Source organism: Thermobia domestica, chromosome 2 (genome assembly GCF_964235325.1).
Source record: "Thermobia domestica chromosome 2, izTheDome1.hap1.1, whole genome shotgun sequence".
In the NCBI taxonomy this organism is placed as follows: domain Eukaryota; kingdom Metazoa; phylum Arthropoda; class Insecta; order Zygentoma; family Lepismatidae; genus Thermobia; species Thermobia domestica.
The window spans coordinates 303925229-303997317 of record NC_137455.1 but is presented as its reverse complement, the minus strand read 5'-3'; the positions used below and the strand labels follow the sequence as shown (position 1 = coordinate 303997317).

The following is a 72089-nucleotide window of genomic DNA, read 5'->3' as shown; positions in this document are numbered from 1 at the left end:
CACCTATCATAGCTCAATAATCTTTGTGAATCGATTCTGACGTATTTTCGTCTCACAGTTCGTGCCACAGTTTCCTGTTTTCTTGTCAGGCGCTACGACTTCGTTTCTATGGTTTGAAAGCCATGCAGGATTTTATACAGTGTTGCAACCCGAAGAAGGTTCGTTTTATAGCTCTTGGGAACGGTTGGAGATATCGATTCCACACAAACGGCATTGGAGTTGCTGCGCTACAATAAGCCTTATTGTTCACTCTTTTACATAACGTCTCATTGAACTCCTTCTTTCTACGGCAAATCATATGCCCTTTCTGGGTGAATCATATATCCAACCCGTTAGTTATTGGATGCTGTGAATGCTATAGTTTACACTCTACTGTGCATTTGGTAATTCTACAGTCTTGTTGTTGTGCATTGTGTATTTCTCTGTACAGACCCCATAATTTGTCACCTTCAGAGCCTCATATCTCCCTTACTTGGCAACACTGATAACCCACCTTTTGCTTATTTTCCTTCACGTTTTATGTCAATTGATCTAATGCAATACAATGGTATATGGTCTGTCTGAAAAGCTATAAATTTGTATTGGAATGGCAACACTGTCTGTGTGAGACTATTGCCTTGTTCTTGGTCACGCGTTCCGCTCCTGTAAGTATCAGTTTACCTGCACAAATTTTTCATTTTCTGCCTTTTGGGCTTTTTTTGGGGTATAACTCGGCACAGCCTCACCCGGTCACTGCTTGGTAGATGTATTATACGTAGCGGGTAAACAAGGCATTTTCATATCGAGTGATTATCACCATGATGACTAGCGATCCACAATTAGTCATTTTATCAAATTTCTTAAATATCTCGCTGTCACGATTAGCATATGTCCCTTGTTAGTTGTTCTCTACCCTTCCACATTGTGAAATTATTCATTTCATGGCGTACATGTTGAGCAGTTTTGCACTGTTTCGGCCTTCCTTCCAATGATATAAACCTTTTAAATAGCTAGTAAACTTATTTATGTTTACTACAAAAATGTCTCATATAAAATTCCAATAATTGGATTTCTCATTTCTGAGAAAACTTCATTAATTCTAAACAGTCCCAACTGTGCACTCTCTATCTTATCTTATCAATTTAATTTCGAAATATATTTATCACTAATGACTGCAACATAGAAATAATATTCACCGAAAAAAGAGAAAAAAAAAACTATTACCTTTCCCTGTATGTGTTTCCTACCATGGTATGTTCGTGTCTTATCCTTTTTATATAAAAACGAGTTAACTTATTCACGGATCGTGTCTCATTAACATTCCTAACTACCTATAACAAGGTTTCACTTGTTTTATTGCCACACTGAGAAAAAAGTATGTAACGTAAGTAAAAACGTAAGTTACATGCCTAAATCCTGTAGTTTTCCGAATTAACGTACACTAAAAATATAACTTAAAAGGTATATTTTATACATAATTTCGCATAAGTGTTCCGAATAATCGTACCTTCCATACGAACGAAAGAACCGTATATAGGCATTCAGGATTTCACATACAGATGTATGTATGTAACTTATAGCTGACGTACGCAAGATACTTATACGATGTAATCTACTTAAGACAGATTACAGACATCCTACTACGACATGCAGTAACATTTATGTGGAAAAGAGAGCCGTACCTATGCAGCATATGGATAACGTATGCTAAGCACTGATTTCTGTAGTAAACACAAGTATCCAGTATATTTGCACAACATACTGCTGTCCAGCTAACGGGTTTTTATCACTGAGATTAGCTCGTTTTTCTATTAACGTATAACAACAAAGGAACGAACCCAAAAACATCGACGACAGTTAAAATTCCAATGGCTCTTCGACCGGGAATCAAACCTGGGACACCGTACACCAAGGGCCAGCCAGTAGACCAGCAGGGAGGGCACCCACTCAACCACTCGGACGATTGACATTTTAATTATGCACATGTTGTCTTGAATAACGAAATCGTTCTCGATTTCTCATCTAATTTCATTTTTACCTACGAAAAATTTTCCATAGCAAATTCCTAAAATTTTGTAATCAAACCGTTTTAAGGCACCTTTATGGAGATACTACTGGTTACAGACTTCGCATAAAAATTCCCATAGTGCATTCCTTAAATTCCAAACGTTTTCCATACTCAAGTCATTACGTAAGATAGGTACCATTATGCAGTGTTTCATGTCTCTATATCATTGAAGTGAACCTAATGAATGTGATGTGTGAGTGAGTGAAACGATTTCTGGTTGACTAAGTTCCCACCCTTAAAAGTTTCCCATGGCTTGTTCCTTAAATTTCATACCTTTTACATACTCGAGTCACTAGAAGATACCCATATACAGTATTTCACTTCTCTATCCCACCAACAAGTACTTAATTAATATGATGAGCGAGTGAATGAAACGCGTTCTGCTTGACTAAGTACTGTTTTTCACCCTCGACACATTTCCCACAGTGCATGCCTCACATTTTGGACTTTTTCACACTCAAGTAATTACAACATACACTTATGAAGAGTTTAACGTTTCTACCTCATTGGGAATGTACTAATTTATATGATGAGTGAGTTTGAGAAAAGGTTTCTGCTTGCAAAAGACAGTTTTCGTACACACAAAAAAATCATAGCACATTTATCACATTTAGGACTTGTTCAACATTCAAGTCGATATTAGGTACATTTATGCAAAGTTACATGTCTCCATTTCATTGAAAAATACCTAGCCAATGTGATGAGTGAGTAAATGAACTGATTTATGCTTGGCTAAGGACATTTTTGCCGATAAATATTTTCACAGCATATCCCTCATATTACGTACTGTTTCTATAATCAAGTCATTACAGCGTAACTTTGTGCATAGTTTCATGTCTCTATCTCATTGCCAATTACCTAATCAATATTATGAGTTAGAGAGTGAACTGATTTTTGCTTAGGTAAAGATAGTTGTTCACCCATTAAAGTTTCCCATACCCCATTCCTCACATTTCGGACAATTCCCATACTCAAGTCATTATAAATAGCTTTTATGCAAAGTTTCACGTCTCTGCCTGATTGGGAAGTACGTAATCAATTGGATGAGTGAGCAAATGAACCGATTTCTGCTTGGATAAGGAAAGTTATTCTCCTATAAAAATCCCATAGCATATTTCACGCATTTCGGATTTTTTGCATACTCAAGTCGTCATAGGGTATTATTATGCAAAATTTTACGTCTGTATCGCATTAAAAATACCTAATAAATGTGCCAAGTGAAAGAGTGAACCGATTTCTGCTTGGCTAAAACATATTTTTTACACATAAATAATGCGCATAACACATTCCCCACATTTCGGAGATAGAATTTTGTGTTTTTGCTCGTCACCTATGAAGCAAGAAGTCTGAACTCTTAGATCCAGAGAAATTTAACATTTTTCATATCAGTATACATGAGAAGCATTGATATTGCAAAATATAAAAAATCCTAAATTGCCACTGCCAGAGTCGAAATCGCGTCCCCAGCAATATGAAACTAAAGTTTAAGACACTACTCTAAAACATCACTGTTCTCGAAGAAGGAAAAAATAGATGTGCACTGAATTCAGAAATTACACATTTTATGATTCCAGTGTAGTAATGGTGAAGCTTTCTCATTTCAGTCATGATATTATAGTAAAGTATTATGCGGAAAGAGTTGTCTAGAGAATTCGACTTTAAAATAACAACTCATGTACACGGAGGCCCTGCCCTATGCTCTCGCTCGGGCCTTAATTTTTCACCGTACGGCATTGGACAGATACTCATATTGATTGGAATCTGGTTACAGGATTATGTTTTTAACGTTAACTAATTTAACGAATTTTTCTCATCAAATTGTTTATTATTTTTACGCATTTTACTGAGTTGTTACAGTTTTCTAATACTACTTTAAGAAGAGGAACAAAACACAGAAACATTGAGAACAGTAAAAATCACAAACACTATTCCCGCGTTCTTAACTTGCCTGAAGTAAAACCATAAAATATGGTGTACATATTTTTTTTTCTCCCATCGTCTGTGTTGTCAAATTCGGAGTTCGAGTGGATCAGTGGATCAAATGAATAGAGTTTCTGAGTGGGTAAGCAGCATGTAATCCACTGCGACCCATAAGCCACTATGATCCAACACTCACTATTACCCACTCTGACTAACCGACCCACTCTGCAAACTGCATTCTAGAATCTTCTAAACAGCGTATTTTTTTACCCTTCGATCCTAGCGATAGAAATTAAAAACACGTTTCTGATTGGTTGTGCGATTGTCCAAACCTTCTAGTATATTGTATATTTTTAGTAGTAATAAAAGAAAATCTTCAGTTTGCGAGAATTGAAGAAGAAAAATAATAAGCAGTTAAATTTATATCGTGGCACTCAGGGTGGAACAAAATGACCCCTGCTAGGCTTCTAGCCTGCTACTCTTCCTCCTCCTAATACTAATAGGCCCCTACTACTTATACTGTGGTTTCGTAAGGCTCAACTGAACAAGTGACGTAAACTTTTCTTGAATATTATATTCATCTTATTTTAATGAAACATTTGTTTTAAAATTTTGAAAATAAAAGTAAAAATACTTCCCTTGTACCAAGGTTTGAACCTACACAAACAGCAATTATTATTACAAGCCAATTGAACAGTTCACTCGTCCATGAAAATTGCCGGTAACAGAAACTTGATGTTTTTTTTTATATTTGTGTTACGCAGCGAGAAACAGATAACTCGAACTTACCAGAACAACGTATTTAGCTCCTATAAGTAGAGTAGAACATGATTTAAAAATATGCTTCTGAACGCTGGTTAATTTGTCTACGTTTTACTTCCAAGTCTTCCATTTTTCTTTTTCATTTGTTTCTGTTTACTTACCTGAGATTAGAATATCTAAGTGAAAAAGAAGTTGAGGCATTTTTGAATATTGATATTTGTAATTTTGATAATAGCAATACAACTTGTACTACCACTTGGCTTTTGAGACCCACAGCCTGTGAGTTTTAGAGGACCTAACTACAGAAAAAAAACACACTCTTGAATCACTGTAATATATAAAGTATTATATAAAATGAATCTAATTGTGTGTGTCTAATCATCACCGCCAAATTACAGTCAAATAAAATGTTTTACGTATATAGTTAAGCCTTAATCCGAACCGTGATGTTATAGTATTGCGTTCGTTATAATAATATCCTAAGGTACAGTGGTGATCCGAATATTTGCGAAACATTTGAGCATCTCACAGTCTGTTAAACTTAAGGAGCTCAAATTCAGTATATCAACTCCTTATTGAAAATGAGCAGAACTTCTTCGAGCATATTTTAACATTCTCTTTTATGTTGATAGTTGGCACTCTCTGCATAAATAAATAGAGAATGTCTTAGTTTATAAAAATAAACGAAAATGATCGATATTAGTTGATAAAGTTGAGAAAGAAGAAATGCAGCCGGGTTCGATTCCCGGCGGGAGCATATGTGGTTCGGATTCATGTTAATCCGTTGGACTACGTCTCATATAGCTTCGCTGCTGAAAGAGACGTTAAACTCAAAATCAACTCAACAAAATATTTAGTGTTTTGCATCATATATCATAGATGCTTACCATTCGCTTTATAATTGCTTAAGCTTGTTTATTATGCTGAAGCTTGTTATTATTTAACATTTTACCATTTTATAACGTAAAGTTCAGCTCCATCATTATTGTAACAGAGCGGTGCTTGAGGGATTGACCGTAGAAATTCAAACTCCGATCAGTCAGAATTTGAAAACTTGGTTTTATTATAAGTATAAACTCTTTATTCGGTAGAGAAGGATGTGGAGCATCTGTCAGAGTTGACGACGATGTGTTTTGGTGGGCAGTGGTACATGGTGGATGGTGTCACAGTGGATCATCGTGGGTGAAGGGGCAGAGTGGGTCACTATGAATGGTGCGTCATGGGGGTCGTGAGTCAAGTTTTCATTGCCCTACGGCATCTCTGGTCAAATGTCGTGGGGCAATGAAAACCAAATCAAAAAGGCAATATCAATACACAAAACGCTCAACATCTTAGCTATTCATGACATTATTGCATGAACCGAATAACTTTAGTATATCCACAAATCACTATTTGTCATATTTTACGAAATTCGTCATGACTTTTTAACAACCTGATACTTTAATTGTTAATACGAAAAGTTCATTGTTCTTATCACTTATTTATCCACTTTCTTAGTCATGATCGTCAAAACCTTTATGGTATTTCCCGTCGATATAGAAAGGTAAAATGCAGTACTATAGCGTGCAATTAAACAAATAAAAAACAACAGGATAATATTTCCCTCCCCCAAAACTTTAGACTAGAATAATGATTGGATCTGGTTCTTGTGTAAGCTTCAATTATCACTTAAATTCAATAATCCACGGTTCTCATAAAAATTTTATAGATTTTCTTCATTATTCATATATATATGTGTAAAACTCAATGTTCATATATCATATTCAACGCACCGATTCTTCATCCGATACGACTACCATGCTGTTCAGTCATCGAAACTTCCACCTCTTGTAAATTGTACCCACTCCAACATTTTTTTTCTCGTATAAAATATAACTTTACTGCCAAACTTTCACACCTACATATCAAATAACAATTGAAGATAATAATTTCTTACCCTATTTCTCCTGTAAGTTTTCCTATTTTTTAAATTAAATTCAGAGTAACAACTCTAAACTTAACCCAATAATAATAAAGGAATAACAGAATTACAATATCAATTACGTAATCAAAACCATCCAATTAAAAAAATATGATTGCCACGACTGGACTGGGACACTTGTCTTGGCCATACGGGTTTCAAAATTTGAAAATCGACCACAAATTCCTCATGCAAAGATAAAACAATAAACTAGTAGCTACGGAAGGTAAAAATAAAACGTTCTTTCTCTACACGTGTTGATACAATTCAAACAATGCCAAAATTATGTCTGCCGGCTTGCCGGATTCCAAGAACTTCAGACATCCTCTGATCTTATTGGTCGTTGGAGATAAGACATTAAGAGTAAAGCCTACGTAAATCAGTCATCGTAGCCTAGCGGGTTATCGCAACATCCTATTTATGAAATTCGTTTGTGACGTAGGTTAAATTCCTGCCCAAGGTTTTTTTTTTTTAATTTTTAAAATTTTCATTACATTTTTTTCGTTAAAATAGGATTGAAAACAATATCCTAAAAATGATTTACTGACTATTTTTTAAATTTTCATAACACTTCTCTTCATGGAAATAAGCTTACAGTTTTACTATACGGATCTGTAGTATAAGTAGTACTAGTAGTAGTAGGAAAACAATAACAGCAATAGTAATAATAATGATAACAATAATAACACTGGTCGCATGAAAATCCTGCTACGAGTGTGAAAGGGTCTACCGGAAACAATTCAAGAAGATGATTACGAATATCTCATCGAGAAAGTTCCAGCTCGTAAGCTTTTTGGCACAGTACTGTTTCCATAATTTACAAATAAATAGTATTTTTCTTATTTCATGTGTTTTTCGAGTTTGGAGAGCAAAATTCTGAATTTTTATCTTAATACAAGAAGTGTTACTAGGCTATGTCACAGGACAATTCTTTTCTCTAGCTCACGACCATCTGGGAAAGTACCACCCCACTTAGGTTGAGTAGATTTATTGTCATGACACACTGCATACACTAAAACCTAGGCATTATTGACGGAGAAAGGATTCGTAATCAATTTGCGATCATTCGTCGGTTCCCTTTTGCCTAAACGACAGACAGATTGTTGAAAAAGGGCACCAAGACTTACACCACGTTGTCGCGTGAAACAAATATTTCAGTTTCGAGTAGATCTTCGTGTTAGAAGGTGTTGTTACACTGTGTCTGTGTATACCGTAGGTGAAAAATATTTCTGCGTGAAATATTGACGTTTGTCTTAAACGAACATGCCGAGAACTTGCAACAATTCGACAGATTCATTCTGCTACATCTGTGGCGAAGTTATTTTCAAGGGAAAAAGTAGGCCATTGACGCTGTTCCTGAAGACAGCCTACCATCTGTACTTCGCGTGTAAAATCGGCGACCAGGATCGCGTTCGGACTGTTAAACAAAGCTGTAACTGTGTGTGCGTACTCTCATAGGATGGTTGAATGGTACCATAAATAGATGCCGTTTACTGTGCATATGGTTCGGCACGAGCCTCGTGATCATGTTTGAGACTGTTACTTCTGCCTGGCTAATATAAAAGGTTTCTCAAAAAAACATGAAGCATAATATGCAGTATCCTAACTTGGATTCGGCGAGGAGACCTGTGAAACATGATGTTTGTCTGCCTGTACCCGAACCACCAGACTCATACATCCTATACAGTGTTTCATCCGATGAAGAACGTGTTGCTTGTGAGGATGTTGCACAATGTTCGAGTTCACAGTCAGATACCAATTACGCTCCAGATCCTGACACTAATGAACCATATGTAATAAGTCAGGAAGAGCTGAATGTTCTAATCCAAGTCTAAGGCTCTGTTGCTTGCATCACGACTTCAACAATGGAATTACTAAACTAAGGTATGAATATATCGATGTATGGAAAAAGAGAGGTGAGCCTAGTACCTAATTTTACAAAGGATGGTGATTTGGTGTATTGCAGTGACATTTCATCGCTTATAGGACAACTGAAGTTGAACTACAACACTGAAGATTGGAGGCTATTCGTAGATTCCTCTAGGATAACTTTCAGTTACTACAGAATGGCAATGAAAAGCCAGCCATCACTATTGCTCATGCTGGGCATATGAAAGAAACATACGAGAACATGTGAAAACTATTGTAGAAAATTAAGTCCGAACAGATACAGTGGTCTGTATGCGCTGAACTTAAGGTTATTGCAATCATCACCGGTTTACTGCTGCTTCGTGTGTCATTGAGGTACTCGAGCCAAAGATTAGTACACCATCACAACTGGTACCAGGGGAGATAAACATCGCAAATGAACGTCTTGTGGATACGGAGAAAATATTCTTACCACAACTTCATATCAAATTAGTACTCATGAAGATCTTCGTCAAGGCCCTGAACCGGGATGGCGAAGCATTTAATCATGTCAGAAAACTATTTCCATGACTCAGCGAGACCAAGGTGAAAGAAGGTGTTTTTACGGGACATCAAATCGAGTCGTTATTGAGGATAATATATTTTCTTAATGAAGTGGAAAGTGAGGCTTGGGAGGCCGTTCGAGATGTGTGAAGTAACTTTCAAGGGAATCATAAGTGACCTGATTACAAAGATAATGTGAGCAGGGTAATTACTTCATTTCGTAACATGGGTTGCAATATGTCCCTAGAGATGTGTCCCTTGGTATTCCTACATTGCCACCTGGACTTCTTCCTTGAAATGTAGAACTTGGGGAAGGACTCTGACGAACACGGGGAAAGCTTTCAGCAGCAAATTGCTTGCATGGCGAAGCGCTACAGTGGTAAATGAAGTGTGAATATGTTGGCAGACTTCTCTTTGAATGTGACACCCGAGACACCCTGTAGTAATTACAAGAAGAGAAGGAAAACCACATGACACGTAAGTGTTAAACTTTACTTTTTTATGCAATTTTATCTGCATAATTTATATTGATATTTAAATTATAACATGCAAATTATTATGGTTGGAGAATAGCATATTTGGGCGTATATTGAGAAAAATCCCCTCCTCCCAGAAAACTGGTACATCCTGTAGAAAAGCAGGTTGCTGATTCTAACTGAGGAGCTCGAAATCTACAGCAATCACACATTTTTGTTCGTGGGAGCGAAAAAAACATCATTTTACGAGCAGTGTAATAATAATAAAATTAATAGTATTAGTAGTAGTAATAGTAGTAGTAGGAAGGGTTTAGAAACGCCGCAGGTTTTGGTTAGTTCCTGTTATTTTGCGCTTTTTTTCTGTATATTTTACATGATCAACTTCAAACAGCTGGCTAGGGTAGCACGCGCATACTCAAACACTTGGGATCTCCGTAAACCCTGCGGTATTTTCTTCTTTGGAAATTACAAGTTACGATAAGGAAGAATAGTAGTAATGTAAATCCTGACCAGCTAAAAACGATGAAGTAGCCTCAACTTGAAGAATGTTTCGTAATATTTTCCTTCTTGATGAAGTTCTATATAGCTTGTTTTCGAGTTAAACAAGGAAATATGGAGTAAATCATTTTGACACTCACAAGGAACGTCTTTTTATACGACTATTTGTATTTCGTATAGTTTTATATGCAACGATTTTAACTAGAGGGCCTCGAATATACAATGAAACCCGGAGTTTGTGATAGCAGCACTTTTGAACCTGAAGTGATACACAAATAATAGTTATACCAAATTAAAGCTTTTTTCGTACATACATTTTTAAACTAGGAAGCAACGATTGAAGTATACTAGGAACCACACAGCGTGGCCAGATGTAGCCGAAGATGTAAATTTTCTGTTTTTGCAAAACATATAAATTGATTCATCCCTCATACGAAAGGATGTTTTGCCGTTAATTTTCGATTTGTTTGGTTGGAGTAACTTCAAAACTAAGGAGCAGAAAAATAATTCTCATTTTCGACGATAACTAATCGGGTTTGACCGCTGTAAGTTGGAACTAGTGAAATCGTATGTTTTATAAATTAACACTCTGAATTGGCAACATTGCTGATATTTCAGTGAATCAAAGTGTGTGTTATGGATCTCTCTACATTATACATTCCTGAAAGAATGAAAAAGAAAACTTGAAATTACAATGATAAAACTGTTGTTTACGTAAACCCGACGACAATACTGTTCATTTCTCTGATGCTTCTTAAAGCAAAAGTTATAAAAGAACAATTCTCGAACTATACAAGAACTGGAAATGAACAATCGCAGTGTCGGTGACAATAGTAACAGTTCTACTCATTGTAAAGTTGCTACCAACATGGTGACACATGTGAAAAAGTGTTTGTATTAAAACAGCTTTTGTATTGTACACTTTCAACGTCTGCGGTAAAGCTTAAAACTCATTGCGTGGTAGTAGCAATTATGCCGAGTGCATGAAAGTAAATGTTTTATCATGGTAAATTCAATGTTTCCTTTTCATTGTTCTCAGGAACTGTATAATGTAGATAGATCTTCAACACACCTTTTGATGCACTGAAACATCGCAAAACTTGCCAATCTAGAGTGTTCATTTATGAAAACTAAGGTTTTCCTAGTTCCCCATGACCATCCATACGTATGAGTTAGGAGTCAATTTTCATGTTTTGCAAAATAAAAAAAAAGAAAAATGATTTACACTTTCATCTACATCTGGTAACACTGTGTAGGTCCTATTGTACTTCAAGCATTGCTTCCTAATTTAGAAATATATGCATAACCAAAGCTTTATTTTGGTAAAACCATTATTTGTGTATCACTCCAGGTGCAAAAGTTGTAGTATCCCAAACTCAGGCTTCCATTGTATATTGGATACCCTGTAGCTAACAATTTAGATACAAGTTGAAGTGACGCGTTATTTAAGTGGTTAGCTATTGGACTGTTATTGGCGGACCAAGTTCGAATCCAGGTTAAAATTTTTTAATGTATCAATTTCAACTTCGTTACATTTTCAGTTCGGCAGGCAAGCTATTCTCTCCTCCAGAAAGAAAAAAAGATGTTATAAATAGGAGAATTGTAGAAGATTTCTCAATGGAGGCAATCATTTACAAACTTATTTCTAGCAGTTGTTCTAAATTTGATATTTTTAGGTACATACAAACATTTTCTGATTTATGCGTGGTCAGTATTTTATTTCTCTAAACATACAGTATATAAAGAAATAATACATTACATACACAGCAATATTGTGATTAATAAATTGTGTTCTTTGGAAAACACGCTCCGAAGCATAGAGATTCATCATAGAATGGAGAACTGTTTCATTAGTCACTTACTTTAGAATTTTACCTGCATAAAGATCTGGATCAGGGCTACCAACTGCTGTCAGTGGCGACAAAAGTTACGTGTAACTTGCGTTTCATTTCTCTAGGCGTTCTGCCAACTGCAAATGACCTGGACCCCAAGTAAGTGAATTATAAGAGTCGGGAGTCAAGGTAATTATGCAAGTGGCTGTCCCTGAGACTTTATATACAAGTTTTTAATTGAAGCTTAGTGACCATTTCAGTAGCAATTTTGTATGTGACGTTGGCCTACAGTTTAAAGGGAATTTCGATTGCCTTGATGCATCACCTAGAATCTAACCTGGTATCACCCCGAATCACCAGCACGTATTGCCTATATGATAACCATATCATCAAGATTAACTTACGACTGTCATTAGTATCAAATTCATTGTTTCCGAGCTCGCTGAGACCAATATTTCTTGTGCGCCGCTATGATTTATCTGTTAGAAACGCATTACATATTAAATATCACTATTTATTTGTTCTGTTTTATTGGTTGATTGAACAAAGCTTCTTTGAGATGATATTTCAATTAAATAATGTAGGTGACAAGTTATTTAATCTGTATCTGAAGATATTAAAGCAGAAATGAAAAAACGAAGAAAATATGGATTAATTTCTATTATGCTTTTTTTTTGCGACATAGCGAACGAGTTTGTTTGTAAGTTCTAAGTACAAAAAATGATGAGCTGGCGCTGTAAACAATAAGTATTGGAGAGCTTTGCTCTCATTTTTTATTCAATTTTAATTACTCTTTACAATTCATTACTTTGGACAATTTTATTTGTTACAATTTTAATATATATTTTCAATATGTTAATGCGCCGCTTATCCTTCTGTATTATTACATTAATAGTGTGATAAACAGTTTCATTTAAAACAGGCAATTCGGACAATCTGGCTCGTGCCATTTTAGTACATTTACTTATTTGAAACAATTTATAATTAAAACAAATATAGTGACGTAGTTCACAAGGCTCTAATGGTTGGGACTTCCTTTATAAATCTCCCGTAAGGGAGGTGACTGACTGAAGTTCTAAATATTTGGGAATATAAGCAGTAAGGTCGTTAATTGATTAACAGCTATTTTAAATCATTAATTAAGAAATATTTGTAGTTCGGTAGTGAAATTAGATAAATATGTCCCTGAGTTTGCAGAATAAGAATGAATTTTATATTACCAAAGTAAACATAGAATTATAGAATTGTTTTGTAACCAGAAGGTTAAGATGAAAATTATGCTGCTCTTAAAGTTGGGCATGATGGGTACCAAAGTTACTTCGTTGCAATAGGTGGTCCATGAGTGTTCCAACGAGGTATCATTCATGTCTCTGTGTCAATTAAGAGGGCTACTAGAGCCTCCAACGTAAATGTCTACGATTTTTTCGAAAAACTATCGTCCGCCATTTTGAAACCGTTTTTGGGGGTGTTCCCGTGGTTCGATTTTGTCGGATTTTGGATATTTTCATCAGGTGGGGTACCTAAACAAAATACAGGTGTAAAACTAAAGGTGGCAATTTTGCCCAGGTCAAACCGTATTTTGACTCGACTATATAGCTTCCTGGGCACTGTGATGAAACGTAACCTCCCTGATACGAATGGAATCTTCCTTTTGGTCGGACGTTTTCAGGGAATGTGATTAAATTGACCAATACTAGTAAAGAACTGTAGTTTTCGGGATTAATGACAGTTCTGGTGACACTTAAACCAAAGGTTATGCATTAAGATACAAGGTCGACAAGGATAATGCTGATGACTTTCTCTTTATTATTATCCAGTTCGCTTCTATTGACAAGGATAATACCTAAGAGACACCACTTCCCAATATATTTATTTCACTCATTTATTTACCTTTAAATGTGAAACGTTTTTAAACACTATCTTCTCCGTACGGCAAACGAATATCTCAGCTATTACTTTTGTGTGTTAACATAATAAATCAGCGAAAAACCGTAAAGAAATTAGGTACAAATACCTTATTTATTGTTTTTATTAATACAGTTATTGACCTATGCCCATACGTACAATTCGTTTACAGCTTAAAGTGGAATCTAAATCACCTGACCTTTATCCCCGAATTGAAACCAAGACTACTGGGCTGAGAATTGCTTTGAAGTAAAGCAATTCAGATGAAGAGTTCGGGACACATTTGGTGACTCTTTCTTCTCTCTTTAGGCATTATTTTTTAATAAACTTATCTTAAACTATTTTTAGATTTTATGCACAATGTTGTCCCAAAAGCATTGATAATTCTCCATGTTTGGATGCGGCATATCCCAGTATCCATTGATAGGAAATTTTAATACATCTCTCGTGGCCTAAAATTTCACATTTCTTTGTTTTAATTTCAGTTATAGATAAGACCACAAGGATTATCAAAGATATATGGGTAGTTATGTTCCTTTTAACAAGAGTGCACATATTTTACAAAAATATGAATTTATTGTAGTTTCAAGGTATTCTGTAATGAAAGAGTAAGTTACCAAACTTCAATAATCATAGTTCGCTTCCTGAAGGATATCGAATTGTGGACAAAAGCTTTCTGGAGTTCATGATTTTGTTTTAATTATTGGCATTATTCGCTGTTTTACTACACACATTCAGCTGACACTAAATCCTTTTCGCAAGTTGATTGAGACCAATGTTTCGATTCCTCCGGAGAAAACGCATTTTTAATCATTTATCGAAACGAACATATCATGCTAATAATTTACTGCATCTTGGTATTAATCGTCTTCTGTTGGTTGATAGAAATCGAAATCTAAGTTAACTCTTCAAGGCTGCGTAAGGTGGACACTTCAAATTCGTCACTTTAAGTACATTTGTCTCAGTCTTGTGAAACTGTTTTGAATACTTTTGTTTTGCAAATGTAACAAAGAAAGTTATGTATCCTTCTGTGGATATCTATGTTCAATGTGCCCTCACGCCGTAACCAAACGACAGAACTTAATTGGTTAGCTTTATTAAACTGGGGAGTTTATCGAATTATTGTAGTATCAGTCTTACGTAATCTAATTCGATTGAACCTAGGTTACACTGATCACTTATCCATTTTTATATCTTCTCAAACAACTGGACACCATTCATAACCTTGGTACTCGGCTAGTTACTGGTGCTTTCCACACTATTTTGATATTATTTCGGAACCACTGTTAGCGCATTGTCATGAGAGACTTTAATAATTACAGCGTACATGCACATTATATACCTTAGTATCTGTAGGATTCCTCTCCAAAGTTTGCAGGCTTACTTCCACTAAGCAGCACGTCTACGGATTTCACGCTAATAGTTCTTTTGTACTACAATATATGTGGAAATCAAAATACGGACGGGAATTTATATCTACATCTTTATATATGTTTCTACTGTTCCACCTAACCTTCGGCTGTCAACAAAAGAAACACAAGATATTCTGACAACACAAGCACAAAATTTTGGCATTGTTAAAAGGATATTATAATTTTAATGGATCGGTTCTGAATATGATAATACTGCTGGCTGTTCGTAAGTCACAGAAATAGATAACTCACAAGTAAAGTTTCTCCCCCAAGAATCGAGGATCGAAAATGGCGCATATATTTAGATAGAGGATGACCAAGAAGGATTACTGGTGCAATGTGCTGGGCCGACAGCAAAAGGATAAATTCAATACGGTCGCCCGAATGTAACGCAAATCGACTTTTGTAAGAACCTCTCATCCACTTCTCATGTGCAGAGAACATTAATATTTTGCCGATTAATATATGTGGGAACACTAGACATCTATTGGTTTGATATTTCGCGGACATTGACGCATTGAACCAATATGGCGGATTAAAATATGAATGTGTCAGAGACACCTATATGAAAATCAAATTGTACTGTGGATGTACAGCATCACTAGACATGTACAAAAAGCATTAAACGATTCAAAATATCGCCATCTGAAAACAAATATGACCGAACAAAATCCTGAACCAAACAGCTCGTACTGCAAAGACGAATTTTGGTGTAAACGTGAATTATCACGTGTAAGTTATGAAGACACGACAAAATATTAACAATGTCTTCATGTGGAAGCAAATTGTTGCCACATATACATTTAAGGTAAGAGAAAAACAATTTAAAACAGTTAGTAGGTCAAATAATTTAGATTTAGGCAAAAATTAATTAAAGATGGTCGTCTCTCTAATGCGAACTACCTAAGTATGAGGTATAAGGTTTACTTGCACCCACTCACAAGAAAGCAGGTATACATACAAATATATGATCGTAGCAACCCTCAAAGAGAGGAAGAAAATGCATGGATCCGGAAGAAGATTGCAGTGACCGATAGAAAGGCAAAAAGAGAAAGAGTGGAAGAGATGTGGAAATTGAGATTCATTTGTATTATTTTCCTCGCCTACTAGTGGTAATGGAACTTTACACCAAATTTCGTTTTTGTAGTACCAGCTGTATCGTTCAGGGATTTGTTCAGCCGCATTGGTTTTCAGATGGCGTTATTTTAAACCATATAACGCTTTTCCTACACCTCTAGTGGTACTGTACTATCTTTGTACAGCCACGTACAAAAGTATCTCCCCTCTAAGTGATTTAATTCCATTAATTGAGGGCTAGGTCATTTGCAGTTGTGAGAACGCCTAGATATATTCAACCCAATTTAAAGGTAACGTTTTACGGCACTGAGAGCAGCTGGTAGACCAGATCCAAATGTATATGAGGGCAAAATTCTAAAATAAGTGACTAACGAAACAGTTGTCCATTCGAAGATGAATTTCTATGGTTCGGATCTTGTTTTCCAAAGAATACCATATATTAATCTCAATATTGCTATGCATGTAATGTATTACTTCTTTATATACTGTGTTTTTAGAGAAACAAAAATACTGACCACGCAATTATCAGGAAATTCTTGAAAGTATCTGAAAATAGCAAATCTAGAAGAACTGCTGGAAATAAGTTTGTAAATGATGCACCTTATTCCAACGTCATTTTCTTTATGTAGAAGATACTATTACACTGAATATAGATTGAAATTAAAACATTTGAAAACGTTTCAACTTGGTCTGGTTTCGAACCCGGGTAGGCCTAACGGAGGATCAATACGCAAATAACTTTCCTACCGCGACGCTTCATCTCTTATGTAAACCTTCAGTTAGTTAAAATCGTTGCATGTAATACTATACAAAATACAAATGCTCGTGTAAGAAGATGTTCCTTATGAGTGTGACAATGACTTACTCGAGATTTCGTTATTTACCTCATAAACAAGTTATATAGACTTTCGTCAATGAGGAAAATATCACGAAACGTTCTTCGAGTTGAGGCTACCTCATCGTACTTAACTGCTCCCGATTTACATTACTACTATTCTTCCTCATCGTAACATCAAATATCCAAAGAACAATGGTATGCAGCATTGAGGCCGACCACACGAGTTTCAGTATTCTCGCTGTACACTAGCTACATGTTTGAAGTTGGTCATGTAAAATGTACAGAAAAATAAGAGCAAGCGAACAGATGCTAACCAAGCCCTACGAGGTTTCTAACCCCTTCCTACTACTATCATTATTATTATTACTATTATTATTATTATATATTTTACTATGCGTCCGTATCGTAAAACTGCAAGTGTTTTTTTATGAAAAGAGTGTTATGAAAATTTAAAAATAACACTTGGACAAGGTTTGAACCCAAGTCCGAAATTATTTTCATTACTAGAAGGTTGCCCTACTACGCTCGGCCACGAGGGCCGGCAGCAGTTCACCGTAATATTCACTATATGTAAGTTATGAATATCGATGTTTTATCTGTATCGGCCAATAAGATCAGAAGATATCTGGAATTCTTAGAATCTGTGAAAATGCAAGCCGGCAGACAGGCACGTAGGCACGATTTCGTAATAGCGGCAGTCTGTGACGAAATATTGTGGTTATTGCACCAGGAGCTGGGTCATTTTAAACTATTTAACTAATAAAATATTTTGGTTGGTTTAGCCGAATTTTGAAATGGGGGATGACATGAAATATTGTAGTTATGCACAAGAGACTCGATCAATATAAACTAGTTTACTTACAACGTGCCTATATTAGTTTGTTAGGACAATAAAATTAGGGTATATTAGTGATTATTTTAGTTACAAACTATGAAGAAATGTCGAGTAAAAGGATACAAAAAATTGAAAAAGATATAGTCTAACGAGATCATTCAAACTAAAGGTTTTGATAATTATTAGTGTAAGTGAATAAGTGATGAGATCAATGAATTTTGCGTATTAACATTTTTAGTATCACGTTGTCGGGAAATTGATGAGGTATTTCGCTAAAATATAACAAATGATGATTTTTTGTTAAACTGGAATTTATCGGATCATGCAATAGTTATATCATGCATAGCTAATATATTGAGCGTTTACTGTATTAATATTGTTCTTTGGTTTGGTTTTATAGATTTGACAAGAGGTGGCGTGGGTCAATGGCAACTTGCCCCTCGACCCACTGACCGACCTCCTACCGTGATGCACTGTGACCCATGATCCATCACCCACCGTGGCCCACTCTGACCCCATGACCCACTCCGACCCACCAAAACACAACATCGTCAGCTCTGACGCATGATCCACGGTCTGTTTTCTACCAATTTAAGAGTTTATACTTGTAATAAAAACAGGTTGTCAAATTCTAATGTGAATTTCTACGATCAATCACTCACGAACCGAACTGTTCAATAGCGATGGATCTGACCTTCGCGATATAAAATGGTAAAGTGTTTCTGAGGGGGAAAATACTATTAATTTCAATTAAATTATCATGGTCAAATTATTTCCTTGTTGAATTATCGATACATTTCAGTGTGAAAACGAATGCAATTAGAAAGATCCAAATCAAGGTAAGTAGACCAAAATACAGGAGCTAGAATTACAAATTTTATGTCTGTTTCTATCAAACATTTTTGGGTTGATTACCCTGTGCTCTAAACGCTCCATATAATAAACAAGTTTCAGCAATTATTATAAATAGCATGGTAAACATATATGGATATATGATGCGAAAGATTGTATATTTGGTTGAGTTGAGTTCAGTTGATTTTGAGTTTAGCGTCCCTTTCACCAGCGACGCTATATAAGACGTGGACATACCCCATGCTCTAAACGTCGCCAACACTTAGTAGCCCACTTGCGAGTAAACGTCGATCGTCAATATAGCGACGAGTTGAAGAATTGCCCCCACTTACCGCATTGTTTCGACAATTCGAAACAGATATCTCCACCGCGTACAAGCAAATATTTCGTTTTTGTCTTCGCTCCTTCGATTCGCGAAGGGATCAATAAGAACTCTCAGCAGTCATGTGCATGCGGTTATTATTATATGTTATTTTTTTCCTGTCCAGTTGTTACTCAAGTGAGCTCCGGGGGTCAAGAACAACCTCTGCCTCAATATCATGAAGTGAAAAATCTTGAGATAAGTTCGATAATTGTGTGAATTTAGATAACAACTGTCGTCAATCATCAGAAAGTGAGTGTGGGTGAACTATAAAATAAAGTAAATAAGCACACGTCATTTTGTTACGCGACAAAATTTCGAAAGTACTAGATCCTATTCCAAACAGCCAGGCCTGTATCCAGGGGTTATAGGGGGCCGGGCCCCTCCTAAACTTCTGCTGCCCCTAAAATTTTTACAGTAACCTTTCAAATCAACTAAAATATGTTGATGAATTATCATATTGTTGTATCGGCCCCCTAACTTCAGCCGGGCCCCCTACGTTTCCTTCATCGCCTCCGTGGCAAAGTCGGAAGTACACCCCCTAGTAGTCATAAGGTTGATATTTGGAGTCTCCTCCGTGGTACATTTTTGGTACTTTTTAGTGTGTTTTTGATACCTTTTAATGTAGACAAATCACACATATAAGCGATTTAATATATTTGGGGGAGTAATTTTGTCTTTCATTGGTGATTTGCTGCGTCTCATTCGCTGGTGGCCGTTAGTAGTATAATTCTCGAACGGAAGAGCGTCCATCGGGATCATCGTCCTAATGCCGCGAATTCTTAGCGAGGTGTCGCTAGTTGCCCATCTGTGGTCCATGAACGATTAACCTGAGTCCTAACCATACGAGCTCCAGCCGGGAATCGAAACCAGCTATATTTCTTCTTTCTTCTTTCCTAACTAATATTCATTTTTTCCGATAATTTTTACAAACTAACTCGCTATCTATTTACCATACGTAGAAAGTGCAGCCATCCGCATAAACAAGAATGTTAAAAAAATGCTAGAAGACGTTCTGTTCATTTTCAATAAATAGTTAATATACTGAATTTCAGCTCCGTAAGTTTAATGGCTTTTGAGATACTGAATTTATCTCTCAAATATTCGGACCCACACTATACCAGAGGATATTATTATAATGAACGCAATATGATAACGTCACAATTTGCATTATGGCCTAATAACATACCTAAAAAAAATTATTTGACTGCAATTTGGGAGTGATGATTAAGCAAACACAGTTACATTCAATTTTTATATTTCAGTGATTCAAAAGTGTATAATTTAAAGTAGTCACTTCCTCCGAAACTTATAGGCTGAGTGTCTCGGAAGCCAAGTAGTAGTATACGCCTTATTGCTATTATTATAATTACTAATATCAATATTCAAAAATACCTCAAGTTCTTTTTTTTACTTACAGATACTCATCTCAGATAAGTAAACACAAACAAACTAAAATGGGATATTGAGACCTTGAAAGTAAGAAGTAGATAAACTGACCAGTGTTTAGAAGCATATTTTTAAACCACGCTCCACAGTACTAATAGGAGCTAAAGAAGCGGTTCTGATAAGTTGGAGTTATCCGTTTCCCGCCACGTAGCACATTTTTAGCAAAATGAAGTGTCCGCTACTAGCCGTGTTCGTGGCTCAATGTACTAGCGCAATAGGTTCGTTATTATAATTGCTTTAGGTGTGGGTTAAAATCCAGGAGAAGAGAAGTTTTTATTTTTATATTTTCTTTGAAATTTTCAAAACATTTTTTAATTAAAATAAGATGAAAATAATCTTCAAGAACGATTACGTCACGTTCGCTTTTTTGCTATAGTATGTACACTGTAGAACGAATCCACAGTATGAGTGGTAGTAATAGTAGAAGAGGCTTTGATGCCCCGCAGGCAGCTTGACTGACATAATATAAATTTAATCTCAGCTGATTTTTCAGTTTTCTTCTTCTTCAATCCCAACAAAGTGAAAGTTTTATTTTATTACTACTATAATACACAATACAAACACCAGAAGGTTTGAACTATAGCAAACTGCAACCAATGAGAAAAGTGTTTTTATTTTCTATGGCTAGAGTCGAGAGTAAAAAAATATGCAGTGTCACGGTTGATGATTGGTCGCAGTTTGTAACATGCCATGACCCACTGACACACTCAGAAAACTCAGTCCATTTGACCCACCGACCCACTCGAACTCTGTATTTTACACCACAGAAGATGGAAGAAGAAAGTTGCATTTTCACCATATTTTATAATTTTACTTCAGGCAAGGGAAGAACGTGTGAACAGGGTTTGCGATTTATACTGTCCTCCATGTTTCTGTGTTTTTGTCCCTACCTTTAAAGAGTTAGTGGAAAATCTGTAAAAGTGAGTAACACGCGTAAAACAGGAAACAAGATACTGCGGACGGTTTGTTCAGTTTGGTAACTTTAGAAAAAAATAACCCAGTGTCCTGAAACACGGGATTCCAATAAATATAAGTATCTGTTCAATTCCTTGCTGTGAAAAACCAGGGCCCGATGCGACAGGATACGGCAGCACATTTTTACATATAAGTTGTCAATTTAAAGTTGGCTTCTTTGGATTATTCTTTCTGCATAATAATTTAATATTTTATCATGACTACAATCAGAAAGTTTCAACATTATAACACTTAAATCGTAAAAGTGTGTAATGAGTCAATTCACTGCAGCTCCATTTTCATTCTCTCACGAATAGTGGCGAGAATATCTTAGAGTAGTGGCTCAATAAATTAGTTTGGTAATGATTGGGACTCGAGTTCGATTCCGGCTGTGGTAGTTCAGTATTTTTTTTAAATTTCCAACATTGATACTTCTGGTGTATTCCAAAATAAAAATATTCAATTTCTCTTGGTCTAATATTTGAGACGAATTCCTTTACAGGTGAAATGCCAACAACACAAAATTACCTCATCCGTACCAACCATCATTCCTAACTCTCTGGGAAGTAACCTATGTGAAAAATAATTGATAAATACATAAGGGATAAACACGTCCTTACTGCTGTAGTATAACCAAATATGAGTTCTAAGGAATTGTTCCTAGCTGTGTCCAAATTGTAAATAGTGATTTTACAACGCTACTCACGGCAATGATCATATTTACGATGTAACCTCACCTTTCTACCTAGAAGATGGGCGAAACAAAATGCATTAGTGTTATCAGCTAAGAAATATTTATATTCAATTTTGTTATCATAAAATGATGATTCTCTCTCTAAATCTTTAAAAATAATAATGTTTATGCGTTAATGTCACTGTAAACCTAAGAAACGTATGACACTGTATATCATTTTCTGTTTCTATGAATACCTTCACCTATGCAACTTTTTTATTCTGTTTAATAATAACTAACTAACTAACTCTATGGCCTATGAAACCCGGAGGTTCAATGTCGCGTTCACAAAAGCTCTCCACTGACTTCTATCCTTACCTAACTGCATCCAGTTTCTACTTGGTATTCCAATCTCTGCGAGATCCATCTTAATATTGTCCTCCCATATGCGCCTAGGTCTTCCTAATGGTCGCTTTCCGATTGGTCTTCCAGTCAAGACTTTGAAAGCGTTTATACTTTTTTCCATCCTAGCTACATGACACGCCCACCTAAGCCTCCTAGAGTTAACGACCCTAACAATGTTGGGTAGACCATATAAATTATGTAGTTCCTCGTTATGAAGTTTCCGCCATTCCCCATTCCCGTTCCTCTTGGGTCCGAATATTCGTCTCAGGATGTTGTTCTCAAATACTTTCAGTCTATGTTCTTCCCTCAGAGTAAGTGACCATGTTTTGCAACCATGCAGAACAACAGGCATAATTATCGTTTTGTGTATTTTAAGCTTGAAATTCCTCGATAGAATTCGCGACAACAAGAGATTTTGAACCGAATAGTAACACGAATTCCCTGCTTTTATTCGACATTTATTTTCTTAGTGCATATGATTTTCCAGTGTTAATATTGATCCTAGATATTTGAAACTATCCACTTTATCAAAAGTATTGTTTAATATTTTAACGCATCCATAATTTGCTGTATTCCGGTCACGACGCACTTCCATGTATTTAGTTTTCTCTGCATTTACTTCTAAACCCATGTCCCTGCAAGCGTTTAATAAGATATCTGCATTTCTTTCTATTGTTCTCCTATCATCCCCTATTAAATTTACATCATCAGCATATGCCATTACCTAGTGAATACCATTTCTCTAGGCCCTGGTTGCTATCTTTGATTTTCCTTATAGCATATTCTAGAACGAAGTTAAATAATAATGGCGAAAACGCATCTCCTTGTTTCAGGCCATTTTCGACGCGAAAGCTCGTGGACAAAAAGTTTCCTACCCGGACTTTACTTTGGGATTTATTCAAACATATCTTAATTAATATAATTAGCTTTCTCGGTATTCGAAATTCTGTAAGAACGTTGTATAATGTTTCCCTTCTAACCGAGTCGTACGCCTTTCTAAAATCAATAAATAGTTGATGTACCGGGGTATTGTATTCCCATTTTTCTCGAGTATTTGGCGAATGGTAAATATTTGGTTGATAGTTGATCGATTTCGTCTAAATCCGCACTAATAATCTCCAATAATTTCATTCGCGTATGGGGTCAGTCTTGCTAACAGAATATTTGAAAGGATTTTATAGGATGTTGACAGAAGAGAAATGCCTCGATAATTATTACAGTCAGTTTTGTCGCCTTTCTTGTGAATTGGAACAATGATTGATTCTTTCCACTCTTGTGGCAATTCTTCCTTGTTCCAGATAAGGAGAATGAGCTTGTGTATCTTGTTCCACAATTTTTTGCCTCCAGCGAAAATTAACTCAGCCGGAATTTCATCTACACCCGGAGATTTGTGTTTCTTTAATTTCTTTATAGCGGTTTCTACTTCTATTCGGTTGGGTTCTGGAATATACGGTTCTGCGGTGTGTATCACCTTTTCTCCACGCACACTAGTTTTTGTTTGCGTGTTAAGCAAATCGTCCAAGAAATCTTTCCATCTATTTAAGATGCTATCCGTGTCAGTGAGAACTGTACCGTCAGATTTCTTTAATATATAAGCACGAGGTTGATAGCCTTTCTTAAATTCGTTGATTCCCTTATACATGTCCCGAATGTTTTTATTTTTACTATTATCATCAAGTTCCTTAATTTAGCTTCCAGAAAATCGCGTTTCTTTGTTCTAAAAATTGTGGAAGTTTCCCGCCTGATATCTTCGAAATTTTGTGTAGTTATTTCTTTCGGATTTTTTAGCCAGCGTAATTTTGCCTGTTTTCTCTTCTCTGCTAGTTTTATGCATTCCTGGTCGAACCATGGTTTGTTCCTACGTATTTCCGCGTGTCCCAATTTTTCTTTGGTGAAATTTTAATGCTATCTTTAATTTCAATCCAGGTATCCTCAACACTAGTGCCCTCCGAATCTTCTAAGGCCGAGAATCTATTCGAAACTTCAATCTGGTATTTCTCTCTTACCTGGCTCTCTTCTAATTTCTTTAAATTGAATCTCTCCGTTTTCGGACAATGAATATTACCTTTATTCAACGATAACCTCTCTCGTATTATCGCTGCTACCAGGTAGTGGTCAGTGTCACAATCAGCCCCTCTAAACGATCGGACATTAATTATGCTAGATTGCCTTCTTCTATCTACTAAAACGTGATGAATTTGATTGCGTGTTTTTCCGTCTGGTGATGTCCAAGTGTATTTATGAACGTCGCGATGTGGGAATTTTGTACTCTTTACGATTAGGTTTTTGGATGTTGCATAGTTCACGTTATTATTCTGTTTAATAATAATAATAATAATAATAATAATAATAATAATAATAATAATAATAATAATAATAATAAAATAATAAAGGAATAACATTATTATAATACCAATTACATAATGATTATCTTCCCATTCAGAAGAAAATAATTGCCACGACGGGGTTTGAACCCAGGTAGCTGCAGTGGAAGTTTCCTGCTTTCATAACTTTTAAAACAAATCGCCCCAATGGAGTATTGTTCGCCACTGGCATCTCATGTCCTTTCGACGTTTTCCAAACACTACATTGACAGGAACACAGAAATACTGAGCAAAGTTTAAATTCCGACCCTGTTCTTGAGAGGAATTTGAACCCATAATGGACTCGAGATCTGTTGGCGAGTGCCACCGGCTCAATTTGCCACAAATTTCTCTTATGAATACGAGAAAATAAAATAATAGTTGCGGAACAAAACATAGAACTGTCTATTTCTATACGTGTTGATACAATTCAAAGGATGGGAAAATAATTTCTGTCCTCTTTTCTACTTTGGAAATTAGAAGTTATTTTAAAGATGAAATATAATGTAAATTGGGACCATCCCTGCAACCGAAGACCAAAGCAGGAAGTTAGATTATTTTCTTAGCGGGGCAAGCATTAATAATCCTAATTGTTCGCGTAGAAAAAGTACTTTTTCTAATTTTTTGACAAACTTTTTCCAACTTCCTCGTAATCTTTATGACCCCCACGGAACCTGTCTCCCCTTCCTCACGGCAAGGTCTGCCGTTCCGTTAGTTACTCCCTGGGCCCATTTCATGCATGATAAAATTATTAACGGGGAAATACTGATAAATCTCAAAGCCATACGAATAAATATTATTTCTAGAGTCCCTAATAGTAGACATTTTTTACTGAAATGTGTCCACGACTCACTTTTGTTCTTTTTATCTTTTAAGTGCTGTTTTGTTTATGTAATGCAGCGACCCTATTACACCCATCATTTCTATATGAAATGAAATGTTTAAGTTTTAGGAACTACTTATATCCAATTAGTATAAAGGTGACTTGATTGTAAGAAATTAGTAAAATGGTGGAATGAATAAAGTGAGAGGAAACGGGAGAACCCCGAGAAAACCCAACATCACGGTGTTTTTCCACCACAATGTACGCAGTGAGCGAGCTGGGATAGAACCCGGATGCAGACCACCGGAAAACACTCTACAACTGAGGTACCGCGCCCCCAGCTGCTTCATTTCTAATTTCATTTTCTCATCTTATATGGAGTAAGAAAATATTGTATCAAAATGGCCCCTAGAACGGCGGGAAGCTTCTCTGGGGGGAGAAGTAGCCCCCTACTTTGCCACAAGTTATTGCTATGGCGATGACGTAGCCTCTACTTGAAGTATGTTTCGTGATATTTTCCTCAGTGAGAAACGAATCTGTAACTTGTTTTTGAGTTAAACAAGGAAATCTCGAGTAAGTTATTAAGATGTACACAAATTGCTTATATTTTCTTATTTTAATTGTTATCTATATATTGTTTATATCTGTTATTGTTATATTTGAGTATCTTGTTTATATTTTTCCATTAAACAATTTGAACTAGGTATTAGTTTGGGTGGAATGTTAAGTGCCGCAGTAGGGAGTGATTAAAGCATTGAACTTCTATTCGGTAGTCGCGTGTTCGAATCTCAGCCATGATAAAGCTTTTTCAAGTGTTTCTGTTTGAATTTCAATTTCAATGCCTACTCAGTGTGACAAGAAAGACCGTTTCTTCCCTAGAAAGAAAAAAATGTTGGAATAAATTGAATTAGACCAAGTCTGTCAATGAAGACAGTGATTGACAAACTATTTTTCAGCAGTTGTTGTAGATTTGATATTTTCGTCTAGTTTCAACCATTTTCTGATTCATGTGTGATAGGTGTTATTATTTCTTTGAATATACAGTATATAATGAAATAATACATTACTACACAGCAATATTGAGATTAACATATGACGTTCATTGGACAATACGCTCATAAACCGAGAGTTTCATCTCAGAATGAAGGAATGTTTCTTGCGTCATCTACTTTCAACGTTAGTTGCATAAAGACTTGACTCAGTGCTACCAACTATTATCAGTGTCGAGAAAAGTTAGGTGTAAGTTGGGTAGCATCTGCTTAAGCGTTCTCACAATTGCAAATGATCTGGATCCATATCATAGAATTAGAGACTTAGTGGGAAGACTTTTGTAAGTGGCTGTACAATACGTTTTGCAGACATGACTCGTGGACACATTGCCACTTTGATCGCCTCTATTGGGCTCAATACGACAACGTCCGCGAAATTTTAAACAAATAAATGTGTAGTGCACATACATATATTAATCAGCAAAACATTAAGTCAATCTTCCCATGATAAGTGGATGAAAGGTTGCTTGCAAAAGTCGATTGGCATGACCTTTGGTCGGCCATATTGGATTTATGCTCTTTTGTCGGCCGGCATATTTCACCAGTATTCCTTCGTGGCATTCCTCTATCTAAATGTATGCGCAGTTTCCGGATCCCCGATTCTTCAAAGAGAACTTTTACTTTTCACACTTTTGTCTGCACTGCCTTTACACAGTACTTACAACAGTCACAGTAGTTCAGCTTGCCCTCGACCAGGTATTTCATCTTTCATTACACATTTGTTTACTTAAAGCTTAAAGGCTATTTAAAGCTTGAAGAATATCTTCAGTAATCAGGCCGACATCAAATAGTTTTTTTTTTGTATGAGATACAATCCGCTATATGAACAGGGCTGTGCTATTATTGTGAAGTGGTTCCAGGATATGTAGACATTATGAAGAAATGAATGTGCGCACACAGTCGTATAACATTCCTGACGTGTGTTACACTGTAAAACGATCTAGCATTTTTGTACTGTATCCATATTTTTTTATCATTCATATTAACTGGGTAGGTCATTTGCACGGTTGCTAGTTAGAGACTGGACCTATGATAATGTAAGTAAGTTCCATTCAATTAATACGATTTTGTCTAATCACCGACATCAAGAGATCCTGACATGCTTTGCTATCATGTGCTCTTGCCTCACAGTTTAATAATTAGGACATTTACTAGGTAAAGACTATTTTTCCCGCTGAATATTCAGCAAATCATGATACTGTAACTGAGATATCAAAATCACAGGAAGGTTTTCGAGTTATACTCCTTATTTAATGACAACATTCTGCTATTCATAAAAAAAATTGAAACAATTAAGTTTCCCTAAACAGTTCATTGTGATCTATAATTTGGTTTGTTTTATTACTTAAAAGACATTTTCTTATTAATATTTTCCGGCAATTATTAATATTTGTATTTTTTTGTAATCTGTGGTACTTGAAAACTTGTAAACGTGCTTTCATTACTTTGTTTTGTATCTAACTTAGATATTATCAACTTTTTGTTGTTGTACAATTTATGTATTAATGAAGTTCTTGTGTGTGAATGATGTCAGCCACAAAGTGCCTTTGCTTGTTTCATGAACCCATTACAATCGAAAGTATTCATTTATTAACTTATAGAATTGGATCCATTTTCTTTTAAAGAAAACCTTTGTACTGAAATTAAGTAGAGATGATACAAACTATTTACTTGTATATCAATATAATACTAATAAAACATTTTTCTGCCTCTACACAATATCTATAGTTTAAATTAAATATTTTATTGAAACTCACCATAAATATGTAACAAATATAAATAATGTTTATATTATATAATCAAACATAATTTAAATACTATTATCATTGTCATCTAAAAACCTCATGTTGCTATTAGAAATATATTAAACTTCTAACAAAAAGTAACACAATTTAGATTTCAGTATCTAATATATAAGAAAATTTGACATTCTTACGAGGCAAACATAATTCATATTACACAACAAAATACCCACGTTTAATTCTGAGAACAGGTATGGTAAAAGGACATGTTGGGTGTATTTAGAATTTTAAGATATATATGCAGATATATAACATATTGTTAAAAACAAGAAAAACTACTATAATTTGTTTAGCACAACAGCAATAAGCACAATTACTTTCAGAACTTTACTTTCCAGCTCTAAGAAAGAAAGCAAAGATACTCTGTGGCTGTCATTCATAAAATTATATAAACATCATAAAATAATGCTTTAATTTGGTTATACAACTATTACTTTGACGGTAAATGTGTAAAGATAATGCTCTGTTGGGAAGTTTCTAGTTGGAAACGTTAAACGTCCTTCAAATTTGTTTTATTACTATCTGTAATACTGCCTTATGTTAAAAAATTCGTAACATTGAAAGTATATATATTAATTACATTATTGTAACTCAACTTTTAAGCATCTTGGTAAAATTAAATAGCAGGGATAAATATTCAGACATTAATGTAATGTCTAATTATACCTAATACGAATAATGGTAATCCGTGTTTGATCATTTTTATTTTCTGTTACCTAACGAACTAACAAACAATATTCACTGTAATCTGTACCTAAATAATTACAAATGCTTTAATTTTCAGGACCTCAGGTTTTATGCAATGAAGCCGGCATGCAATGCATTGAGAGTATAAAAGGTAAATTTTGTTTCGTTCACATGTTTGCACTGTCTAACACGGAAATTCTTTCCTGAAAAATAACAATTGATTCTTGAATAATGTTTTTTTACTAAATTCTAAAATTATATTTTTTCCTTATTAGGACTCAATTTTTCAAAAAGATGAATAATATAATTGCAATTTTCAATTTTCTTCAACTAGCTTGGAAAGGTATTTCAGAAAATATTCATAATTTTAATAATGTAATACCTAATTACTCATTAAATGTAAACTTTCGTTAAAGTAAAATAAAATATTCCCTTGCCTTTTGTCTCAGACCAGAGGTACAGAAACGTACAGGGAAGAATAGAAAGTCACTGTCGGAGGGAAATTCGCATACTCGCAATTTGCAACATTGGACAACATAGAAACAACTTAGTACCAATATTATATGTTTATTTTCTTACTTGTTCAAACGGTGATCATCGTTTCGTTGTGTAAGTCATGTCCAATAGCAGGCAGAAAACATTGAAAGTTGTTTTCTTGTGACACATTGCTGTTAAAGTAGCTAGTAACGTTTAGTAGCAATACAGTAACACACCCTACGCAGCAATATAGTCCTACATTTCTGAAAATGTTTAGAAATGTACATGTGTGATAACGTCTGATATTTCGAAATCAAAGTTCCTGTGAGTAACTTATGTTATTAGAAAAAAATAATCGAAAATGACATAGATAAACATTGGATACAGACCTTTATCACTCAAATCAGTTGCAGTGAATTTAAGGGAATGATTACGAGATTCTCATATGTATATATATATATATATATATATATATATATATATATATATATATATATATATAATCAATTCGCTACAAAATGTTATGTTTCGAATCACATGATAACGCACACGAGCTGTACTTTCAATAACATCTAACATGGAACATCCGTAGAGTATTGCACGCCAATTGCAACGACATTGTGCAGGTAGATACAAGAAGTAACATAAAGTGATCGATATGTTGTTTTGTTTTTGCCAAGAAAAAACTGTTTGAAAGGGCCTAAGTCCCCCCGGAAGCATTTTCAAAAAAATCTTGATCTCTCCAAACGAACATGAGAAACTTGCAGAAAAAGGCATATACACATACTAGATAGAAAATTGAGGAATATGGGCTTTTCTGCGTGAGAAAACGGTGCAAGGGGAGCAACTGCCCCTATTCAAATATCTCCAAAAATAATGACAAAAGCCAAACTCTTCAAAAGAGCATAAGCCATTTAGAGGAAACTGTGTATGTAGTACTAGACTTAACACTAAGATATACAATCTTTTCTTTCTGCCGAGAAACGGTTTGAAAGGTCCTAATCCCTCTCGAAGTATTTTCAAAATGCTCGATATCTCCAAATGACAGGAATGATTTGCACAGAAAGGCGTATGTACACACTAGATATACAAGTAAACCATACATGTTTGTTATTTCCTGCAGAGAAACTCTTGTATGAGGAGCAACTTCACCAAATTATTAAAGATATATTAAAAACGTCTCAATCCACAAATGATCTCAAACAATTCGGGTGAGAGTATAAATGCACATTTTACACGTGAAATGGTGAAATACAAATTGGGAGTACTATACATCACATTTTATACAGACCTATCGTTTCTGAAGCACAATATCTTACCTAACAAATGCGGCACAATTATGAGATCCCACTATGAAATATTATAAACAAAGTGATCTCTTATACTAACAACAATCATAGCAACGTGTCCACAAATGTCACATGTCTGGATGTGATTCGTGGCAAAGGAAACTTTTGTTGAGGTCTAAAATTTCCCGGCTTGTCTCTTGTATAACTAATGTGATACGACACTCATACGATGACATATTTGTATATTGGAGAATAGAAGTGATAATGTGGCAGAAATTGTAGTTTGATTATGTTATCCTTTAGATGCAAATTAATATTAGAGTGTTGTAGGATAAAAGTGTCCGAAAAGTGGCGCGCAAATGTCTTACACAAGAGAAAAGGTACACATCTGGTGGTTGCAGCTTCCAAGCTAAACCTTGAGGTATTGTAAGTAGCACAGTATTTTACTCTTCTGGTTCAATTGCGAATAGCGTATTTTCACAATGTCTACTTCAATCATCCAAAGAAGAACTGTTTGACCCTCTGTTGTAGGAAATAGACGAGCGATAGCCAACGACAGTAATGCTCCTTTGATAGTTTTCCTGATTTTGGGGAGGCAAGATACATGTTAAGGTAAAAAACAACGTGTTTTGCACGCGTGGGCTAAACTCAGCAGTTGGCGCCTTCAGAACAATGAGTAATGTTGACAGCAAATCACCAAAGGCTCAGAAGGTAGATTGTACTGTATAACTGTACAGTACTGTATAACTACAGTATAACTGTGCGGAAACTACTTTGGTCGGAGATGTACAAATTACGTGGGTTGAATTGGATAATATGGTCTTTAACATTGCCAATATAGGCATATGGCAATGCCTATATGGCAACATTGCCAATATGGTTTTTAATATGTCCTCTTTATCTTCAGACGTATGTGTCGTAGATACAAATACCGTCACCTCTTGCGATACGATTGTGTGTATTGTTTTAAACTCCCACAGCCAGGTATTTGATGCCTTAAATGATGGAGGGTGAAATCTGTTGCTGGCCTGCAGAGCCCATCGTCGTTAATCAATATCATGTACTGGAAAGTAAGCCTCACGAGCGTGTTGGAAGTGCCGAAGAACGTATTGAGATACTTGCGATATTTTATCTTTCAATGTTCCTCCTCCAGTGACTTACTTTTCCCTGCATTCTATATGCTACATTGAGGATACTTCCGTAAATTTTGCTTCTGCGGATCCAAGAGATATCGGTCTCTTAATACCACCTCTCCAATAGTTGACCGACTTTTGTTAGTACGCAAAGTTGATGTCTGCTTGACGATGTATGGTTGCGCATCCATCGCACTCTTCTTTGTAGTCATCCACAGGAAAATATTAAGGGGAATCATCTTCCCTGACGTCATTTGCAAATGCTAATGTTAATGTTTCTATTATGTCCAAGGTAACCACATCGCCCATGGTAACCATAACAATGAGTAAACGCAGAACGTTAGCGGAATTCATAGTGGATTTATCTTCTTTAAAATGCAAACAGACTTATGAAATTATATCATACACATATGAGAGTGTGATGCAATGTACTTAACTTCGTGATTAAATATTCTGTACGTATGGTACATATTGCTGATTCATTTTGCACGTGCGGCTCATTATCTTGAACTGTTCTTTAGTAGCATTCATGTATCATTATCACAAGTAAACAAGTTGTTGCACAAGCACAAGTTGTTGCACAGGGCCAGAAAGGTATAATTGCAAATTGCTTTGACAAACATCTGTCATATGTTTTGCACACATACATAAAATTTCTATGGCTCGAACTTAACCATATGCAGCGATGAGGATGACGACCTCGTAGGCTTGCTTCTGCAAGACAATTTTATATATATATTTCATAATACAGTTTGATATTTTCTACTTCAAAATTATATGCACTCAACCTTTGAAACGATTCTTCAGAATACATATATCTCGGATTGTTTGTTCAGTAAATTACACTTTAACATGAATGTGAGAAGTAAAATGTCGTTTCGTTTGTCGTTTCAGAAGTTGTTTCTTTTAAGTGTAGTTTCACCATAAGTGCGACATATATTTTGGCTCAAAAGCTATACGGGCTTCAAAAATATGTGTTGGGTATGTGAAATATATGCTGGAAATTTTTGCAAATTATTTGTGCCGGTTTGAAGATTTTAAGCTATTTTTCGAAAATATTTCGAAACGTTATTAATAATCTTCAAGCATTTCTTCCACAGAAAAGAAAAATACGAATTTTTTAGTTTTAAGCCTAGAATTTGCATGCGTAACTTTCTCGGAAGCGATTGTGTCCTTTTGTCGATTTTGGCCCTCGTCATTATTTTTGGAGATATTTCAATAGGGAACGTTACTCCCCTTGCAACCATTTTCTCACACAATAGGAAAGATCCATATTCCTTAATTTTCTATCTCCTAAGTGTATACGCATTTTCTGCGAATTGCTTATGTCTTTCAAAGATTTCGTGAATTTTGAAAATATTTTGGGGACGGGCGTAGACCCTTTCAAACTGTTTCTACTCAGAAACGAGAAAATATGCGACACTTTGTTTTGTGTCTATTGTGTACTTGCAAAATTTCGTTTAAATCGGCGTGCTACACTTTGCAAATGTTCCGTGTAAGAATAAATGACACACTAATATCTTGTTCTATAGTTAACTAGAGGACACATCGTGACGTTTTCCTTGTTAGTTTTGCCAGGAGTTCGTACAATAGAATGAAATAATGTTGATGACGTAAATGTGGCATGAGTAGTGAGCATGAGGATTCTGCATACAAAACGCTTGAAATACATATATACTTGATAACTCAAAAGAAACGAAGGACATTGTTACAGACTTGAATATACCGAAACAAACAGCTGAGGTCCTAATTCAAAGCTTTAAAGTTGGAGTTGTCTTAAATAAGAAAACCAATTAATATTGCACTGTAATATACAAGATTATTTTCTTAAGTTTACACCAGTGATGTTGATTGCGTACCTTACACAGCTGTGTGATTAGTGCAGCCATTACAAACACAGTATAATGCTGCTGAGTTTTATTTACTTTTGGTGTCACCAAGAAGAAGAAACATGTGTGTCCTCCTCCACTGTGGTAACTCTTACTTCTCCATTACAGTTGTTTATTCAGTGAACTTGCAGAATACTTATCAAGGTATATGTATATATATACCTTGACTATGAAAGGATTATGTCGTCAAACATCAGGTGAAGATGCTAAACTACTGTAATTCTCCCCCTCTTTAGTCAACGCGGTATGTCAACATGGTAATCCGACTTCATGCAAACAATTGGCCAGCTCTACTTACAGTCGCTCTGGTCCAATTCTTCAGTTTGTCGAAATTAGCAACAAAAATAGTACATAAAATCTACGACGAGATCGTAAAGAAAAAAAATCACAAGGCATCATATCATGTGTTTTGAGACGCCTCTGAATCGGACACCGAGAGTCTGTATCAGATGGATATCATGTTGATATCTTTTTACAGATCTAGTTGCTTTAAATTTTGAATATCATCATACGAATATTTTTCTAGTAATGCTCCTTTATGAAATTAAGGACAAAAATAAGTATTAACTGTAATAGTTGATCTTAATTAATGAAACACAAGGGGTCTATTTACGCAACTTTTTTTCTTTTACTTTCACTTTCATATAATTATTTCCCTGATAGCCAAATGTATGCATAAGAGTATGTACTGAGATTAAGGTGTTACGATATCTGAACTAAATTTAATGAGTTATCCTTTAGATGGTGTATATTCTAAAACACTACGGCTTAAAATTTTAGCCCAGCTTCCGAAAGAAAAGATGGAGATTATATGCATTAGTTTTGTGTAGCTTATATATGTTTATGTTATTTCATGCAATATATTACTCAAATAGTAGTAGCGTTATTAAAATATGTTTTCATCTTCAAAAGATCAATTGGAACCAGTAAATACCTTCGAACCGAAGCCATTTGGACTAAACTGTAAATGTTACTTGTCCTGCCTTCAGAGTGATGTCATCGTTGTCTATAACCAACGGTAGGTAGATTACACCATTCCTTAACGTTATATTAAAGTCGTTAGAATAATTTGTCTTTAATTTTAGGACAAATAACTTATAATATGAAGGAAGCAAATTTTTAATGAATGTAGTACCATGTATCCAAATGTGGTCTTTTAATACTTTTATGTCAACCCTGGAACGGTCGACAGGTGAGGGTAGAGGTCACCCTGGCTTATGTTTTCGTTTCAAAGCCGCCCTAGTGGTGTCATGGAGTTGAGTTGCCGTCTAGCTGTGTTTTCATGTGTCTTGTGTGTGAGAGTCAAGTGTAACCTTTTCATTCTCTTTTGTTGAAGTAGCACTGGCCTTAGAAATGTGTCTATGTGTAATTTGTGAGGGCCACGCTCAACTGTTGACCGACGGCGTGAGTAATTTTTCCGAGATAACGACAACAACAAACACAAGATTCAGGTACGGCTTGCGAAAAAAGAAATATTGTTGTTCAATATTCTGCCTGTGAAGTGCCAATCTCTGGAAAACACACTCTCATCATCTGTTGGGACTGTAAAGGTTGACATGAAGACAGTGATGAAACATGGAACAGAACATTATTTTTGTAATATCTATTGTATGTATCAAGAGACATAAGTAGTATGTTTATACTAAGATCTTTATATCTTTAATTTCATTAGAAATTTCCAACTCCAAATATGAATAGTAAGAACACATGAATAGCTTGTACTGAAAAGTAGCTCTAACTATGTAAATATTCTTAAAAAAATGTAATCCTTATTTTATAATGATAAATAAAGGTGTAATTTCATGCGATAATGATAATCAAATAATTATATTGTTTCTGGGATAACATAAATTGATTTCATAAATAACTTCGATAAATAAAATAAATATACTAAAAATAGTTTTAAATAGAAGTATTATAATTTTATTTGAAAATTTCATTTTATTATTGTTAGTAATAATAATAATAATAATAATAATAATAATAATAATAATAATAATAGTAAATCACAAAATATCAACATATAGAAATGTGTTCAAAAAATCCGATATAAAATCACAAACATCTATAGAAACAATTATATTGTAAGTGAGCGCTGCGCTCACCTGTCGACCGCTCGCGTCAGAACTCAACACTCTACCTTTCCCGGGTTAATTATTCCCGTGCTAAGATAACTGCCTTCATTTAAATTTGATACTAATATTGATATTTACAACATGCAGTAGTAAATGCATAGTCATAAAGAGACACAATTTTTACGTTAGGTCTTCCGAAAATATATATAAACCAATTTCGAGACACATTTTCCACATATTATAATCCGGTAAACAACGTACTTAATAATGATATGAACAAGAACAAACCTCTCTCTCTTTCTCTCTTTACATATATATATATATATATCTTGACAGAAGTTTGTGCATACCTGTGCTTTTTATGAATTTTGAAACAAAAATCTTGTATTCATACTGTTGTAATTATTAGTAAAAAAATAATTCTCATATAAATATTTTTTTTAAAAAAAATATGGTCCTCTTTCAGCAGAGGAAATTTATTCAGAATGTCTTTATTAAATGACGCCCTTGTGTGTTTGGGTGTTAAAGACTAAAAAGGGAAAATATAAATGTTGTTCTTACAACACGATACAAAGTCCAAATTAAGACTCTGCTCAACATAGAAACAATACAACTCTAAATGAGATTCGGAAATAATGGATAAAAATGTAATAGTAGGCTTGAACAATAAAAATAATAAAAGTTTACCATATTATGAAGTACATCACTTTTCATGAAATATCCTTGATATTTCCTCGAATAAGAATACTCATCATATTGAATTAAAGTTATTAAGAGAAGAAATTATGGAGTCCTATATTAATTTACCTAACTGCAAATGACTTTGAAGTATGAAGTTTAAGGAAATAAATATGGAAGAAGTTTTCGAAACTACTATTACTATACTTATAACATAAGTGTTCAATTTATTTCCTAACGTTTGGTTTGTTGGTGACATTCTGAGGGTAGATTCTCATGCGTCATACGAGATCACAAAAAGGAATAAATTTTACTTGTTTATATGTTATATTATTTGTCTTTCGATATATATTTATCGCAGTAATATCTGACTCCGGAACTATATATCATAGTAATCTCGAGTTTACCTGCACGATAATGACACAGTAATTACCTAAGGGTGATCGGATTTTATGAATAATAAAATATTCATTTAGAAAAAAAATATCAAAGGCGAATGAAAATTATTGTTTCCACCGTATTTGATTTATTATGAACACAGTGAATCACAATTACACTGGACAATATATTTTCCACAGTAAATGATACTGCGAAATAAGGATAGGGATTTAATGCATTTCAGGTTATGAAAACTCACATCACGCTTAATCAAAATAATTTCTCTTCCCTATTAATTAATTACTTGTTCACTCTTCTAAATGCATATTGAGTTAACTGATATCACACTAACAATTGGCAAAACATACTGAAAGTAATATTTAAAAAAAATCTGACACATTACGTTTGTAAATTTAATTTTACTTATCAACAATGACACCACAAAAGTACAAGCTTCAGCGATATTGTAAATGTTGCTTATATCAGGTATCACTATTGAATAATAGCGGGCTAGAATGAACAGTTAATGCCCCCACACGTACAATATCTCAGTGAATGCGATTTTTCAGTCTCAGCGGAAAAGAAAAGTTGATTTGTTTTACAATATTTGTTGAACACCTTGCCATGTCGTAATGCCGAATAAGTTCTAAAATTTCTATTGTCCGTATACAGAAAATCAAAGAACTGGAAATACATCAGTATGTTTATGTAAAAAAAAACTGAACATATTCGATTAATTCTAGTTATACAAAGTGTATCTGTCCTAGAGTTTTTGGTTTTCTGTGTTGTTTTGTTAATTGAATTGGAAGACTCAAATAATATCATTCCAATACTATTACAACGCAGAAGAAATTTAATGCGGAGTAACTTAAAATAACTAAAGAAATTAATTAAGTATTGTTTATGAAGTGGTATAGGTCTTTGTGTGTCAAAATATTTAATCGACAAATTTTTCCTACAGTAATGTATGGTTCAAAGTTTCTACCCGAAATGAACTACGAATTATTAGTAAACAATTTAGAAAGGCTACATATAAATGTAATGTAGCGATCATTATATAACTCTGTATCAAAACAGGAGTCCACTTATTGAGAAATTGAACGGAGATATTGGCAAAGGGCGTAAATGGTTGTGTGCTGACAAGCATAACTATTTGTCACTTTACATAAAACGTGTGTGACTCATTTCAAATTACACCTTTAGTCCCAAATCTGGAATACCAACTCTTAGAACTTCAGTTCCATAAAAGACGGAACCTGGGTCACCGCGGCAGCTTCATTTGATCTGCCCCATGGTATTTCATATTTCAGTTTTTATATCGTTAATTTATCTCCAAACGTTTTCATATGAGTGTACTGCAATTTTAATCCCATACAGGCACCATGTGTTTGTGGCTATGTTGACTAAGCGGATAGATGTGAAACATCGTTCGTCACAACGCTTTTCATTTTGTAAAGATCTATCGAACGAGGTATCAAGAGCCTCATGTTTTAATTTAAAATTTTCAAGTGGGGCCCTCCGTCTCAACGAAGGGCGGTCCTGTGGGGCACCCCAATAACAACATTCAACGTGCCTCACTGCATCCCGTATTTCAGTTGTTGTTTGCTTCATTTATGTTCTACTGTTTTCTGGATATTTCTGTTTAAAGGTTAAAATGAGTAACCCTGGATAAAGAGAGAAGCAAAAATGTCATATGAATACATAGCATATTGGACATAACAAAGTTAACGAAGTTAGAATACATAGGAATAGTAGGTTAAAGTGGTAGGTATCAATAACCAACAAGTTTCGAGATACTGATATATGAAAGTGTAGAGGTGGCTCTGGTACGAAAAACGTAGTTGCTCTGATCACCCAAAGACGACGCTTGTGTCTACGGACTCGAATGAGTTAATTATGTTACAGTGTTGAACAGGAGAAGATGCAGTGCTTGACTGAAACATAGCTGCGTTATTAAAACTGCCATTCTATTCATGTTTGGTAGTGTACATGATAATTGGCGTGAAGAAGCACGACTCTATCAGGAGCATTTTCCTGATAGACACCAAGTATCGTATAGAATATATGCAGCAATTTGAAGGCTTGTGCATGAACTAGAGATATAGTACTAGCAGTGGCATATTTACGATTTTGTTTCGGGAGGGGCTTCCCTAACTTTCGGGGGGGCTTTGCCTGCAAATGTGAAAATTCTGCAAGATATTTCATTTACTTTACTATACTAAGTAAGATTTCAGGGGGGGCTTAAGCCCGGAAGCCACCCCCCTAAATACGCCATTGAATACTAGTCTATTCGGATGTCTTTCGACCGCAACATTTACGAACACCTGTTACGGATAAACGTTTGAAAGAAGTTGTACACAACGAAGCAACTACGAGTACCAGCGAACACATAGCAGCTAGTCACATGACTGTGTTTAGTGCGTTATATGAACATACCTTCTACTTTAGCACATCTAAATGGTACCTGAGAGAAGTAGATTTCCAACCTTCGTGAATCTTTCTTCAAGGTTCAATCAACAAATTTTTGGAATCATGTTCTTTCAAGCATTAGTACAAATCACTGGCAATACCAAGTTTGGGTGGGACGTGGTCGTCAACATGCACAACATATAAATCTGGGGACATGCATATCCCCATTGTATGGTTGCCACGCATAGTCAACACTCATTTGAACTCAGTGTATTGTGTGGTATTGTTCACCATAAACCAGTATTACCAAACATGCAACCACGAAGACTGAATGGAGCGCGCCATTTGATCTTCCTATACATTACACTCCCCGAATTACTGGGATATATTCCCCTAGCAATTCGTCGCAACGTGCAGTACATACATGATATGGCTCCCTCTCACTTGAGTGTGAGTATCCGAGGTTCCTTGAAAAACAACTTCCCAAGACATTAGATCAGAAATGGCATCCCAATGCAATAGCCTGCCCAGTCTATGTACGTGAATTCACTGAGTAAAAACACTAAAAGTGTCCTGTATTCTACCCCTGTCAAAGATGTCAATGACGTGGAACGGCGCACCGCCTGTACAAATGTTCGGCATGAACCGAAGTACCCTCGAAATGATTCGCTAATCCATGATTCTGCGTTGTCATGAATGCATATCTCTTCATGGCCGAGATATTGAACTTATCCTGTGAGATCCCTGACGACCGCAAGTTTGTGTCTCCACACATCGATATATACAGCTTGGACACTTTCGTCCCGCCGTTATGTTCAATATGCTGTAATTTGAAAGAACCTGTTTTTCTTATCTCGGTGTGAGTAATTAACTCCCAACACTTGATAAACTAAGTTACACACAACCTATCTAACTACCACCTTTTTCCAATTTACTAGAAATTTGCACAACCTAACGTACCACTATCTTCATCCAAACCGCTCATCTATTATAACATTGTAAATTTTTTGAACACAGGTACTTAAAACTTGTACATTTGATACATGGACCGGAAACGAAAGGCGTATAGTAATGATAGTAACTTATCACAGTGATTGAAACATGTAGAGTTGAGAATAAGAGGATAGGTATGCTCTATGAAACAAACTGAACATACTACGATGAAGTTACTTCGTTTTTAGTATGTATTTAGCAATCAAGTTCGTAAGAAAAGAGGCCAATATTTATACAGTATCAAAATAACTTGACACGGTTGAGTTCTAATTTTATGCGTAAGTTTCAGTTATTAGAATATTTGTATTCGGCATTTGTCATCAATCAAGAAATTATAAGTTGTATGTTTATCAATCTGATTTTATTAAAGTTAATATTTTTTGTAGAACCGAAGAAGATGTTAAACGTGGAGAATATGCAAAAGTGACTTTAATTAATAAAGTAGGACTTCAACGTAGGCGTATGAGAGTTGTTCGAGGAATAGCCGACATTGCAGGTAAATCATGCAAATATTGAATATTATCCGTTAAATTGTAATGTCATTTGAATTAATATTACCTTTGTTGTGTTATGTTCTACAAAGATTAATAATGAACCTACTGTTTGTCCTTAATGTTGAGGGAAATATGTATGTTACAGGAATATTCTTTAATATTTGTTTTTCTTAAGGTAATAAAAATCTTAAAGTTTTTAATAGTGAAAACATATTCAATATTACATTTAAAAACAACTTTTTGTTGTGAAGATAAATGAATCCTAAAATACAGCATCATCTCTTATCGATTTGCAGTTTCAAACTGAAATTTGAAATCTCAGACCTTCACTTCGTCATGTGATCTTGTAATATAGAATGAATCATCCTACGATTTTTCATGTTGCGACAATTACTATTTCAAAGACCATATTTACATAGATAAGTCACGATATGTAACCTCCAATACAAATGTTACAGAAATGTATTTACAGAATTATTTAAATGATAAAATGATTCACTTTGATACCAAGTGACTTTAGTTGAAAAATGAAAAAGGGCACTAATTTCTTCAATCAGTTTATACATCGGCACATTTTTAAAACATATTATTTTCAACATTAAATTGAAATGCCATAAACTGTGCAGTTATTCTTTTCCTTTCAACATAACAGCACTATGAAGTGTTCATGAATTATTGAACTTCAAAATTTTTCTCCATTAAAAAATCAATTCCAGTTTGGGCCGTCCGGTATCAACCTGGAACAAATCAAGAAATTTTCAGTATCGACCCCTGAAAAGGGGTCAGGCTAGTGTAAAAATATTTTTAGGTATCCCAGAACAATAATAATAGTGGATGGTATAAACAAAAAGACAAAGACAAAGACAAAAATGGTATAACAAAGTTACCTTTACAATGCTTATCAGGAACATTCGGAAATAACGAAAAAATATTTTTCCTACTCTAGATATCAGTATATACATAAAACTTGAAATAATTTTGTCCCTTATTTGGAAAATCAATTCTAGAAAGAGAAACTATAAAATGAATTACAGTATGCTGTATCGAGGTACACGAAAGGTCGCTTCCGTAATATGTCAAGACATGAAAAACTAGAAGTTAAATGACTTGACAATCTTTATTATACTTCGAAATAATGTTCAAACTTCGTCCCATTGTGTTAAAAACACAGGGTATATCTAGTGATGACTGATTTGGTAATATCATGTCACTACTGATAATTGACATCCAATCTCGAATGATTCTTCGATTACCTGTTTCAAGTGATACAAATCCACCGGCTAGCCGGAAATCATATTATCTATAGGATTGTCCCATCGACAAAAGGCAAATAAAGGCGCCAGCCAATTTGTTGTACCAAGATTTATAATCCATTCATCCAAATTTCATAAAAGAAAACTGTCAATGTAGCACGAAAGGGAAGTGGTGCTTCATGGATAGTGTTGTAACGTGAACTGAATGTTTTAATAATCAACGTTGTTTTAAAGTTGTGTGATAACAATTTCCAGTAACATCTGACGGTTTGTGACACTGGCAACAGTTCCTTCTGAAATGGTCCTATGATATCCCCACACAGAATATTACCCCAAATAGTGTCATTATTAACGTTTTACTCTTCTGTCAGAATTTCTGTGAGTTGGTCATTGCAATTAACTCAAATATGTCTGTTTACGTGACCTTTCATCTTGAAGGAGATCTCTTCAATCTTCGGAATTGGTTACTAGGTTGTTTTTATTACCTTTTTTCCGAATGAGAAATCACTAACAGATTGCAACACATCAGTCCGGAACATATTTTACGGGCTCGCAGAAGATTTTATCTTCAAATACTTTAAGATAGTCTTTAAAGAGATACATATTATTCCTAGGTCATTTGCTTCGTCGTCCTGGAGCATTCCTTGCGTGCTCAGTGGAAACCAGGTACATTCAATGCTCTGTACAAATACGATGCCTAATTAGTTATATATATAAGTATGTGGATTAATGATCTATTCTGTTCTATATTGTATTCGGTATTAGTAATCTATCAATAACTATGTTCCTTGTGGACAGGTTTTATCATTTATAAAGTGAAATTCAGCAACCGTTAACACTAGAACGGCGGTTTTTCTGATACTCTCTAGAACGGTGGGAGCGGGTCAAAAATGACCCATTCCATTTTTTGTTAATTATTTGTATTCTAAACCACTAATATTTATTGTAAAATAAAATGTGACTTTCACTCAATAAAACAAAATACTTCTTTGAACTCTAGCTTACTATTTAGTGATCAATGTGTTTTCTGACAATAATACAAACTTAAGAAACTTGCTATTTTTTATAAATATAATATTGTTGGAATATAACGTTGCTGCAAGCACATGTCCTAACTGAATTAAACTAATCTAATCTACACACATCTAAACTTGCAGTCTTACACAGAACAAAGTTCAGTCACTCCTCTACAACAAGAAGGGTCATACAAAAACATTGTTTACAAATAAAAACGTGAAGTATTACACAAAAAATATTTTACTAATGTGGTTGTAATACGCATCTATGCATTTCTATAATTTATCTCTCCCTACTTAGAATTTGTGGAAACATAACCTGACATAACCTAAAATAGCATACACAGTTGTAAACGTGCAGTAGTTCAAACTAGAAAAAGTCAGTATAGAGTGATTGTTTTCTAAATAAGATATGTTAGGTTCTAATCATGAAAGCTCTGGCATAAAAAGAATGGTAAAGTACCTGTTCTTTCGAACAACTCCTTTAGAGAGTCTACTTCTTTGGTTGAAATATAAGTTATCCAAACATACGAGATAGCAAGTTGTCTCTCATTTAGACCTCTAAAGTTTTTTGGTTTCAGTAGCTTTGAAATTTCTGGTTACGCGACAGGCTAGTAGTCTAAGAATTCTTGGTAGCGACGGAAATCGAACCTGGGATCCCTCACTCCGTAGTCAGCCGCGTTCACCACTAGACCAGCAGGACGATCATATAGTGGCGATCACAGTGGGAGCTTCGGCTTTGCTCTCCCAACCCGTCTGGTATATATGAACCTTGTCCCAACCCGTCTGGTCAGCGTGGAAGCAGTAGAACGAGGCCTCATCCAGTAGTGGATCGAGTATGGCTGTGGTTTATTTATTATTTATTTGTGCTATAAACGCCTTCTCATGAAACATTTCAATATAGTGATACCAACAACAACAACAACAAACTCTAGCTATATATTTTCACAATAGCATTCAAATTGTTTGCAAGATTTTTGTTAAAATCATTGAAATTCTAATGAATATTTTGTTACGATGGAAGGCATAATTTGTTTAATAATAATAATAATAATAATAATAATAATAATAATAATGATAATAATAATAATAATAATAATAATAATAATAATCTTACCTATTTTATGACGCTAATTTGCAGAAGTATGGTTTTCGGTGCTTATGTATTCCTCTTCCGATATTTCATCCAAATAATTATATTCGTTGTTATTCGGCGGGCACTCTTCATCTGAAGAAATATCAACGCATTCAGCGTCAGACTCGGCCTCACTTATGACATTGAAATTTGGAAGTATTCCATCCGGTGTCATCAGTTTTTTGCTTATAGTGAGTGTTTGTAACAGCACATCAGTCCGAAAATAATGAAATTCTCCTAATCAACAGAATCTCTAAAATATTACTAACTCCAACTAAAGTAACAAAATTGCTGAAAGGCTGGTTTTGAACATGAACTAGAATGGGAGAGTATTATGAGAAAGAACTGTAGCAAAATAAAGACGCTAGCCAGCAGTGCTGCTACAATGCAACAAAATATCACTAACAAAAGAGTTGGGTCAAAATTGACCCATACCGCCGTTCTAGTATAAGTGTTTGGTATTTCAAAAGCAAAGAGTGGATAAGAGTGATACTTAGTACAAATATTTCTTTCAGAGAACAGGTAAAACTCACAATAATTCGATTCGATTCGTAAGAAAATAGAAACGTTGTTAAAACGTAAAGTGCAAAATGTGTCAAAAATGACCCAGCCGCCGTTCTAGTGTTAAAAACGGCACAATCGAAAATTATGTTCAAGCATGACGTTCCTGTAGTTATTACCTGTTTGTGTCCGCTGCTGGAACACATGAAGTTGTGTACAAACCCCTAACATTATACAACCTCACACTATGACTTCAAGGCCTACATTTTATCTTTTTGAACAATACTTTATTAGTAATATATAGTTCCTAGTATCCTAAAACAAGAAAAAACAAATTCACTCCCGAAACTGACTCGTGAGCCGGGACTGAAGAATATCTTCTCAAATGTAGTGGCCTTCACTCACTGCGGACTATGTACCAATGTAACAGTTTCTACCGCAGCTGTTGTGTAAGTCGAAGGGACCTGACGGATAGTCGATCATACAATGAGAATTGTGTGATGCGTGGATTCACGTGCATTTAGAATCACGCTACGATCTTCACTTGATATTGTTGCACATCAAATACCTCCACCACACTGGATTTCAATGTTTCACCAGCTAGAAAACATTCATGTGTCTAAATACACTCTTTAGTTTCCTCCATTTGTAATCCACTGTTGATCCGAAAACTCATTACATCATTCATATTTTTTATCAGGATAATCATGTGTCCCTAAGATACGTTCACTATAAGAGCTATGTATTGCACTCTCAGAATATCACAATTCACTGATTATGTGTTTCTACCATTTCGAAGGTTGTTATTTGCGGTATTAGAGGGTATTTGGGGCACAAAACGGTGTGGTTCTACGTCAATTCAGTCAATGCCAGCCCAATGTCTGTCATTCATATGGTACAAGAGTTATTTTCAAAAGTATTATTCTCTTAAATTCTGGAAATGTCAAATTTAAAATTGGGAGATCAAGAATTAAATATATATATCTAATTTAATCTTTTTCATTAACAAGAAATTTGAAACTGTTTAAAATCAAGTATATTCCTAATTTTACGTTCATGATTTTTTATATTGAACTGTTTTTATTTCTGTCTTTAATTAATTTAATTCATACACAACGTGTATCAATTATTCTCAAAACCGACTAATTAGAAATACTTATAATAAAAACACAATTGCTATACACTTCGTAATTTACAAGAGTGTAAAATATAAAACTAATATGAAAGTAGAAACGGAATATTTATATTAAAATTGCTTAGTTTTCGGTTATCGCAGTGTCAATTTAATTGTAAGAACGAGACCTTCGAAATTAAGCAATTTACATAAATATATAGTTTACATCCAGTGTCCACTATGAAATATAAAATTGTGTGTTTTTCAAATTAATAAAATAATTCAATGCTCTCCATTTTAGTAAATGTTGGAGGAGTTTATGGACTATTCCTTGGAGCAAGTGTGATGAGTGTGCTAGAATTCATCTACTTCATTATTTTTCGACCATTTTTCATATATTATCAGTCAAAATACTGATTATCAAAGACATGTAATTTGTGATTTCGTTTCAATACTTCTTACAAATGGCTTTATGTCATTTGTAAGAAGGACTGATTAGGATATCTCAATTTCCTGTTTAACATTTGATTGGAGCCTAGAGCTTAACGTCCCATCACATCATCTTTGATTTGTGATATGCGACTACCAATGACACAAATAACTGTAGAAATGAAGAGAGTACGTTACAGTCGCTGATTATTATTGTGTAATTTGTGTTATTAATGTTTGAAGCGCAAGTCATCGATGAGTCCTGCAAAAATGTACTAAGCTGATTTATATTCCTGCGGCATATTATGTGGAAACATCGAATTTGTATCCAAGCGTCAAGTGGACTTAATTACAAACTTCGACCATCTGAGATGATGATGATTTGACATAATTGCAGTCTGACCCTTTTAAAAGTAGTCTAATTTGTATATGAATGATACCAATTTAGATGATACTAATACGTAGTTTAATACGTAGTGCGTAACACAGTGACTCATGATTTTTTCTGAATTTGATTTTATTGAATGTATTAAACATCATGGCTTACTTACTTTTAGCTTTCTGGAACAGGTTTACAATTCACTAAATTCTCTGGGACCAACGTCGCGTGTCGAATAGAGAAAAATAATTTTAAAACTTTTAAGCATTTATTTTCCTTCTCATAGATTATGATATTGATCTTTAGACGTTAATAGTAGTAATATGTTGATACTATATTGTCTTTCCTTCGAAGGCATGTCATCATAAAAATTGACAAGTGCTTTTATTATGGAAATCGTATTAGTAATGATAAAACACGAAAGAAAGTTACAATCTACTATCCCTAGATTGTATAATATTTCATAAAGGTTAAGAAGGAGAATGAAATATAAATGTTATGTAATATAATAAATTCTGAAGATTTATTACATTACAATGAAAGAGTTCTCCACTATTATTCACTCAATTTCAAAATTAATATCTAATGTGATTTGAACTTAATTTTATCACATAACTTACTGAGTTATTACAATCCCAAGTATTTCGCTACATTTCATGAATATATTTTAAGAGAAAACGCATTTGAAAATAAACAGTCTCTTATAGTTTTATTGTCTTTTATAACTGTACTCACTGTAGTGACGTGTTTCCAGTGGATTTAAACTGTGTGAGTTTCTTATGTATTACGCAAATATTAATATATGCATTTTTGAATATCAAACGTTTGGTGCAAAAAAAAATTTCATTACTGAATTATAAGTGTAGAACTGAAGTTTAGTATGTTCCACTATGTTAATTTTTGTGTTATGTAAACTGTTAAAGGACTATAATAAACAAGATCTCAAACTGTCATTTCGGTAGTGATAAGAGACATATGATTCTCATAAAGCTAGGTTGTAAACAATAACTAATGCCAAACTCTTCGAAATGTCATCTTCACATCCAGTAAAATACTAATTATTAACTTAATGAGACATCATCCGAGAGAAAAGTGAAAACAACTTTCAAGCGATTGATGTCTGACTTTTACAGTGGTTTTAGAGAGAAAAGTGGTGTGAATGAATAAATTTTAATCTTTTTAACAATGAAATTGTGTTATTATGGCAGTAAAGTAGATCATGACGCCAACAATAAGGCTGAAACTCTTCAATGTAAATTGTGTTCCAAAGGAACTAGCAAGTACTTATATCTACATTTATTGAGCACAAATTTGAATTATTTTGAAAGGTTTGTTTCTATCTTAATGTTGAATCTTGAAAGAGCATATAAATAGTTTACCTAAATTTTGAGGGAAAAATTCCGATGTCGTATTCCAAGTCACGACATAGAATTGATGTTTTTCTCTCAAGTTGTAATAGCTGCTGAAAGTTTATGATCTGCTTTCACTGTATATTGTAAATTGACTTAGCTGAACCAAATACCGAAAATAAGTTTGCTACAAATTAAATAAAGAATAGTAGAAATTTAATTTGCCTTTGTCAATTAGATCATGTTGGAAAGGATGAGAATTGGTGCACCTTCTGAATGTTGCAATGTGTTTATACATTCATCGTTTCAACTTCAGTATAAGTGTATTTTTAGACATTTCTTTTCCTGCGTATCTATTTCACCTTGAAACATTTGTTTCTGTTGCGTATGCGCAATTCTATACTGCGTTAATTGTCTTTCCTGTACAATATTGATATAAAATAATGTTTCTTATCTTTAAAACAAGCAAATGCAATATCAATCTAGTATTATATTAATCTAGTATGGCCGGTATACATAACAAACGGAAGACTAAGTGTTTGTTATCCTAACCTACATGATTTGTATCAGAGAAGAATATACATTAATTATTGAACACTGTATAAATATAGGCTAAGAAGAATTTTACTTTTTCCATAAATATGATTACTCTGAGTTCTTTTTCTTGCTCGAGAAATTCATATTGCCCAACGCATTTACTAATACTTGATTTGTCATAAATATTGTTTAAAAATAAGTTTTGACTGTGTATTACAAATTGTGTAATAATTGGAACTAATAAAGATATTAACATCAAATAAAAGGAAGAAATTTAATTTCAAAATTTGTGTTCTTTGAAGTTAACCATTCATGATGTCAGTTCGCTATAGACTATGATGCTAGACTACATGGACGTATGGTAAAAGCAACGTGTTGTGAACAAATACCTAACACTTAAATGTTATCCAGTATTGGATGCTCTACACTGGATGGGTTCGACTTATTCTAAACATTGTATAGATGATAAAAAGGACAGAAGGAGGGCCAAGTATTGCAAATATTTCCACTCTGCAAGAGAAGCGTTACTGTGATTGCCCTACCTCTGAGTCCATAACAGATTTTATAACACGTATTAAGCTAATTTATCAAAACCAAGAGACGGTATAGGCATTCTTGGAATAGCTGGAAGCAATACGAGCTACGTACAGCTGGAGTTAAATGACCTATGTTGCAAATCATGTAACACAAGCTGAAAAATCGAGATGGAATAAAATTGCGTAAGCATGTATTAGTATTTGGTTCATATGATAGGGATGGAAAACACATTGTGCACCAAATCTTCATATAAGATGAAGTGTGGGCAAATTATTATGATTACGTGAGAAAAATACACTCATTCAGTAGAACATCAACATCGGAACTCCGCCTTTCTCGAGGATATGAAAATCCACCCTGAATTTCAAAAGTTCAGATGACAATATTTGGGATTGAGATAATGTGTTATTCGACTATAAAAAAGATCTACTGTAAACTTCGCAAAAGTTGCGGACATGTAAATATGTGAAGAAAACGCGTAAATGTCTACGATACCCTTATAACTGTAAATATAAAATTCCTCAATACTTTAACGCTTGTTTATAAGTTAATCGGAAGACGCGTACAGCGGCAGAGAAGCTGTAGATTGACAGGGTTTCCTGCACATTAAATACATAATTAATCTCTCACATTGGATTCCAGAAACGAATGTTTAATTGATACTAATTGCATACTCTATATTGGGTTCACTATTTCTAAGAATCTGAATGAATAATCCCATTTACGAAGTTTAAGACTTATTTTCTCCACAATATGTTTTTGAGCGTTTCGATAGCTTTGATTATGCAAAATTGTCAGCAGTAAAATAAAAGTTTAAGGGCGCGATTTCGTGAAATTAAAATGTATCATTATTTCCATTTACTCTGTATAATAACAAGCACATCAACTAAGAACACTATCATAAATAAGACAATAATTCCATAATTTGAAGGCTACACTGGAAATTGATCTGATGAGGTATCGTCTTAACATTTGTCAAAATAAATTAAATTCTTTAACGTTCGACAATAAGGTTATTTAGGATAAAGAGAACGGATAATTATGAAATAATTCATGGAATTGTTATATGAAGGAACCTCACGATAACTCAACAACATGATGGTTCTCGTTTTAAACGCATTCTAAAATTACTTTGTATTTTATAATGCCGAAGAATATACTACTATTCAAGATATGTTAAATGAACGGAAACAGGAACGACGCACTGGTACATATATGTTATTGAAGTTTTTATTATTAAACGTTCAAGTATTAGTGAGTCGTGTCGTCAATGATAATTCCAAATCAGAACAAAGTAACCAATATTTGTAGCACTAAGTGTTCTTAAATATTAAGTGCATTTGAAGTATGCAATATAAGACATAACAACCTTGTAACTTGGAAACGCAAATGTAAATAAATGAATACATATAATGAAGGTAATAAACTATTAAATGATTAATGATTAGTTGGAAATAACTTCAGATTTATATTTATGATGGGAAGATATCCCAGAATAATATTACAAGAACCACTCTAATATTTAAACGTTTAACTGACTCAAGACGGAATAATTCTAGATCGTCGACATGACAATACTATAGTCATTTCAAGGAAGATGACACAATTTAACAAGCGAATACTCTCATATACTGAGACAGAGAATTTTGCAAAAAAATGATTGAAAAGCAATCGCAAATTGTAAATATCAAATCATCCTCAACACGGACAGTGCAACGACACAATTTGTTGGTGTTGTGAGCACGGTATTGAACTTCTAGCCTACCCATCCTGGACGTCAGATTTAGCCTTGAGTGAATTGAAATTGTTCCCAAACCTCAAGGAATCTGTTCGTGGATGTCATTTTGCAGTGGGAAGTGCTATTTTCCATCTCGAGTTACATATATTTAATACTGGGATTTTACTTCTTTACATTGAATACTATGTGTTTTGCTGCTAATACCCACTATGACACATCTATAAGAATATCCTCAACACCATCTAGTGAGTTTTACCGAACTTCTAATTTTTTCGCTCTCTGAAGTAACTGAAAAAATGTGTTTTTACAAGAACGACGCCATGGCCGCATAGGTATGTTGAATTGCGGTTTCAGACTGTAATTTCGAAGTAAGATCATTATTTAAGATATTTTATTATTAAACAACTAACAGGAAAGAGTTTGTTAGAAGTAGAAATATAAAGTGGAGATGATAAAATTATTATGGGAGACTCTTTAATTAGTGTTACACATGTGTAACATTGTGCATTTAAGGTTACGTACACAGAAGTCAATATTTTGAAGAAATCCATAATAAGAAATGTAGCAGTATTTATAATAAAGAACATTTTGAAGATATATTTCCCTACTATTATTATCGTAACATGGTATTAGAGTTATATGTATATTTACTTTTAAAGCATTTGTAGTTCATTCCACCTAATTATTTGTTGTAATCGTGCATTTTTATGTACAATTTATTTACACATTCCATTTGATTTTGATATATATACACACGCATATATACAAACACAAGTAACAGTGCACAAGAAAATTCATTTATGCATGTGTATTAACTGAAAATTATTATGTGTACTTGTAGACGTTCTTTTCTGATTCCAGGTTAGTATGCAGGATCTTAAATGTGTTGGATGATCCCAATCTGAGCGATTTTTCTGATTTTGGGGAAGATGAGAATGACGAGGAAACCCTGTTTTTTGGCAGCCCAGTTAATGTTGAGTCACATCATCCTATTACAGTCGACACAGATGATAATGAGGAACCTGAAGGCTTAGGGGAAGAAGTTCTTCGGCTTCAGTTGAAGAAAGGAAATTTTAGCTCACATATTCCGACATTTGTAGAAATCTTAGAATCATCCACAAATTAGCTTTCAACCCTTTTGCAAAATTTTAAGTGTTTTATCTCAAATCAAATGATGGAATTGTTTGCTGAGGAATCAATCATTTATAGAGCAAAAAACAATGTCATTCCTTTAAATATAAATATATCAGAACTGTAGCAGGTTATACATATGTATAGAATAATGTGATTTTTCCAAATGCCCAGCTTTCGCAGTTATTTCGAAGGGAACATGGCCTACAAACTGGTATTCAATGTTAAGGCTCGCAACAGGTTTCAAGAGACTCTTTCTTGCCTCAATTTCACCAACAATTTGATGACAACAGATAAGAACAAAAAGGACAAACTGTGGAAAATTAAACCTTGGATGAATAAATTCCAGAAACAGTAACTGGCTAATACTCCAGAGGAAAACCATAGATGAGAGGATGATATCTTTCAAAGGTAGAAGCTATTTACGGCAGTATATGCAAAACAAATCAACGCGTTGGCGGTTCAAGATGCGGGGAATGGTTGGAGCATCTGGATTTTTGTATGATTTTGATATATATCGGGGTGCATCAGCTGGGCCTACAAAACACAGGAGGGAAGTTGGAAAGAGGTTGGGTTATCAATTGGTGCTGCACCTAACTGAAAGTTTACTAGAAAAACACTACTTCAAAATTTTTGCAGACAGTTATCTCATTACTGATATTCTTGTTCACTATTTAATGAGCAGAGTCATATATTCCATAGGCACCATTCTCCCAAATAGACTGATACATTGTTCACTTCCAGATGAATGAACGCTGAAAAAAGAAGGGAGGGGTTAAGTGGCCCGTATTGTTGATTCCACTGATCAGTTTGTTGCTGTGAGGTGATTAGACAATAAAGATGTTACTCTGTTGTGATTATTTGCAGGTGTGGAACTGCAAGACGCAGTTCGTCGATGCGACAAGTCCAAAAGTTTACATGTTGAAATTAGCCCACCAGCTATAATTTGTTCTTACAACAAGTTCATGGAAAAAATTCACCTATGGAATATGTTATCAACATTCTACAAGTACCACATCAATCCCCGTAGTTTGTATTTTTGGACATTTTTTCATCTTATCGCAGTTGGAGTTGTCAATGCCTGGATGAAGTACAAAAAGGAATGTCACACGCTTGGACACTAATCCATTCCACTATGGAAATTTCAAGCTGAGACTGCCAGCGGACTGATTCTAGCAGGAAAAGAAAAATCGAAAAGGACAATCAAGCAATGATAATATGTCAAAATCAAAGAAACTTGAAGCTGCTACTGTCATTCCTGTGCTAGATTGCCAGAAAGACAAATTTAGCCACTGGCCAGTGTCGAAGGAAACCCGAGGACGGTGCAAAATATGCATAAAATTGAATTCATTTGTATGGTGCGGGAAGTGCCAGGTTTATTCAGCTAATACATAATAATAACCGCATGCATATAGCTGGTGATAGTTCGTGTTGGCCCCTTCGCAATTCTAAGAGACCAGTCGAGAGAGTAGAAAAATATGAAGTGTTTGCTGCGTAATTTCAATACCCCGACTCGTAGATATCTCTTTCGATTCGACGATACCCTGCCGAAAGTGGCACTGGCGGCAATCATTCGACGCGTCGTTATAGCGACGATCAACATTTACCAACAGGTGGGCCACTAGTTGTTGCGACGTTTAAGGTATAGGGTTTGAACTTCCAGGCGTAATTACTGCATGGTATGTTATTATTTTTGTAATTTTCCCTGGATTGTACGTTATTTCGTTTATTAGTGGAAACTAATTTGTCTCCAGGTCCTGAAATGAATTAATTTGTACGTGCACTTTTGTGTAAACAACCTTACAGAAAGAAGGTGGTTCGTTCCAAAGACCAGAACTGAACTTAGTAAGATTTGGGATATATTTCAGGTGTCATAGTAGGGTAGGCATAACGTCCTGGGCTGAAGAGTAGTGTAGGTTGAAAGCGTAGCTTCGAATCCTGGTCAAGACAACGGTATTTTTTCACAAAGTGATCGTGAAGAACGGAAGAGTGACTTCAGATACCAAACGAGCAATCCGTAAGATTGTGGAGATAAACACCTGTATGATGATAGACACAATTTACATATATTGGTGGGAAAGGGCAAATAATAACTATGGGGTTACTATTACAATCCGAAACACTTAATTGGTCTGTACTAGTCGCTTTTCATGTTATTGTTCTTAGAAAGAAAGACTAGATCTTTAGTTAAGTATGTTTCTGGTAGATTAAAAGTTCATGTATTGGTACCTGCTAGACTTAAAAACAGAAAATCTCCGTTCGAATGCCGATCAGGTACTATGTATTTTACCTCATAAATCATTAACTAACAACATTGATTGGAGAGGTTACAAGGCGAGAATATGAATGAACAGTATGTGCAATATTCACAATATAGAGTAATCATAAGTAGTTTTCATAATTATAGTGTCTCCCTTTCTCTATCCATCTTTCTTCACGTTTTCATATCTTGTTTTCCATCTTTCTCTTCTCTCTCTCTCTCACACACACATACACACTCTATGTAAAGCAAATAAGTAAAGTTTCTTTCTTGCTTTTTGTTACCGAGTCTCAATTGAGATCAGATTATTTTCAGGATAACGTCCCGTTCAGTAGCGGAGTTATATGAGACATGGGCCTACTGATCAAAGTGGAATCAGAACCACATGAACGGGGCATCAAACGCGAGTCCCCAGGCCAAAGGCGAGTGTCAGTCAAGTCACCGTATCACTGAAAATGACCCGTTACAGGTCTACCGTGTTCATTCAATCATCGGGAATTACAGCGTTATATCCGCAATAGATGGAATCGAGAGTTCATAATCGGAACAGAAAAATGTTCAGATATGACTAGAGAATGGCCAATTTTGGGTGATTTACACAAAGATTTCATTTATATTAATTTCACACAAAGTGTGTTTCCACCTTATAAATCATCAATTTGTTTTACCCACGTGTGAAATGCGTCGTTAGATTTCCTACGTCTATAACGAAACCATATCCAATTATCATTTCAATAATTTCTAACTTATCATTATGATACAATTTCGACTTTTAATGTAAGCTTTTTTCTGAAAGAAATTTAGGTTTAAAGTACTACTCATTCGGTTTTCTTTCTGCCTTTTTCTATATTTTCTTTTTCTCTTTATTGCTCAGCTTGCATAGAAACACTAAGGGGATTCCTCGCAGACACATGAATTATTTTTGTTGCATTTAGTAACATTTGTAATTACATAAGAAATCTAAAAAAATATATTGTCATGCCTAACCCCATTCCTCATAAAACGTACTTCGTTAGTTTTTTGTGTTTTGTTTCCTCTATTTATAAATAAAGAAAGTGCGCTCGGCCTGAGAGTCTCATCCCCTTGCTAGTTCTAAGATGCTATTCACCTCATACGCTAATTGCTATATTCCAATGCTTTGGGTATTTATTTTATTTTTCTTTGAAACAATTTTGGTATTACAACCTGCAGAAGCATGGGCAACACCTCAATATGCCACTTTGTGTGATACTCATACACAGACACATATATATATATATATATATATATATATACTTGTATATATATATATATATATATATCAAGTTTCAATAGTGGTTGCAAAGAACTATCCTGCTGCACCTATAGTGTTATGAAGTATTTTTAATCATATAATCTACAAGCAGCAACCTGCATCATTGACTGAAGGCACATATTTCATAGAAAATTGTCAGTTCGTTATTCTGTGGCTGTGAATGTATGTGAGAATCTGCAGCAACATTGGAACAATGGCAAATCGTGCTCTCTGCCAAAGTTCCATGGAGAAAGATCTTAAAGAACTTCTAATGAATCTGACATAGAAAGTAGTGATTCATATAGCAAGTTGGAAATAACCCTGTCAGATTTGGATGCAAAAGACAGTAATTTGAACATTTTATTTGATAAAGGAAATGAAACAAATGGAAGCAGTGTTACAATTAACCCTGTGTAATATTAATGATGTTGGAGTGGTGTTAGTTTACAAAACTTACAGGCACGTCTTAGTCCATTTGCTTATGTTTTAGGTTTTCATTCCGTAGGGGCAAAAAGCTGACGTTGTGCTACTAGAAGAAATGTAACTTATGTTGAGTTAGTAACATTGCTTTTCTGATAACTTCCCCTATAGTGTACAATGAACGTCCCTCACACTGTCTAGCTTTTCGCGAAAGCAATACGTGAAAGAATTTCAGCATTACAAGGATAACAGTGGTGAAATTATAAAAGGTTAATCCTTAACTCATTGGAATAATGAAGTATACCTAACTTTTCCCCATTTCACTCCAATTTACAGCACCACCATCCAAATGCTCTTAGAAGCCGCCCTTATATACAGTCAACACTGCACTAAATCGCTATCGAGCTGTTTGATACTTTTTCTACACAAAAAGTAAAATAAATAGGTCAAAACAACTGACAAAAATAAAAATGTAGCTTGAATAAATACACACATGTAGTTGGCAAGAGTGTACTTAGAAACTTAGTAATGATAGAGAATAAAAAATATTAGATCTTAGACAACAACATAAATTGTTTTCCGTGAGAAATAATGACTTTTTCGCTGTGGGCCACAGAAGCCCCAATGCTGGTGTGCCATGTAACTCAAAAATACCTTGATGTCCCTAATGTTAATAGTCTATAATGGAAAGTACTATCTATGCTACCTACTAAGTTTATTATAATATTTTTCAGATCTATATGTTTAATGACCACTTTCGAATTTGTAACCAAAACCCCCTGAAATACAGGATGTGTGTTAAACTTTTGACATGATCCTAAACATGTCTCGGATCTTTTCAGTTACAATGAAAATTGAGTACTTAATTTGATCACAAGGTATGATGTTCATTTTGAAAGTGACTTGATTTCTTCAAGCATATTCTACGTATATATTTGATTAGTTCAGAGAAAAGAATTGAAAAAAAAATGTTTGTTTCTACATTACTATCGGATTTCTGGACACGGAACTTTACAATTGTAGGTTCTTTTCTTACTACGTTTAAATCCAATAATTTAATCTGTGCTACATTTTCTTTTTCTTCTTCTATCTCCTTCTATCTCCATCTGTCACACTTAAGTACCTATATCAGACGTCTTTCTCTCTACACCGACTTATGAATCAGATTGCGTCTCATTCTTATTATTATTTCATTTTATTCACACTAATACACGCACATTATGATGTTTGAGTTGTGCTCATGTTGTTGCTGACTAAATATGGAAGAGAGAAAAGGAGGAGAGAAAGGGGGATCTCTTTACCAGACAAGATTGTGGGATAAGAAGGTTTATATTGGATGGTCTAGCTGCAAGGCTTTAGCTTTAGCTTTTTTATGCTTAGTGTAAAAATTCAGGAATTCACCATGAATTTAGTCAATCAGAAGTGCTTTGTAACGAAGAAATAACAACACGAATTGTGAATCTATTTTAACAAACTGTCGATCCCTGCGAGTCGACAAACTTTACACATTCCGGTACCAATTATCTCGAAACCCCAGTATCCAGAATTAGTCCGGGATATGAGTCTTACAAATTTAAAAATGATAATCATAGCAAAACGCAGGTTTTTTTTATTGTGATAGAAAAAAGGAATGAAATCTCGTAGAACATTCCACTTCAGTATCACAAGAATTTGATCTTCCTACTTGTATAGGTGTGAATAATTATAGAGTACATTTATTGCAATACTATGTAGAGTATGTGTACTGTAACTGCTTTCTGATGAGAATCAGATGAAGGGGTAAAAGATAAATTACATTAATACTTTTCTATTAAGGAGAAGTATAACTACTTTTATTCGAACAACTTTTTTGGCTGAAAATATTTGTTTGGTTTCGCCCCCTTCCTCCTCAACGTTGGATATAGAATGCAAGAACATATTACGATTAAAGTTTGATTATTGATTCCAGTATGATTCAAGCATCATTTCACTCATCTAGGTTATTGCGATATGTCGATATATCGATATCGTGGATATAACAAAGATATAAACATCGAGATACCCATATCATAAATTTTCGATATCGACTTTGGGAGGAGAGGCATACGTGGCCTGTAAGTCTTGCGATGATTGACGAAACAAAACTTAAAATTCACAAAAATGTCTTCTAATGGTAATTATATTTATTACCAAAAATAGAAATGTAAATAAATCAACTTGTAAATTTGCAATATTATATACTTTGATTTCTTAGTTTGAAAACTTCTCTCTTCGCGAAAAAAAAGAAAACTAAAAGAACTTGTCAAAAACAAGTGGTTCGAACTTGGGTCTAGAATTTATCATACGAAAGTGTTTGTTCCTCTCTCTCGGAGATTTCCATTCCATTTGGTCTCTGAGACCATTGATTGACAAGAACTGCAGACATTGAGACACGCTCTTCGGCACAATCAAGATTTGGAAACCAAATAAGTTTCAACAATAATAATAATAATAATAATAATAATAATAATAATAATAATAATAATAATAATAATAATAATAATAATATAACAATTGGGTTTATAAGTATGTACCGTCTCTTCATCTTGGATGGGAGGCCCACAAATGCGCTACGATAATGGTTTCCCTTAGTCTGTGCTTGTCTCTCCGTTTCCTGTGCTTTTGGGCGTTTATATTAAACCTTTACATTAACTAACTAACTAACTAACTCTATGGTTTATGGAACCCGAAGGTTCAGTGCCTCGTTCACAAAAGCTGTCCACTGACTTGTATCCTTAGCTAATTGCATCGAGTTTCTACTTTGTATTCCTATCTCTGCGATATCCATCTTAATATTGTCCTCCCATCTGCGCCTAGGTCTTCCTAATGGTCGCTTTCCTTTGGGTCTACCAGTTAAGACTTTGAAAGCGTTTGCACTTTCTTCCATTCTAGCTACATGACCTGCCCACCTAAGCCTCCTAGACTTGACGACCCTAACAATGTTGGGTAAACCGTATAAACTATGTAGTTCCTCGTTATGAAGCTTCCGCCATTCCCCATTCTCGTTCCTCTTGGGTCCGAATATTCTTCTCAGGATCCTGTTCTCAAATACTTTCAGTCTATGTTCTTCACTCAGAGTAAGCAACCATCTTTCACAACCATACAGAACAACAGGTGTGATTATCGTTTTATATATTTTAAGCTTCAAATTCCTCGACAGAATTCGCGCCGACAAGAGATTTTGAACCGAATAGTAATACGAATTCCCTGCTTTTAGTCGACATTGAATTTCTTCGTGAATATGATATTCGTTTGTTAATATTGATCCTAAATATTTGAAAGTATCCACTTTATCAAAAGCATTATTTAATATTTTACGCCTCCACAATTTCCCGTATTACGGTCCCGACGCACTTCCATGTATTTAGTTTTCTCAACATTTACTTCTAAACCCATGTCCCTGCAAACGTTTAATAAGATCTCTGCATTTATTTATACTGTTCTCCTATCATCCCCTATTAAATTTACATAATCAGCATATGCCATAACCTGGTGAATGCCGTTAAACTCTAGGCCCTGGTTGCTATCTTTGATTTTCCTTATGGCGTATTCCAGCACCAAGTTAAATAATAATGGCGAAAACGCATCTTGTGGTTTCAGGCCATTTTCGACGGGGAAGCTCGTGGACAAAAATATTCCTACCCGGACTTTACTTTGGGATTCACTTAAACATATCTTAATTAATCTAATTAGCTTTCTCGGTATTCCAAGTTCTGTAAGAACGTTGTATAATGTTTCCCTTCTAACCGAGTCGTAAGCCTTTCTAAAATCAATAAATAGTTGATGTACCTGGGTATTGTATTCCCACGTCTTTTCGAGTATTTGGCGAATGGTAAATATTTGGTCGATAGTTGATCGATTTCGTCTAAATCCGCACTGATAATCTCCAATAATTTCATCTGCGTATGGAGTCAATCTTGCTAACAGAATATTTGAAAGGATTTTATAGGATGTTGACAGAAGAGAAATGCCTCGATAATTATTACAGTCAGTTTTGTCGCCTTTCTTGTGAATTGGAACAATGATTGATTCTTTGCACTCTTGTGGCAATTCTTCCTTGTTCCAGATAAAGAGAATGAGTTTGTGTATCTTGTTCCACAATTTTTCTCCTCCAGCTAAAATTAACTCAGCCGGAATTTCATCTACACTCGAAGATTTGTGTTTCTTCAATTTCTTTATAGCGGCTTCCACTTCTATTGGATTGGGTTCTGGAATATACGGTTCTGCGGTGTGTATCTCCTTTTCTCCACGCACATTAGTTTTTGGCTGCGTGTTCAGCAAATCGTCAAAGAAATCTTTCCATCTATTTAAGAGGCTATCCGTATCGGTGACAACTGTTCCGTCAGATTTCTTTCATATATAAGCAAGAGATTGATAACCTTTCTTAAATTTGCTGATCCCCTTATACATGTCCCGAATATTTTTATTTTTACTATTATCTTCATGTTCCTTAATTTTAGCTTTCAAAAAATCCCGTTTCTTTGTTCTGAAAGTTTTGGAAGTTTCCCGCCTGATATCTACGAAATTTTGTGTAGTTTTTTCTTTCGGATTTTGTAGCCACCGTAATTTTGCCTGTTTTCTCTTCTCTGCTAGTTTAATGCATTCTTGGTCGAACCATTATTTGTTCCTACGTTTTTCCGCGTGTCCCAATTTTTCCATTGCTGAACTTTTAATGCTATCTCTAATTTCAATCCAAGTATCCTCAACCCTAGTGCACTCCGAGTCTTCTAAAACCGCGAATCTATTCGAAACTTCAATGTGGTATTCCTCTCTTACCTGGCTCTCTTCTAATTTCTTTAAATTAAATCTCTCCGTTTTCGGACATTGACTATTACCTTTATTCAACGATAATCTCTCCCGTATTATCGCTACTACCATGTAGTGATCAGTGTCACAATCAGCCCCTCTTGACGATCGGACGTCAATTATGCTAGATTGTCTTCTTCTATCTACTAAAACGTGATCAATTTGATTATGTGTTTTTCCGTCTGGTTATGTCCAAGTGTATTTATGAACGTCGCGATGTGGGAATTTTGTACTGTTCACGATTAGATTTTTGGATGTTGCAAAGTTCACGAGTCTAACACCTTTGTCATTACTTTCTTATGCAAACTTTCGATCCCTATAATTGGTTTGAAGATATCCTCTCGTCCTACCTTCGCATTGAAATCCCCTAATATAATATTTATATGGTATCGCGGGAATTGGTCAAATATCCGTTCCACTTCTTCGTAAAAACTATCTTTTATATCGTCACCCTTATCTTCAGTTGGAGCATGTACATTTAAAACAATAATATCACACCACCGTCCCTTAAGAGTAATAAAAGAAAGTCTGACAGTAACAAATTCAACCCGTTTAATTGCTGGTAATATTCGTTTGTGAACGAAAAACCCTGTTCCTAACTGGTGATTTTTATTTCCTTCCCCGTAAAAGAACGTAAAATTTCCGGAATTCTCAGATCCATTTCCTTCCCACCTAACTTCCTGAACTCCTACTAAGTCCATCCTGTACTTCTCTAACTCACTCGTTACAGATTTTAACGCGCCTGCCCTATAAAGACTTCTAATATTCCATGTTGCAAATCTCATGTCCATTTTCTTTTGCTGAGGTCGTGCCAAGTTATCAGTCCTTGTCCGAGGGTTTTGTGAATGTTTCTGAACAAGTACCTTTTTTTTGCAGGATGAGGGTGTTAGCCTTACCTAAACCCCCAAGCTGGAGGACCACTCCTAGTCATCTGTCCGCGACTGCTTATTCAGTATATTCGCAGCTAACCTCTATATCTAGAGGCCTTCTCCTCGATCCGCAACCTGAGGACGCGCTATGCCGTGGTGACAGGAACCCACGTTACACGGAAACCTTTACACTATGTGACCTATTTTTTATTTCCGAGTTTTTTTTAATGGGAAACCAACTACTTTCCTCTGATATCCATTTCTTATCATTCATCTTGTTTCTACTGCTTAAGTAAGATCATTCTGTAACTTTTTGTGTTATCCATTTCCCTCACTATAATGAAACCGTCATTCGTAACAATTAAATATTCTCTTTTATGCAGTTTACCAAACTGATATACTTGTAAAGTGTAATTCTAATCTGTCGAGAACATAATATGCTTATCCGGAAAATGCATAGAAGAAGGAATGAAACGCATTTATCTTTTACATTTTCATTTTATATCTTCTCTATTTGTTCTTCTCGTTATTGTTACCTGTTTTCTTCTTTTTCTAGTAGCTTTAGGTTTTCCTTCTCCTCATTTAATGTTTGCATTTATAATGTTAAATTCGGGGTGATTTTCTTTCATTTCAAAGAACGTGCAGTTGTTGAATTATTCTCATCCTGACAGGGAATTCTATCCGCAATGCTCAGGCATACATTCATCTCGTAATCTATTGACCAATCTTATATGAATTAAAATCCATATGAATGAAATAAATGCCTTACACCAAAATGCACGAATATTTACTACAAGGAAATGCATATTTCTTATGTTTCTTTTATAATTTTGTCTTGTTTTATTTTCTTTGAATATGATATTACAGTATTTATTTATTTTATTTATTTAACGACAGAGTTAAGGCTATATTTGTCTTTTCTTACACTCAACCAACTAAAATGTATACAAGATATACGTACAACCACTGTCGTCTAATCCATAAAAGTTACAATTACTACATTAATGCATATGTACATACACACATATATACCCCTACACACGAATATGCTCCCTTACATACCCCCTCCCCCGCCATACCCTCATACTATTTATCATAAAAACACGAAAACTATACATACAGCATACAAAGAACGATATATGTATTCTTAAAAGTATACTACCTTACATCCCCCCCATACCTTCCCACAAACCTAGTATTATAGATAAATACCTAAAGTTTCTGTTTACATTTGGTTGCTACTGCTCATCTTTGTGAAAAAAGAAAGAAAAAAATAATTCCCGAGATTTGTGTACATTGGCTAAGCCTATCAGATATTGCTTCAAATTTCTTTTGAATGCCACGATTGAGGGTGAATTCCTTACATCTGGTGAAAGTCTGTTCCATTCTCTAATACCAGAGATTGTGAATGAATTTGCCATCTGATTCGTATTATGACGAGGTATCGACAACAATGTTCATCTGCTAGAGCAAGTATTACGATTGTGGCTATCTCTAATGGTGGGGTAGCATATAGTTAGGGCAGCTATTGCGTTACATTCAAGATTAGAAATTACAGCATGGGAATCATTAACGTTGAAACGTTGATGGTAAGGTGATTACTCAACAACCCTGGACAGACTCATGATGTCCTTTGGTAACGATGAGAAGTTTGTCAAAACTAGGGTTCCTGACATTAATGTCCGAGTGTAACTTTAATTTTGTGTACAAGTATGAATGTTGTCACATGTAAGTACTGGGGGGTCTAAATTTCGTATTAAACTAAGTTCGCATCACAGAAAACGTGCTACACTTCTTTGTGAGTTCCAATTAACCATTTTTCGAGTGATGATTTCGGAGCGAGCCCCAGCGATTATTACAATTAAATACTTAGGCCTGTTCATGCTGGCTTCAACGGATTGAACTCAGCTGCGATATTATGTATGATGAATGTTCCACTTATCAATAATAAAACGCTAAGAATCTCCGATAGTGAATTTGTTCCAAACCGAACACACAAAAGAAGATTGTAATCCACTAGAGAATGAGTTGAATTTGTAGGCTTTTTGTGCGGTGATATGGTTTTCAGTTTAGTTCGGGAATGAATTCTTCTAACGCAGGTGTTCGTGGGTTTGATTTCCTCCGTTGAATACTATCGATAGTTACAATAAAATTTACAAAAAGAAATAAGTACACTAGGAAAAGAGATCTTATTCATATATTTCTTACATTACTGAAGTGCATCTCACAGGTCTTCGGTAACGTGCTACAAGAGAATATTCCCTTATTCGCACCAGCCAACGAGTGCTAATATACATTATCGATTGTGGCATATTGATGCTATTTTCAAAATCACATTCTTAGCAAACTATATATGGTTATGCACTCTTCATGTCTTGTTCATCATGAAGTTTTGTTTTCACGTGTGAAATGTAAACTTATTGTCCGTCACAAATTGCACTAATGCAAAATGACTTATCCCAAAATAAATGATTAAGGAAAAATAGCTAAGGAAAAACCATGAATTTCTGTGACTGGAATCAAAATTATTGTAAATCTAAAACTCATTTCCAAATTCAGATTGATTTGCTCATCTGTTTACTACTTCTTCTTATTTATATTTTTCTTTTCAAATGAAAGAATTACAACTAGCACATAATTAGTATTATTTTATAGGAATAAAATTAATTTGACATTGCTATTTTATGATAGTACATTTCCATGAAAAATTGTCACAGAAAATTATGTAATCTATATTAAAATATGTACGTTTATTAAGATTCATATTTTTGTTATATTTAGTACTTAAGTTTCTTACGACAATTTTGTATGATAATATAACATCATAATACAAAAATATTTCAAATATATGTAAATTTGTCTAAACAACAGTAAATGGTTACAGAATGGACTTCTATTTTGTCTGGATTACAGCTTCGATTCGTCTAAGAATTGATGAACACATGTATTGCTTTGAGGTGAATAATGGACTATTTTTCATGCATTGCAGTACTCAATTATATATATAAATATAAGGGCGATGGATAAAAGTACATTAAGCCTGCTTCTTAAGTACTGGCTTTTCCTATTCAAAAATTTCACATCATGACACTGAATGGGTAGAGGAATATGTAAATTTCCTTTCACATTTCTTAAATAATGTATAAACAAATTTTGTTGTGCATATTACAGTAGTGTCACATTGGATGTTTTTGTGTTTCTTACTCAACATTTTCTGTATCACGGGATGCACATGGTGATCTCCCTTTCTAAAATGGTCATCGTTTAAAACCGTAAATATTTTACATTAATTAAATGACGAAAACACCATACTAAATTTGTGGTCAACAATATAATATATCTGCCACCATGATTATTCTATAAACTCAAAGTATGTTAAGGAAACAAGGAGGTATATATCTCTTAGCTTTTATAGATTGTACAAGTTTGATTTCCTTAGCCTTTATTCCCTGTGTTAATGTGTTTTATTTCCAACAACTGTTTGATTTGGATGATGAGATGTTTCGAAGTAACCACGATGTTGTGAAAAGCCACTTGTCATTTTCTTCAAATTTGATTCTGGAAAGTAAATTGTCGTTCCTGACTGAGTTCTGTAGGCAGTTCTCTATATTATCTGTACGTTTCTGATAATGCGTTATTTATGTAATGATAACAGTATGCAATTTACTACATTTGTTGAGTTAGCGAACTATTATCCATTATTTTACTTATGCTCCTTTACCCAGGAAAATATTTGTCTTGAATATCGTAGCTGTAATTGGTTCTTAAAATCATAATCAACTTCTCCTAAGGAGGTATCACCTCAAAGAACTCTTTACGTACATGATTGAGGTGTGTTGAAACCATCAAAGAGAACTGACTAAAATGTTTCAATATTGTATGATATGTAGTCTGTTAAACAGATGCCCTAAATAAGATATCAAGTAACATACATCGGAAAATGTACTTTTCTTCTTCCATATTAACGGTTTCTTAAGATAAGGTATTCACAGATGTACCATGCCAAAAAGTTTACTTGTATATATCATTCAAAAGTCATGTTATAATAAGCTTCCTGCTCGGAATATTTTGTGCAGGAACGTGTTACATTGCGAATGATAACACCTTAATTGGTAAATTGATACCAGTACTTGTAAATATTTTTTCTACAAATATGAATATAAAATAAACCATTAAACGTCCAGAGCCTTTATTTAGTTGTCGCATGTCCCCTAGCCATCAACCAGACAATCTTGGAAGCAAAAAGGAAGCAAACAATACGTAGTGAGTTTGACCTTTTATCACTACTTCACGAACGACTGTTGTACAAATTACTAATTGCACAATCATGGCTATATAGCTCATGCATGCATTGCCTGTGCGTTACTGACAACAAACACAGACACACTTTGTAACTCGTCCAAACTAATAGTGGTACAATCTCTACAAACTGTCCTACAGAGGCAAGATTTTGTAACACTTAAACTATCAGGATATCATATAACAAATTTCATGTTCAAAGTAAAAAATTATGGTAACATACCTCAAACTCTAACGTTAATCAGAAGCCAGTCTTTATCGGCCTCCAAACTCTCTACTATCTTTCATACAGTTGCAGAATTCTATGTTAAGAGAATGTAATGGTTCTCGAGACAAAAGAACTGCAACACGTTAGAAGAAGTTCATCTTTGTCTTGCAGAGTTTCCCCAGAGAGGTGGTTTACGAGAAGAGAAGCGACAGTACTCTCTTGGTACAACGGTTGGGAAAAAGCCGCTGGAGTTTTTTTTTCAGGCAGATACCTCAACTTCAGCCCATGCCTATTACTGAGTGTAACAGAGCATTATCACTATACACGACAATATCTTTGAGATAAACCACAGCATTACATTTTTATAATAATAATTAAGGAACAGAACTTCATTTGTAATGTTTGTCTGGTTACGTAGCGAGAAACCAAAAATAAATACTTATCGCACGAATATATCACCAAAGACTGAACATCACTTTCCAGAAGACGAGGTCCTAGTACGGCACAGTTCCCGCACTCCTATTTACGTACCCATTTATGTTGTCCTGTAATATTGTGACAGAGGGACGCAATTTTTATCCCTTGCTAGTAGTCTGCCAGAAATGACTCGCGTCTGGGAAGGGTAACCGTAGAACTGCAGATGTCCATACCCAGTTGCTTCTGATGAGGCATTAAGGCATCGGTGCTCATTTACTGAGATTCGAGACATACCAAATGTCTCGCACATGGTGATCAACGGTGAAATAGTTGATACAAAGTATGGTGGCAAGCTCTGTAATATTTCAGATTGGACTTGCGAGCTGTACAGATCTCAATAATTGTGTCTTATCAGAGAAGTTGTTGTCTCTTGTTTGAAACATCTTGAATCACACCCGGCATTTCTGCACATCCGAAGACACCTTATTTATATCAGATATTGTTGTTTCGAGTTGTTTCGCTTGCAGAATATGCTTAAATTCAATGATAATGTTATGGTTGTATGTGGTCCTCGGTCATTGCCACTACAAACATAAGTTGCAATTGCAAAAAGTGCAGTAGACCGTTCTGAACCTGCACACTGTTCCACAATAAGGAGCCTGTATGCTGTGGAACATGCCGTCTGCGTCACTATTCGCGTGAAGAATAAGTCATTGCGGAAATCATTGAGAAAACTGGATTACTTATGGAATGAAGTGATAGCGTCTATTTGAACTCTGGAAATTATAATTTGCTTGTCTGTAAATTTAGTGTACTTTTGAACAGGACGGCAAAGAAGAGGTGACACGTGGAGCTAAAGTGTAAAGAGGGCATCGAAGTACATGAGCTCGCACCGGTATTTGAACTCAGTTTTTCCGCGCGTAAAATTATTGATTTTGTGTTTGCTGTAAATTTTAGAATTGTATGATCCATCTGATGTATTACCTATGTTAAACCTACAATATATATAGTAAATAAACAGGTATCAATCCTTTATTTCGTTTATTTTCCCATATTTTTTAAACTCAATTATGGAGGAAAAGGAATCATGGAAGTAAATAGTATATTATCGTATGCATAGTATTATTTTCGAAATCTTGAAATGATTGTTAGCTATTCAGGCATAATATAGTTTTATCATAACCTATACTTCTATGTTACTAGCAAATGTTTTTTATATCAGGTTGATATTTACGAATATTCGTCTTTTCAACGATGTTTGCTAAATGGACTACCGTTCGTAGCTATTAATGGAATTTTACTGTAGTGTACACAACGCTTGCTCACGCAACATACAAGAAATAAAAGCGTTTGCTTGTAAGTGTGTACTGACTTTTTAATGGATTGTAAGTCCAGTAAAAGAAGTTTGATTGCTGTGCTGTACTTCTATTTTTGTCCCATATTGATAAAACTATAACTGGTAAATGTGTGCTTCTAACAAAATTACAGAAACCACGCTCCAGGTAAGCCACACTATTTTTTGAATCCTTTAAATTGTATACATTTCTTTTTTATAAAATATTCGTTTGAACGATTTCATATGCCGTGGTAGGTTAGTTTCATATACCAAAATGAATTAGTAAATGCAATTTTTACAATACCTTTATAACCCCCTGGGACATAATGTTTTTTGAATAATATTTTAAACTTATGAGAAAGGAAGTGCAATTAAGGTACATGAGTTATGTCTTGCAGAGAATGGAATTTTTCTCACACTCATCCGTAGCCGCACTCACACTAGCCCTGAATCAATTCCCTTACATGGACCCTGAGCCACACTCATCCTCAATCGGCTCCCTCACATTCACACGCAATGACACTCACCCTCAATCAATTCCATTGCACTGACCCTCAATCAATTCCAACGCACTTACAGCCCACACATTCAAATATTATTGATGTCCTCACCCTCACACTCATCTCCATGCTGGAGAAGAATCGATCTGAAAAGGTGGGGGACAGTAAGTAGGGGTATGACGTTCCGCTGTTCCTCTATCTTTGTCCATTGTAATTTTAGGAACGAAGGGGCCAATGTAAATACTTTTTGGAGGTGGGAGGATGGCGTAGCGCTCGATCCCCCTAAATTTTGCTAATACTTTCATGTAATAAATAAACAATGAGTACGGCTAAATATGGTCCTTATTCAATTGATGGAATGTTAAATATCATAATATAGACATTTTATATTTATTTATTTTATAACCCCATATATATATATATATATATATATATATATATATATATATATATATATATATATATAATTTTATACCATTTCGATGGTCGCCTGAAGACGCGATTTGCACTATGTGGCAACATCGCATTGAAGATAAAATAGGATACGCTTACCTACCATCAAATAGTTACATCGATTCCTTCCAGATGGGAGTTGTTTACAGATGTTAATACTAGCACCATCTATTAGTGTCGGTACAGAACAAAACAATGCACTTTCTAATGGAAAAGCCTATTGAGAGCTCCTTCGTGGGTAAATGATTAGCGTACGCGCCTTTGGCGTGAGAGAACTTGGTTCGATTACACGTTAATCAGTAGGTCCACGTCACCTATAGCCTCGCTGCTGAGCGGGACGTGACTTAGAGTGCTCGGCTACCAAGCCATCTGCAAGAGAGATGCTGTGACACTATATTTTATATAAACTATACAACTATCTACAGCTTTTTAAATTCATTAGTGTCTTCGGTAAACAAAGTAAATACATTATTTTATTCTGAATCAGCAAAGATAAAATAATATTTTCGAGACATAATTTAAACATATTTTGTGTAACAACAGAATATTTTTCATTCCAAAATTTGAAATGGTAGAATGATTATTGGTGCGGTTGAAACATTTTATAATTTAGAAAAATAAATGCATATAATTGTTATTTCGATAACTTTACGTTGGCTCTAAAGACTAGTTCCCATAAATTACGTATTAAAAACACAGAAAAAAGTTTATTATGGCGTACATTTTGGGGTATAATAAGTGTAGAAAACTTACACCAAATTTTCAATTTCTATTCATAAATTTACAGTTTCAAGAATAGCATCAAATTATCATTTTGGTTTAAACATTCCTTAAATAAAATGGTGTGCAGTTTTATGACTGTCGTTTAGTTCATAATATTTAAATTCATTTTCCTTTATTAATATCTTAATCGACGCACGTTTACTTTTGGCGCCTCATTCGAAGTAATTAAAAAAACATAATTATTTCATTAATTTCCTGCTTACTGTTCCCTAAAATTTTGGCAGTGCGTGACATGTAAATATCTCACTTAGCATAGATAAAACTTAAGGTGGCCACCAGAAGTAATTGCTGAAAAAATTAATAAATCTTCTACGATTATCGTATGAATACGGCTTCCAAATACATTGCATAAATACTACAGTTCAAAAACACAGAAGCCAACCTGTGCTAGGTGGACGTTAAAAAGCACGAATTCTGTTTAACCGAGTCAAAACAGGGCGAATCGGATGTGCACGCGCTCAGGCGCATTAGCGATGATGGGTATACTCATAAGCAGGGGTGTGGAAAAGGCGTGGGTTTTGGCATTGGTACTAGTTTCAATTGCACTGTCTTGGATTTATATTAATAACGCTCCACTTGTAAACATAAAATACAACTTCTGTACACTATGCAGAAATACGCCGCCGGTAGTGATTATCATCAAACATGGCCACCTAGCATATATACTCACTTATTTTATCCTTCGTAAAGCACTTGTAATGATTTTACATTACTAACCCAACCTATGAACCTAAAACACAGCTGTATTACTTCGTATTTGATTATGTCACCTAGAGATTTTTCCTTTTAAATAACCCTATGTCATTTCATGTAAAACTTCAGAACTAGGGTGCGTCAAAATTATACCAGCACGACTCCATTCATTCTAGAGTGTTATCATCTTGGAGGATGCCCAAGTGATTGCACAGATGGTTGCCATTCCTCCCGGAAAATCCGGAAAGGTCACGGAATCAAGATCTGCGTTTCGAAAATATATTTCGGGGCACAACAAAATCCACAAAATATTGCAGCAGCCGAAGATTGTGTTGACAGTGTTTAACTCCTTGACGACTATAGGTTCCCTTAATACACAAGCTATCATGCAGTAGTCGTCAGATGTGTCGAACTCTAGTTCAAGTATGTAAAATATGATCCAGTATCCGACACTTGCCTTACCGCATAATATTGCTCGTAGATATAAAATCTCATACGACAAACGTATTGTAGGGATATTAAATCTAGGGTTCAATCACTCAGATTACTAAAAACGTTAATCTCGAAACTGATATATTACCAAAATGATACTTAATTCGCTTACGTTTTTATACACGTGAATACTTTCCTGCACGCTGTTTCGTTACAGACGTCGCTACTTTTAACGAAAGCATTCCTGCACCGAGCATTCTATTCTTACACGTCAGGAGACATTGTGAGAAAATGTGTAACAAAACTAGCAGTGTATATCTGACTATTTCATCTCATATGCTTTTCTATTTTAAATGCTCTAGTGTATAAAATACGGGCACTAGTGCTATAACGGCCATTCTTGCTTTATCCTGATATTATAAGAAACGAATTAGTTTTAAGCAAATTATTGTAAAACCTTATAAAGACGGAGAGGAATAGTAATGTATCGTAGTGATTTCTGTCAATGAAGAATGAATCATAGCGTTGTCTTTGCAAGTATGCGTGTTTACAATAAAATCCAAGAGTTGAATTTCAATTTATCGAGAAACACACACACACACACACACACACACACATATATATATATATATATATATATATATTACTTGGGAGCAAGAACGTAAGTTATATCAATTAGCTGGGCTCATTCTTGATTGATTTGATTCCCAATCACTAGAGAGTATGGAACATTGAAAGAAAATATTCATTATATTGTAGCAAATATAATGAAGTGTAGAAAATTTATCTTTGAACTCAAGGACATTTCATTATATTTGATTTTGAGTTTAGCGTCTCAGCAGCAAGGCTATTTGAAACGTGGAGCTATAGCATAAGTGGGATCCAAACCACGTGAAATCCCGCGGGGAATAGAACGCACATCCCACGCGAAACGCACGTAAGCTACGGGCTTAGCCACGAGGGAACTCCGGAATTCTAAAAGAATTCGGATGAAGT

General features: G+C 34.8%; 1 protein-coding gene across 1 annotated transcript; it reads left to right on the top strand.

Moving 5' to 3' along the window:
* Window positions 1-29495: 29495 nt before the first annotated feature.
* LOC145679828 (uncharacterized) lies at window positions 29496-47510 on the top strand. The gene is made up of 4 exons (XM_081750350.1): window positions 29496-29543; window positions 35093-35198; window positions 41100-41209; window positions 46528-47510. Exons 1-4 carry the CDS (start codon window positions 29519-29521, stop codon window positions 46641-46643), a joined length of 357 nt encoding a protein of 118 aa, XP_081606476.1. The 5' UTR covers window positions 29496-29518; the 3' UTR covers window positions 46644-47510.
* The last annotated feature ends 24579 nt before the right edge of the window (window positions 47511-72089 follow it).

Bases quoted from the DNA above. Each gene is read 5' to 3' on its own strand.
- LOC145679828 (XM_081750350.1), top strand. From the start codon at position 29,519: ATGCAATGCATTGAGAGTATAAAAG. The intron at 35,199-41,099 runs GTAGGTAGATTA...TATTTTTTGTAG, and splicing joins ATCGTTGTCTATAACCAACG to AACCGAAGAAGATGTTAAAC. The intron at 41,210-46,527 runs GTAAATCATGCA...TCTCCATTTTAG, and splicing joins AGGAATAGCCGACATTGCAG to TAAATGTTGGAGGAGTTTAT.